Source organism: Myodes glareolus, chromosome 20, assembly GCF_982192425.1.
Source record: "Myodes glareolus chromosome 20, mMyoGla1.1, whole genome shotgun sequence".
Taxonomy (NCBI): domain Eukaryota; kingdom Metazoa; phylum Chordata; class Mammalia; order Rodentia; family Cricetidae; genus Myodes; species Myodes glareolus.
Window position 1 is genome coordinate 8,160,117 of NC_142045.1, and position 72,089 is coordinate 8,232,205.

A 72,089-nucleotide genomic window follows, 5' to 3' on the forward strand; every position below is an offset into this window, starting at 1 on the left:
AACCACTGGACAATTCATTAACACTCCCAAACTGAGAGAAGTTATATGTGCCAGAGCGGGAATCGAGCCGTGGACCGGAGACAGGCAGCACTGACCTTCAAACGCCGGTCCCTAACGGACCTACTTCTGTCTTCTCAGCCCTGTATCCCAAGGGTTCCACAGCATGCTATAGCAGCATGGTTAAGGAAGAAGCGCTCAAAACAAGAATCCGAGGGGGCACTCCAGGCGCAAAGTACAACAAACATTCTCTGAACAGTGAAATAAATCTTAGTATGTCTGGTAAACTGTGCTAAGCTGTGCCCTGATACGTCACTGAAGAGATTGGAAAAAACAAAACAAAACAAAACAAAACAAAACAAAACACCAAAACCATGCTGCCTACTTTCTCTCTGACTTTTAGCCTTAGTTTAGTGTGGCAAATATTTTCATTGCACACTTCTGGAGCAGGCTTTCTCTTCGAGCCTCCAATCAGCTCCCGATCAAGACAAGGAGACTGATCATTAGTTCCGAATGTCTGGCCTTATCCTATGCTTGCCCACTCACTCTTACAACTTAGTTAACCTGTTTCTCTCCACCTATGTGTTACCTCAGGCTTTGTACTTTTCTTTCATTTTATGTGTCCTACTCCATGTCTGTCTGTCTGTCAGTCTGTCTGTCAGCTGCCTGACTGGCCCTGGGTCTCTCCCTCTCTTTCCACCTCATTCTGTTGCTCCAACCTCATAAAAGTGTCAAGAAAATTAAAGCATTCAATGGCAGTTTGAAACCTGGCCTTGCTGGGTCCTTGGAAGGGTAGTGAGCATATTTATTCAGGATCCTGAAAGTTCAAGAATAGTGTATTGAGAACTTGAGAGCATGCCTTATAATCACAAAGAGCTGATGAATGATTGACCATTCAAGACCAGTTTTGGCAACACGCCATCACTGATGTTTGGCCATGCTTCCTGCCTCCTGCACTCTGTATTGGTAGAGTGGGAAAAGACAACACCAAACACAGGAAACCTTTTCCTCATATTCCATTTCCTTCTTGAGTGCAGCACTGTAGTGTAGACACTTGACCCATGTATTATCTGTACGAAAGAGTAAATAATCTTTAAGACCTGGGGAAATGGAAAAATGAAGTGTTATTAACTTTGTAACATAGTCAGTGATCAAAGCTGGGATTGACAAATTGATACACTCTATAGAGCCCTCCCCCTCTTTGGACACAACGTCTCCCATAGCCCAGACTGACCTGAAACTGGTGGTGTATAGCACAGGGTGACCTTGAACTCCCTACCCCACAGCTGCCTTGTGAGTTTCTACACTAAGACTCTGATCCACATTGAGGTTGCAGGCTTCTAGACAAGCTGTCTGCCAGCTCAGAGAGATCTCCATCCCTCTTCCAGACTTTTAACACAGGACTCATATCTACAGGGGTCCAGTGAAGAGACCATGGCTCCAATTCCAGACGCTTACTAAGGGAAAGAAGTGATGATCTTCTTTCCCTAAATAAACATTTTCATTGGTACACGAAAATCGTAGTTGCTATTGCTCACTCTGCTTCTTGCTCTATATTTTCAATTTACAAACTTGACTGAAATGTTTTAAAATTTAAATTTTATGTGTTAAAAGGGAACAATCATCTTTTAGTTTACTACAGAAGTAGATTGCTATAAAGGAGTTTCAGAGCTATCTGTTTTGTAATTTCTCAACTAGATAACTATACTCTGTGGCTTGGAAAAGCATCCCTAAGAAACCCTTGGTTGAAAGGCGTAGTGGTTGGCCATTACACTTTGAGATAGAGCACTAATAGCTCACAAACTCTTCTGTTTTCAGACCTCTGGCGTTCAAGGTGGCTCAAACTAAAACAGTATAACTATCTAGAGCCTTGAATGAGAAAATAAAATTTCTCAGAATGAGATAACATGTTCTTCTGTCACTACCGACCTGGCCTACTTTCCCACCTTTTAAATCCTTACTTGGATATCGTATCTGTTCCCTCTTTCTGCAGTAACTTCACATGAACATCATCCCTCTGGACTGAAGCTATGATTTATAGATTCATATCATATTATGCTTGTAACATTGCAGCTAAATTATTTTTCATGTTTGGGCAAAACAAAGTTTGAAGTTTTTGAGTAAGATTCACCACTCTATTCCTGCAATAGAAAAAAAAAAAATATGGCCGGTTCTCGTTAAAATACTCGTTTACAATCCCGGCACTTGGGAGGAAGAGGCAGGAGAATTGGTACAGGTTTGAAGCCAGTCTTGTCTACATAGCAAGCTCTAGAGCAGCCAGAGCTACAAGATAAAACTCTATCTCAAGACAACAGCAAAAAATGGCTTGTGCTATTAGATATCAGCCAATTTTGATAGGGAAAAGGTTGCTTGGTTAATATTATCTCCAATAATGATGTACATTTTGAAGTTGCAACTGTGCACATAGTAGTTTGCAAAGTATTCTATGACTGAAAGTTGTGGTGGCATTTATTGAGTTTCATCCAGCATTTCTGTGAGTCCGTTCTCTCTCACTTCTATTTATGGATACTTGTAACTCTGATCACAAGCTACGTTCCTCAAGTAAAGGTTGTTACAATAATAAAGTTAGTTGCTGGAGAGGAATTCACTATCTTTGCTTGGTGATCCAGCCTATTGATGGGAAAATATGAGTGTTTGAGAGTTTGAGTTTTTAAAGCCTTTCCAGAATTCTCAGAGACTGGTAGTTCTATTGGAGCCTCTAGAAGGAAAGCAGTAGCCAAGTCTATGCCTGCTTTTGAGTCTAATGAAAACAGTCATGAAATTTTCTAATAACTTACTTGTGACAATTCCAATCTTCAGAGAATTTTATCCATGGGAAGTGAGTGTATTAAAAAAAAATCAAAGATGTCTGAGTTGTTGGATGAACTTCCTTGTCATTTGCAGAGAACAAACGTCTCTCTCTCTTCTCTTCCCCCTCCTTCCCTCTCATTTTCATCTCTCCATTTATTGGCATATCAGCAAAATGCTCATCTATGTTTGTGTTTATTGGATATCGGTGTACATGTAACTGCAGGGACTTTCCTTACTGCAAATGATATCAGTCTCCCCAAAGGGGTTCTTTGCCTTTGGTATCCAAGGTGAATCTTGGAATCTGCATTCTACTTAAGGGCCTGAAATGGTTCTGGTAGGAGGACACCAGCACCACAATTTGTAAACACTGTCATTTATACAACTGGGCTCACATTTGCGTTTTCTTCACTGCTAGATTCTTAGTGGATATAGCTATGTTCTTAGTGGTACAGCATGTTATAGTATATTTTTATACTCGTTAATATTAATATATTATCATGACAGGCAAGTGTAGGAGAGAGTTTAGTACTCCATTAGTCCCACTTGGCTTTGGATTATGTACACCTCCCTCTTGTGATAACATTTTGGTAGCCTTGTTCCTTCTCATGCATGTACTATGCACACACAGACCCTCCAAACAATGCACCTAGCAACGTTGAAACCTTGTATCTTATCACACATACTACAATCCCTGAATGATAGAATAGGTTTCTCTGTCCTCGGCAGCAGCACAATTTAGACCGTATCTATTGGAGTATATTCCAGTGTATGTGGGTAAGAGGAATAGAGGGAGAAAACTGGCTTGAATCGGTTTGGGGTGCGTATGTAGCCCAACTTGCAAGGAGAATCCCCTAGTTACTCCTTTATGTCAATGCATATTTGGATGTGCATCTGCTTATAATCTGATTAGAGAGAGGGATGTGTGTACTATGGAAAATGAATGTATGACCTAATGTATCATGTGAAATAAATAAAATTATCCATGCCATACCCCTTAAAAATCAAACTTCTCAGGAATCCCAGTTTTAAAAAGTTTTAATCAGTTAATTGGGGGCAATTGAACATTCTTAGTATGTAGCCTGTTGTAAATCCCGATAGCATGCCCCTCTATAATCTGCAGCATGGTATCACTCTGAGTGAAGTCATCTTGCTTCTTTTGCAGGTGTTTGTGAGCCCTTATTTTCGTTGGTTAAGAGGTCAAGAACCTAGAAACACCTGGCTTCTGCATCCACCACTGGCAGGTACTGTGATACATGTGATAACATATAAGGCAACTTAGCAGAAGGACATGTTTACATCTCCTGTAGCCGTTTTCTCTTTTGGGCTAACTTAATTAAGGTAGTGGCATCTGCCAACTGAGTGATTTCTCTATCAGATTTGGATGTACTGGCAGACCAGGAGCAAGATGAATGAATCAGTCAAAAGGCTTAATATAGCTATTTTTTATGCTGCCAGATAATAGGGAAAAAAAAACAGCACAGAAAAAGATTCCCGATGACAGAAGATTGTGAGCTCTTGCTCTTAGTTATTAGTGTTGAGAAATGAATGACAAAAAATGACAAAAAAAGGAATGTGTGGAATAAATTAATGAAAGAGTTATTTATTTAAGTCTGATCTAGATGGTAAATGAGTAAATTGAAAGCCTTGGTAATTGTTTTTAAGAAGTTTAAAAAAAAGTTAATGCATTTCTCATGCACCATGAGATAGCTTTCAATTGGGAAGTTCTGTTAGTAAAACCTATGTAGAACCAATTACTGCAGTTTGGATGTGAAATGTCCCTGACGGGAGAGAGAGCTTAAGCTATGAGGCTCCAACTTAGGAACTGGATGTGCACGGATCTCTGGTATATGCTGACTTAAAGTCTTCCAGGTTTGTGACTGTGTTTCAAGTGCTGGGGAAGCCTTCACACTGCTTTGCACATTGGCTGCAGAAGTTTACATGGCCACCAGCAGAGAATACTGTCACAGTTCCATGCCTTGCTGATGGCCATTCATTGGGGTGAGATGGAATCTCAAAAAAACATCCCCATATGTTCTTTCGTGATGACTAAGGATGCTGAGGACTTTGAAAAGGAAAAATTTTACAATGTATCTTATTACTTATTTGTGTGTGTGCACGCACATGCGCTCGCGCACATGTCCATAGGGACCAGAGGGATAGGACCTTGGGGCTGGAGATCCAGGCAGTTGTGCGTCGCCTCATATGAGCACTGAGAACTCATCTCAGGCACTCTGCCGTGAGCTCGTAACTGCTGATCCACCCCGTCCCCGAAACTGATGAGCACTTTCTAAAACTATGTGATGGTTATGTGTATTTCTTCCTTGGAGAACTTCCTGCTTGGTTCATTAGACAGTTTATGGGTTGGATGATTAGACAATTTATAGGTTGCTGTTTTAGCATTCAATAGTTCATTATTAATCCCGGACACGAATGTCCTGTCTGCCTTGTAGCTGAAGATACTTCCCCCATTATGTTGATGGCATCTTCCATTCTTCTGATTAATTTCCCTTTGCCGTGTGGAAAGCTATAAATTTATGTAATAAATACCATTTCTTCATTCCTCGGGTTATTTCCTGGGCTACTGGAGTTCTTTTGAAGAGAATTCTTGCCTGTGCCTGCATCTTGACATGTTCTGGTTTTTCCATAGCAGTTTCAAACTTTTGGGTCTTACATGAGACTCTGTGGTTCACTTTGAACTGATTTGTGTTTATGCAGAATATGAGACATAAATCTAGTCCAGTTCTTCATATGTGCAAATCTCCCTTTGACCCCACCCTTTGTAGACAGCTTGCTTTTCTTCACTGTATGTCTATGATCCTTTGTCAAAAAGTAGGTGGTTGCTGCTACTTGTGTAAGTTTACTTCTGAGTCCCATGTTACATATCACTGCTCTATGTGCCTGTCTTTGCCTTTTTGCTCTTACCATTCTGTTTATATTACTGTGGTGTGTGGTATAGTTTTCAGATGAGGTATTGCATCTCCAGTATTGTTCATTCTGTGTAGATGACTTTGGCTATTTGGGCCAATTTTCGATGATTTCACATGAATTTTTCCAGTTCTGAGGAATATCATTGAGAGTTTTGAGGGGAAATTGAATTGAATCTATAGATTGCTTTGATAATGTAGTCATTTTACAGCACCAATTCTGCCAATCCACAAGCCTGAGAGGTCTTTACAACCTAAAATGTCCTCTTTGGTTTCATTCTTCAGTGCCTTAGGATTGTTTTTGTGGAAGCCTTTCACCTCTTTGGCTAGGTTTATTACAAGGTATTTTATTCTATTTTTGGTGGGTAACCTTGAATGAATGGGATATTTTTTTTCCCTAAACAATTTTGTTACTGACATGGAGAGGCTAATGGGTTTTATGTATTGATTTTATATTCTGCCACTTTGCTGAAACTGTTTACCAGACCTAAGGGTTTTCTGCTGGAGTCCTTCTGGTTTTTTATTGAAGACCATTTCGTGTAAACAGGCATAATTTGACTTCGTTTCTTGTTTAAATTCCTTTTATTCCTTCTACCTTATTGCTCCAGCTAAGACTTTCAGCGCTGTATTTAATAAGAGTGGAGAACATAGAAATCCATTGTCTTTCCATAGTTTAGAGGAAATGCTCACAGTTTTTCACCATCTAGCACAATGCTATGGTTTTTCTATTGGTTCTTCACATGTGGCCTTTGTTATGCTGTGGCATGTTCCCTGTTCTCCTAGTGTCCACGGGATGGCTACAGTGAAGGGAAGTTCAACCTTTTCTGCAGCTGCTGAGATGAATATGTGATTTCTGTCTGTAAATTTATTTATGAACTTCATTAAATTTATTGATTTATGTGTTTTGCACCATCCTTGCACCGCTGGAACGAACTCTTTTGGTCCCAGAGCTTGTTCATCTTAATATGTTAATGAATTCAACTTTCCAGGATTTTATTGAAAAGTTTTCAGTCTTTGTTCTTCATGTAAATTGACCTTTGGTTTTCTTTCTTTGTTGTTCTTAGTCACTTTGGGTATCGGAGTGATGCTGGCTTCAAAGAGGGAGTTCATTAGTGTCCTTCACTTTCTGTTTTATGCAGCATTTTGAGGAATATTAATCAGCTGTTCTTTAAAGGTTTGGTGGGATTTGGCAGTGAATCTGTCTTTTTGTGCTGAGAGACATTTTATTACTGCTTCAATCTCTATGAGTGATATAAATCTTTAAAATGTTTACATCTTCTTGATTTAATTTTGGTAGGTCAACTATATCTAGGAATTTCTCTATGTCCTCTAGATTTTCCTCTTTGGCAGAGGATATAATATTCCAAAGTAAGCATAGCTTATGATACTGAGCTAAGTGTGTGCCCCCAGACTGTAATTCCTCACACCCCGAAACACGCATGAAGATCCACTCTCACTTCCTCTTCACATTAACACTTTCACCACTACAAACCGAGTTCCTTAAGGGTATGACATAATCAGAAGGCACACAGTGTGAGTAAACATTGATTTCTTTTTCTGCATTGTGTCCCAGCAAATATATGCCAGGAATTGGTATCCTCCAGGTGTCCAGTGCATCTGTGCTTCCTCCTAAAACCTCAAATATCTCATAAGCAGTTGTGTAAGGTTTCTGTGAAGATCTAGGGTTTTTTTTTGTCACAGAAATGGCAAAGGATGATGGGTTTGGAATTTTCTGAAAATGCATTTGGTCCACATAATTAATAGCCTATGTTTAAAGTAAACCTCAAGTACTATGAACATGTACAGACAGTTGTTTTTGTCAACAGGATCAAACCAAATGTTATGCTTAATTTATGATCTAAATATATGCTATTTGAAATTTTAAATAATGCTCCCCTGCTCTAAAGCATTAACTACACTCCTCAGGAAAGCTGAGTGACTTCATTGGCTTCCAATGTCAGGCGCCCGATCTAATATTAATATGCACCTCTAATTACATAGTTGAGGAAATGAAGACTCAGATTAAATGACCTTTGTATATCACAGACCGTACATCCTCCAAGACTGAATGCTGTGCATTGCCCAGCAGGTCAGTGAACAGAGCACACAATCTCAACTCTTCCTGATGGATGCCACCCAGAGAAAGCAGTGGAGGAGGCACAGGTTAAACTTCGCCATTAAGAAGCCCCGTTCTATTTTTTAACTAGGGAAAATGCTTGTAGAAGTAGAATATCAGAACTGCAGGTGCTATGGTTTTGTCCCTCTTATTGTTCAGTGAATGTATTCCTTAAGTGATCTGTGTCTGAAATCCAGTGAAGAGAAAGACGTGCCCGACTCGCCTCAGATTGTTGCCAGTTCCTTCCCTCTCTGGACACGCATGTTCTCCCATTCAGAGGTGCAGACTGTATTTCCTTTTCTTTCTCATTGATGCTGACTTTAGAGACTGGTTTCATCAAACAGTGGGCAGAAGAAGTGAACTGGTATCTGGGAGGTTTAGGGACACCTAGAAGTTTCTGCTTGGGTACTCTCTCATAGGAGAACCGCTCCTTGGGAAACCCAAAGGCCATGGAAACCTGAGGACTATGGGACTCACACATTTGAAGAGACAGAAATGTGAGTATCCGGTCACTCTCCAGCTCCTGCAGTCAGCCCCAGCCAGGGCAGACCCCGAGGGAAGCCTTCATCTGAGAGAACCCCACAGGTCCCTTTCTCAATCGGCCATCATACAACGGAGATGAACCATCCCGCTCAGACATCCTTGAATTTCTGACCCATAAGAAGCAACACAAAATAATTTTCACTGAACTTGGAATTACCCATCAAGGATTCAAGCAGGGTAGAATGGTCGTGTGCTCTTTCTCATCAACATAATTGTGGGAGTCCCCATTAATTGACTAGTCATGGGAAGACAATTAGTTTAGCTTCTTATTTACTATTGATTAGAATTTAGGCTCTACAAAGTTTCACACAGATTTACAGAGGATTAAATTTGATTAGAGCCACATATGGATGCAAATGATTTCAGACTGATTAAAAACATAAGCTTACAACTTGTGACTTTATTCCATAGCAGGGTATTTTCTGGTTTTCCGTGTGATGTATCAGTCTTATCCAGAATTCGTTCCTTCACTGACTGTATTGCTGGCACCTTCTATGAACTTTTAAAAACTTTGAAGTATACTCCCTATATACTATATCTTATTTTAATTAGCATCTGCAGTGTTGCAAATTGTGTAATTAATTGTTCCCCATGGTGGGGATTACATTCCTTCTTTCACACAGCTCAGCCAAGTGCAGTGGATTGGAGGTGCATGTTTCCAGTTGGAAATGGAATTGCAGTGTTTTGGAGAACCGCAAAGAGATTCTATCTAGAAATACATTGAGTATGTTTATTTCTCCCTACCTCTGACAGCATTTCTCTGGTCTTTTCACACACAATACACATTAAAAACAAACAAACAAAACTCTCCATTTTTAAATGGTGCGCCCAAATCTGCTGTATCTTAGACTATGAGGAATGAAGAATCTCCTTTGGTTTGTGTCTGTCTTTACTCAAGTCTGACACTACAGTTTAGAATTTAAATGTCCCCCAATGTCCATAGGCTGAAGACACAGTTGTCCCTTGCAGTACTACTGGGAGGACAGTCTTTAAGGTGGGTGTGGGCCTAGTGGGAGAAAGTTAGGGCTTGGAGGACATGGTCTTGAAGGGGTATTGGACCCTGGCCCCTCTTTCCTCTTAGTATTATTTAGGCTTAGAGCCACCATGGTCGGACAGCTCTTCTTGATCATGTGTTCCTACTGTGATGTTTGACTTGACCATAGGTCCAGAGCATTTTGGTCAATGAGCATGGATTGAAACCTAAGAAACTAGGAGCTCAAATATCATTTCCCCTTTTAGATTATTTATCTGGTGAAGTTTTACAGCCATGGAAAGCTAACTGACACATATATTGCTCATGATTATTTTTGGTTGTCAGCTTGACTATGTCTAGAAGTAATTAAAACCCAAGTGGCTTAGTCCACGTGTGAGGGATTTATTATTATTATTATTATTATTATTATTATTATTATTTTGAGACAGGGTTTCTCTGTGTAACAGTCCTGGAGGGATTTTTTTCTTAATTAAATCATTAAAGTGGGATGACCTTCTTTTAATCTGGTTCTTCTGATAAGGGAAGATAAACCTTTGATCCAGGTCTTTTGAGGTGGGAATATCCACCTTTAATCTGGGCCAACTCTTATGCTGGCAACTCATAGAAAGGAGAAGGAAGAAGGAAGCCTGTTTCTTTTGCCTGCTGTTCTTGCTCTCACTGGTAAGATCATTCCTTCCCCGGCTTTAGCGCATACTTATTTGCAATTCTGGCATATGTGGAAGATCAGCTGAGACCTCCAGCCCAGTTGTGGACTGAACATCTCCTAGAGTCTTGGACTTTTTGTTGGTAGACAGCCACTGTTGGGCTATCTTGACCACAGGCTGTAAGTCACTCCCACACATCCCCTTTACATATTTAGGAAACTCATTCTTTAAGTCCTCCCTCTGGAAAACTCTGACTAATACACAGATATACCCTGAGCAGGACTTAGGACATTGGTAGTGTGAGAAGCATTCTGAGGACCTTGTCTAACATAGTTCCTTCAGTGAATACTGAGTGAAGATTTGTTTACAGGGAGCTGTGGTCAGTGAAATGCGGGTGTGAGTTTTATATGGTGGCTTCCATAAAAAAGTAGTGGGCCGTGAAATACATCTGGTTTGCATTGCTCATGCATTGCAAGTTTTACCTCGAGTAAACGATTTCTGCATTTCACTGTGACAGGGGAAAATCACGTTCCAACCCCCTCTTCTCATCCTTTGGGCAGAAGTTAGCATGAGAATGCTTCAGATTTACTCTCTCAAACAATTAAAATTTAAATTTGTTTTTACTATATGGTTGAAAATTTATATCAAATTTTATCTCCATATGCTTTTCCAAGATAAACACTTATTATGAATACTTGAAATTCCTAAAAGTGTGTGTTTCTTCTTCATCCACTGGTCTTCTCTGTCTCTCAGATAATCAGATGAAAATTTGCACTGATTAAATTTTGAATTCTACCAAAAGTGTCCCCTCATTTAAATCTGAACCACAGATCATTTACATTTAAACACAGATCCATTCGGATGATCAGTGAGAAAGAGAAATCTCAGCAGAACGCGCATGTGTTGCTTACAATCCTGCTTAATTACTTTGAATCTGCAATTCAAAATTCAAAACAGAAAAAGAATCCCAAATCCATAGAAGCCAAGAAAAAAATTCACAGCAAATTATACTTAACACCCAATTTAAGATTTAGTATCTGACTTTGAATGGCTAGCTGTTTTCCTCTTTCTTGAATGAGACACCTGTCTTCATAACTTACATTCATGCAAAAAAAATTAAAGTAACTAGGTAAAAATAATTTAGAAACTGTCTTTGCTGGCCTTAGTAGGATTCATCATTTGGTGGCCAACTCTGGTTCATTCACCTTTAACCATCTGCTCACTCAGACTAATTTAATTTCATGGTGGAAGAGGAAATAAACCTATTGCCTTTTCATCAAAACAAATGATTTAATTGACTATTTGTAATGAGTTTTTAAAAATCTTCTGTCTATGAGTGAGTGGTAATGTGCATGGTATGTGTAAACATCCATTTCACCCTCCTACACATGCACATATCCACACATACACAAATACACACACACACCACATATATGTTGTAAGGAGGGGCTGTTAGTTGGTTCCCAGCTACTCGGCAGCTCAGTCCCGAAACAACCACACAGAAACTATATAAATTAAATCACTGCTTGGCCCATTAGCGCTAGCTTCTTATCTTACATCTTAATTTAACCCATCTCCATTAATGTGTATCGCCCCAAGGCCATGGTTTACCAAATGAAGTTCTGCCATCTGTCTCCGGTGGGGCTACATAGCTTCTCTCTGACTCTGCCTCCTTTCTCCCAGCCTTTAGTTTAGTTTTCCCTGCCTAACTATCAACAGGCCAAGGCAATTTTCTTTATTAATTAACCAATCATATTCATAGCATACAGACGGGAATCCCACATCACATATACCCACCCCACCCCATCCACACATACAAACACACACACACACACACACACACACACACACACACACACACACACACACACCATCCACTCAGAAAAACATACACGCCACATGTATGTGGAGGTCAGAGCACAGCCTGTGGACCAGGCTATACCTTCTACCCTGTCTGAAGAAGAGTCTCTTGTTGTTTGTGGTTGTACATGCCTGGTTGTACACACCTAACTCTACATACCTTGTTGTACACACCTGGCTAGCTGGCCCATGGACTTTTGGGCATTCTTCTTCCTCTGTCTTCCTTCTCTCTGTAGAAGTGCCGGAAATGCAGCTGCTGGGCACTGTGTCTGGCTTGATGTGGGTTCTAGGGATCTGAACTTGGGTCCTTCTCCTTGAGCAGCCAGAGCTTCAGCCACTATGCCATATCCTAGGCTTTCAATGGGTTTTTAAAAAGAAAGATTACTTATAAATATGACATTCTCATAAACTGACCAGTTTTCTTTTAAATGTCTCTCTGACGCAGCCCAATCAGGTCTAACTGGGTATTTTCTGTAAGTTCTGTGCATTTCTCGTGTCTACGAAAGACTCAGACCCAGGTGGATGTACATCTATGATTCACTGAAGATCTGTATCTGAATCAAAGGCCATCAGGCTATCCAAGTACTGTAGTTCTTGTCACGGAGGAATGTCATTGAAACTTGCAGCAGGTTTTCTAGGAGAAACACTTGTGGGAAATTCTGCATCCCTAAACATTCAGAGTTGGTGCCAGATATATTCCTCACTATGACTTAAGTGCTGCTTCCGTCTAGGCACTGGGCCTTCCCACCCCCAGGGAAGGTAAGTGCTGTGTGCGCTCAGGAACTGCTTTGGCTGCATGGCTGAAGCTCCTGAGCGCTGTCCCAGGAGTTTGCTGCCCTCTGTCTTGTGCCACGCCCTTCTTGTCTTCCTTTCCTCTCCGGGGTGCACTGATTTATGTGGTTTACTTCTTTCCTATTTCTGGAAGCTGCTCCCACATTCCGTTTCCACTTTGTTCTGCTTGTGATTTAAGTCAGGCTGGCTTGGCTTGGAGGTTATTTAATGATCTCTCCGGGAACCTTGACATTAAAGTGAGAAGAAAACTACTTTTCCGTCAGTGAAGCCAAAGGCCTTTCTCCAAGGAATCCAAACAAACTCATTCTCCTGTATCTTTTATCCCTTTATTTAAGTTGCTCTTCAGCTTAAAACTTACCTCTTCAATCAGGCCCTCCTGAGACTGCTGAAATTTTGCACTGAACCCAACATGCAACATGATAGTCTGAATCCCACTAAGCTGGAGTATTTACTCAACCATGGAGAAAGCTGCGTGGGTTTAGTTTTGCTCATGTAAACTTCTTTTGGTCCAGCCGATGCAGCATGAGCTTGGTTAAAGCAAAAACTTAAAGGGTCTCTCTCACTATCTGTTCAAATTCATACTACAGAGATGGGTAAGAACAGGAAATAGGAACTTGTGAGGGAGGACAGGGACCCTGGAGCAGCAGTTCCCAGAATCTTCTTGCTGAAATCTGGGGACAAACCCCAGGAAGTCCTGTTTCCTGATCCTTGTAATTTCCTTCCCTTTCCTGGAAGCTCTTCAGGATCCTGTAACTGAAATCGAGAAGAGTCACCTGGACGACTGATGGCTATGCCAACAGAACGGACCTCTCTTTTCTTTCTCATGCTTGACTCGAGTTAATACCGTAGATCCTTAAAAATTAAACTTGCCAGACTACCCGTCAGTAGCAGTTTAATGATAATGTGTTTGTTCAACTCTCTCTAGCTATACAGGCGCTTCCCCCATTCATACACACACACACACACACACACACACACACACACACACAGACACACACACCTATATATTTGTCTGTCTGCCTATCTATCTATCTGCCAATCTATTCATCCATCCATCGTCTATGATATATATATATATATATATCACTTATATATCTTTCATTTATCTATCATCTAACTATATTTATTATCTATCTATCTAAAACATATCTATCATTTATCTATCACTATTTATCATCTATCCAACTATCATCACTCTATCTATCTATCATCTATCTATCTATCTATCTATCTATCTATCTATCTATCTATCTATCATCTTTCTCTCTAGTTTCCACCTATAATCTATAATCAATGTCTCTTTAAAGCTATCCTTTGTAGTCCATGAATTCCAGTTTTCTGAATTCATGAGACAATTCCCTGAAGTTCACTGGCTCAGTGAAACTTTGTTTGGTGGCTGTTGATATTTTAAGACCCTAGCATCCCAAGCCAAGGTCACCAAGAGCTAATTAATAATTAATTAATTAAATTAAGGAATCTATTGAACCCAAAGGCCTCCTGAATTTCCCTGTCTCAAAAGAACTAGACAATTGTACTATAAACATACATAAGATGACTGACCAGTCCGTCTTTAAAAGAGATAAATAATCAAAATGTATTTATCCAATTTAAGACTGGGCAAACATTCAAGTAATGTATGTTTACTTTCGAAAAAATGGAATATCTGTAACATATTGTTAGTGTTAGGAAGTTTACCTAAGATTAGGGATCAGCTCAATAATTAGAATTTATACCTATATTCCAAAGATGGGAATCCTGGGTGAGAAAATATTAGATCTATATTGTCCACACTATACTGTCCCTATGTAGCTATTTAGTTTAGTGTGTAAATTAAGATTAATTTAAAATTTAGTTTCACAGTGACCCATTTCTCTTTTATTGCTTTTTATATTTTTTTATTTACTTATTTATTTATTTATAAAAATTTCCACATCCTCCCCTCCTCCCCATACCCTCCCATTCCCCCCACTCCCTCTCCAGTCCTAAGAGCAATCAGGGTTTCCTGCTCTGTGGGAAGTTCAAGTTCCACCCCACTCCCTCCAGGTCTAGGAAGGTGAGCATCCAAACAGACTAGGATCCCAAAAAGCCAGTCCATGCAGACGAAACAAGACCCAGTGCCATTGTCAATGGCTTCTCAGTCAGCCCCCATATAAGCCACATTCAGAGAATCTGGTTTGATCACATGCTCGTTCAGTCCCAGTCCAGCTGGCCTTGGTGAGCTCTCATTAGATCAGTCCCCTTGTATCAGTGCATGAACGTATCCCTGGCAATCCTAACTTCCTTTTTCATGTTTTCCCTCCTTCTGTTCCTCATTTGGACCTTGGGGGCTCAGTCCAGTGCTCCAATGTGGGTCTCTGTCTCTATCTCCATCCATCGTCGGATGAAGGTTCCCTCTGGTCTTGCCTTCCTTTCTCACATTCTCCCTCCTTCTGCTTCTCATTTGGACCTAGGGAGTTAAGTCCAGTGTTCCAATGTGGGTCTCTGTCTCTATCTCCATCCATCACCAGATGAAGGTTCTATCGTGATATGCAAAATATTCATCAGTATGGTTATGGGCCAAAGCCAGTTCAGGCACCTTCTCCTCTGCTGCCCAGGGGACAATCTGGGGACCTCTCCTTGGACCTGGGAACCCCTCCAAAATCAAGTCTCTTGCAAACCTTAAAATGGCTCCCTTAGTTGAGATATATACTTCCCTGCTCCCTTAGCCATCCTTCCTCCCTCCCCCCCATCCCATTCCCCCAAGCTTTCCCCAATCCTCCCCCTCTCCCTTCTCTCTAATCATCTCCCCTTACTTCCACCCCCCACCCCCCGTGCACCCAAGTTTGCCTGGCAATCTTGTCTACTTCCAATATCCAGGAGGATAACTCTATGATTTTCTTCAGGTTCACCTTCTTATTTAGCTTCTCTAGGATCACGAATTATAGGCTCAAAGACCTTTAATTAAGGCTAGAATCCACTTATGAGTGAGTAATACCATATTCCTGTTTTTGGGTCTGGGTTACCTCACTCAGTAAAGCGTTTTCTATTTCAATCCATTTGCGTGCAAAATTCAAGATGTCATTGTTTTTTACTGCTGAGTAAAACTCTAATGTGTATATGTTCCACACCTTCTTTAAACATTCTTCTATTGAGGGGCACCTAGGTTGTTTCCAGTTTCTGGCTATTACAAATAGTGCAGCTATGAACATAGTTGAACAAATGCTTTTGTAGTATGATAGGCCCTCTCTTGGGTATATTCCCAAGAGTGGAATTGCTGGGTCCTGAGGGAGGTTGACTCCCAGTTTCCTGAGAAACCTCCACACTGATTTCCACAGTGGCTGCACAAGTTTGCATTCCCACCAACAATGGATGAGTATTCCCCACACTCCACATCCTCTCCAGCATAGGCTATCATTGGTGTTTTTGAGTTTAGCTATTCTGACAGGAGTAAGATGGTATCTCAAAGTTGTTTTGATTTGCATTTCCCTGATCGCTAAGGAGGTTGAGCATGACCTTAAGTGTCTTTTGGCCATTCGAAGTTCATCTGTTGTGAATTCTCTGTTCAGTTCAGTACCCCATTTTTTAATTGGGTTAGTTAGAGTTTTAGTGTCTAGTTTCTTGAGTTCTTTGTATATTTTGGAGATCAGACCTTTGTCTGATGAGGGGTTGGTGAAGATCTTCTCCCAGTCCAAAGGTAGGCTTTTTGTCTTACTGACGGTGTCCTTTGCTTTACAGAAGCTTCTCAGTTTCAGGAGGTCCCATTTATTCATTGATTCTCTTATTGTCTGTGCTACTGGGGTTCTACTTAGGAAGTGGTCTCCTGTGCCTATATCTTGTAGACTACTTCCCACTTTCTCTTCTGTCAGGTTCAATGTGGTCAGATTAATGTTGATGTCTTTAATCCATTTGGACTTGAATTTTGTGCATGGTGATAGATATGGATCTACTTTCATTCTTCTACAGGTTGACATCCAGTTATGCCAGCACCATTTGTTAAAGAAGCTTTCCTTCTTCCATTGTATACCTTTAGCTCACTTGTCGAAAATCAGGTGTTCATAAGTTTGTGGGTTAATATCTGGGTCTTCTATTCGATTCCATAGGTCAACTTCACTGTTCTTATGCCAATACCAAGCTGTTTTCAATATTGTTGCTCTGTAATAGAGTTTGAAGTCCAGGATGGTAATGCCTCCAGAAGTTCCTTTATTGTATAAGATTGTTTTGGCTATCCTGGTTTTTTGTTTTGCCATATAAACTTGATTATTGTTCTCTCAAGGTCTGTGAAGATGTTTGATGGGATTTTGATGGGGATTGCATTGAATCTATAGATTGCTTTTGGTAGAATTGCCATTTTTACTGTGTTGATTCTCCCAATCCAAGAGCAGGGGAGGTCTTTCCATTTTCTGGTATCCTCCTCAATTTCTTTCTTCAAAGACTTAAAGTTCTTGTCAAATAGGTCTTTCACTTCCTTGGTTAGAGTTACCGCAAGATATTTTATGCTATTTGTGGCTATCGTGAAAGGTGATGTTTTTCTGATTTCCCTCTCTGCTTCTTTATTCTTTGTGTATAGGAGGGCAACCGATTTTTTGGAGTTGATCTTGTATCTGGCCACATTACTAAAGGTGTTTATCAGCTGTAGGAGTTCTTTGGTAGAGTTTTTGGGGTCGCTTATGTACACTATCATATCGTCTGCAAATAACGAAAGTTTAACTTCATCCTTTCCAATTCAAATCCCCTTGATCCCCTTATGTTGTCTTATTGTTATTGCTAAAACTTCAAGCACTATATTGAAGAGGTATGGAGAGACTGGATAGCCTTGTCGTGTTCCTGATTTTAGTGGAATGGCTTTGAGTTTCTCGCCATTCAATTTGATGTTAGCTGTTGGCTTGCTGTATATTGCTTTTATTAAATTTAGGTATGATCCTTGTATCCTCAATCTCTCCAACACTTTTATCATAAAGGGGTGTTGAATTTTGTTAAATGCTTTTTCAGCATCCAATGAAATGATCATATGGTTTTTTTTCTTTCAGTTTATTTATATGATGGATTACATTGATAGATTTGCATATGTTGAACCAGCCCTGCATCTCTGTGATGAAGCCTACTTGATCATGATGGATAATTTTTCTAATGTGTTCTTGGATTCGGTTTGCCAGTATTTTATTGAGAATTTTTGCGTCGATGTTCATGAGTGAGATTGGCCTGTAATTCTCTTTCTTGGTTGTGTCTTTTTGTGGTTTTGGTATCAGGGTAACTGTAGCTTCATAAAAAGAGTTTGGCAATGACTCTTCTGCTTCTATATTGTGAAATACATTAAGGAGTGTAGGTATTAGCTCTTCCTGGAAGTTCTGGTAGAATTCTGCATTGAAACCATCTGGTCCTGGGCTTTTTTTTGTAGGGAGATTTTTGATAACAGCTTCTAATTCTTCACGACTGACAGGTCTATTTAGATTGTTAAGCTGGTCTTGGTTCAACTTTGGTATATGGTAGTTATCTAAAAAAATGTCCATTTCTTTTACATTTTCCAATTTTTTGGCATACAGGCTTTTGTAGTAAGATCTAATGATTCTCTGAATTTCCTCTGTGTCTGTGGTTATGTCCCCCTTTTCATTTCTGATCTTATTAATTTGCATGTTCTCTCTCTGGCGTTTGCTTAGTTTATATAGGGGTTTGTCAATCTTGTTGATTTTCTCCATGAACCAGCTTTTTGTTTCATTGATTCTTTGGATTGTTTTCTGTGTTTCTATTTTGTTGATTTCAGCCCTCAGTTTGATTATTTCCAGTCTTCTACTCCTCCTGGGTGAATCAGCTTCTTTTTTTTTTCTAGAGCTTTCAAGTGTGCTATTATGTCTCCAATGTGTCCTTTCTCCATTTTCTTTAATTGGGCACTTAGTGCTATGAACTTTCCTCTTAGCACTGCTTTCATAGTGTCCCATAGGCTTGAGTACGTTGTGTCTTTATTTTCATTAAATTCAAGGAAGACTTTAATTTCTTTCTTTATTTCTTCCTTGACCCAGGGGTGATTTAGTCGTTGACTGTTCAACTTCCATGAGTTTGTTGGCTTTCTGGGGGTAGCATTGTTGTTGAATTCTAACTTTAATCCATGGTGATCTGACAAGACACAGGTGGTTACTAATATTTTTGTATCTGTGGAAGTTTGCTTTGTTACCGAGTATGTGGTCAATTTTCGAGAAGGTTCCATGAGCTGCAGAGAAGAAGGTATATTCTTTCCTATTTGGGTGGAGTGTTCTATAGATGTCTGTTAAGTCCATTTGATTCAATACCTCCAATAATTCTCTTATTTCTCTGTTAGGTTTCTGTCTGATTGACCTGTCCATTGGTAAGAGAGGTGTGTTGAAGTCTCCTACTATTAGTGTGTGTGGTTTGATGACTGCCTTGAGTTCTAGAAGTGTTTCTTTTATATACATGGGTGCCTTTATATTAGGGGCATAGATATTCAGGATTGAGACTTGTAACATGAGGGCCAGCTTGTTGGGGTTTCTGTCCGGCCCAGTTCCCCACAACCGGCAAGCCCCAAGGAAAATCAAACACAGGACTCCATAAGATTATAAACTGATTGGCCCTTTAGGTCAGGCTTCTTGTTAGTCCTTATAACTTATGTTACCCCATTATCCTTACCTACATTAGCCACATAGCTCCATGCTGTTCTCAGCTGGGCAAGTTACATGCTGCCTCTTCAGTGGTCTGCGTAGGAGTGGCTAGAGAGCTTCTGCTTCCAGAATACTCCCAGTCTCTTTGCCCCACCCCTACTTCCTGTCTGGCTTTCCTGCCTATACTGCCTGCCTGGCCAATCAGCGTTTTATTAAAAATATGATTGACATAATACAGACAATTCTCCCACAGAGACTTCTTCCTGATGAATTGTTCCTGTTATGAGTATGAAATGTCCATCTCCATCTCTTCTGATTCATTTTAGTTTGAAGTCGATTTTGTTAGATATTAGAATGGCCACACCCATTTGTTTCTTAGCTCTATTTGCTTGGAAAACCTTTTTCCAACCCTTTACTCTGAGTAAGTGCCTGTCTTTGTGGTTGAGGTCTGTTTCTTGTAAACAGCAGAATTTTGGATCCTGTTTTCGTATCCAATCTCTAAGTCTGTGCCTTTTTATCGGTGAATTGAGTCCATTGATATTAAGTGATATTAATGACCAGTGGTTGTTGACTCCGGTTATTTTTTTTTTGTGTGTGTATGTAGTAGAGTTTGTGTGTAACCCTTCTTTGAGTTGTGCTTGTGAAGGGTCGCTAGATGTTTGAGTTATTGTAGACAGTGTTGGGAATGTTAGATTCCTTGGGTTGTGATTTTCCTTTTAATACTCTCTGTAAGACTGGATTTGTAGCTACATATTGTTTAAATTTGTTTTTATCCTGGAATATTTTGTTTTCTCTGTTGATAGTGAACGATAGCTTGGCTGGGTATAGTAGTCTGGGCTTGCATCCATGGTCTCTTAGTTTCTGCAGTACCTCTATCCAGGACCTTCTGGCTTTCATGGTTTCCATAGAGAAGTCTGGTGTAAGTCTGATAGGTTTACCTTTATAAGTTACTTGACCTTTTTCCTTTGCAGCTCTTAATATTCTTTCTTTAATCTGAATGCTTTGTGTTTTGATTATTATATGGCAAGGGGATATTTTTTTTGATCCAGTCTATTCGGTGTTCTGTATGCTTCTTGGACCTTCATAGGAATACTGTTCTTTAGGTTAGGAAAATTTTCTTCTATAATTTTGTTGAATATATTTTCTGGACCTTTGATCTGCAATTCTTCTCCTTCTTCTACCCCTATTATTCTTAGATTTGGTTTTTTTATTATGTCCCACAGTTCCTGAATGTTTTGTGATGAAAATTTGTTGCATTTGTTGTTTTCTTTGGTCAGAGCGTTTATTTTCTCTATGGTGTCTTCATAATCTGAGATTCGTTCTTCTATCTCTTGTATTCTATTGGTTATGCTTGTTTCTGAAGTCTCTTTTTGTTTACCTAGATTTTCCATATCCAGTCAGCCCTCGGTTTGTATTTTCTTCATTGCCTCCATTTTAGTTTTCAATTCTTGAACTGTTTCCTTTACCTGTTTGATTGTTTTTTCTTGTTGTTTACAAACTTACTCATTTCTTCAAACTTTTTGTTATACTTCTCTTCCATTTCTTTCCTCATTTCTTCTATCTTTTTGTTATATTTCTCTTCTATTTCTTTAAGTGAGTTATTCATACCCTGTTTAAGAAACTCTATTGCTTTCATAATGACACTGTTTTCCACTTCTTCCAGAATAGGGTGTTCAAGTCCTTCTGTAGTAAGATCTCTGGGATCTGATGTTTTCATGTTGTTTTTCACATTGTTGGAGGAATTCTTGCCTTGACACCTTCCCATCTCTTCCTTCAGATGCTCTCCAATGACTCTTCCCTCCGTTGGATCTTCTACTACAGGATCAGTGCCCCTTGCTGGCCAGGAATCTCCCTGACTGCAGTCCTACCTTGGTGCAGGCAGGCTATTAAAACAAAGGAACTCCCTCCTGCCCGATTGCACTCACCGCCCTGTCCTGGCGCCCACCCAGGCTGGGCTGGGGGATTTTAGGCACCAAAAAAGGGAGGGAGGAAGGGAAGGGGTTCCTGGCTGAAAGCCGGGATGGGATAGGAGAAGAGAGGGCTTAGCTGGGGGAAGCCGCCCCTTCCGAATACCCAGGGAGATAAGGGTGGCAGGGAAATTGAGTGTTCCCTTGTTGGGCTTCTGTGGCGGGTCAGGAGCACACTTACCCCTCCATTGTATCTTCTGGTACAGGATCAGTGCCCCTTGCTGGCCAGAAATCTCCCTGCCTGCAGTCCTACCTTGCTGCAGGCAGGCCCTCCATTGTATCTTCTGGTACCCACAGTGACCCATTTCAATGATCAATAGTCATGGGTGTGTGTAGTTACTGTATTGGAGAACACAGACAAACATCATTATGATTGCAAAAAATGTCTACTACACAAGTAATGTTTTCTGGTTTTGTCAGTGCTGACTTTTTATCATGGTTACAAATTGCTTTCCCCCCAAAAAAAATAAAAATGCAATTATTTCTATATTGGAGAGGGCTTTGCTCTCAGTCAGGATTTTAGACCGGAACAAATCATAACATGATTTACTCTGCAGTAAATTGTGCTTCTCTGATGAAGCTACTCAAACTCTTCTCCAATTTGTCCACCCCAGCTGTCTAAAACATCCACATATTTGCCATTAACCAACAGGTCCTTTGCCGTAGTTTGACTGCGGATACCAGTTCACCAGAAAGAAAAAGGAAATGGCTTATTTGGTGCTGGTGACTCATAAGGTCCTCCAAGTGGACCTTATGTTGAAGAGATGCACTATTGGAATGGCAAAGAACCTGAGATGCAGGCAAGTCTGTTAGTCTTCACGTCATGGATGGGTACTCGCCTCTCTCTGAAGGGACTGTGAGGACCCAGTTACTGCTGTTCATCCATCTTCCCCCCTCTCTTTTATTCTCTCTCTCCATCTGCCCCTCTTTCGTCTCTTTCTTGCTTCCTCTCTCCTGCTATAAGCACTGTTGATCAATAGTTTTGATCCTATACATGCTTCATGCCTACTTGCCCTACCCAAGGCAAAGGAATAAACTGTGAGCCCAAGCACCTCTGCCACCCCTGGCTGGTTTTCTCCAGTATGAGCCGCAGTCTCAGAAAACTAGTCCATTTGATAGTCCATCTGTGACACTCACCTTTTATATCTATTTGTGCTGAGGAATAGGCAGTGGGTCACAGGACGTTTCAGTGGAGCCAAGTTTTAAATATTTGGGGAGATTATCAGTTATCAAAAAAACCACCAGTGGCTGGAAGACCAGAGGCTTGGGGTCTAGAGGAGAAATAGTTCTCTCTAGATGAAGGTATATTGACAGCTTTACTTTCTACCATTTCAGTTTTCCACCACTACATTGAACGTTCCAGAAATGAACAGTTCATAACTTTAAGGTGCATGCCATTCTGAGCAATGTGATGAAATCTTGTTCTGTCTTTATCTAACCTCTCCAGGGCAGGAGTCATTTTTATGTCTAGTGTATACATAGTACATATGCCACCAGTCTGTGTTTCACTCGGTAGCCACCTCCGTGATGGGGATGACTGGTAGTGTTGAAGTCCCCGTAGGTAAGCACATTTTGTTTTACAGCAATGTTCCCAAAGTGTGGTAGTGATGTGATTCAGATGAGCCAAAGAGAGACGATACCTCACATCATCACAAGGGAAAGGATGAGCTAACTGCAGTCTGATACTCAGGAAAGTCATGTTTATAAAGACTTTATTACATTCCACTATTATAATTGTTTTATTTCTTTATTACTGTTATTAATATCTGTTTATCAAACTATTTAAATTAAGCTTTGGCATGATTTCCGACATCCCCAAGAGATCTCCAACCAGATACCCCTTGGGTCCAGGGGACTGCTCTCTCTATTTTCTGCCTTATTTCTTTCATCTACCTTTCTGTCTACTTATCATCTCATTGATTTTGATACACTTACCTGGAATTTTGACTTTTAAGAAATTCGTTTACACCACTTCAATTCAAAAGATGTTTTATTAAATTTAGACAAATGTGGTGTGTGTGTGTATGTGTGTGTGTGTGTGTGTGCATGTTTAGGTTTATTTCTGCATGTGTGGTGTGTGTGGGTATGTGTATGTAGGTGTATGTGTTAGGCATATGTGTGTGTGTGCATTGCGGAGTGATCTTTTTGTACACTGTGAAGAAATGTCACTTGGATTAGCATTGGTTTAATAAAAAACTAAACATTCACTAACTAGGCAGGAAATTGGTGGCAGAGAGAACACTGGGAAGAAGGGTAGATAGAGTTGACATCTGACACAGAGGAAACAGACATGTAAGAAAAGAGGTAAAAGTCACGAGTCACGTGACACATATATATGAATAAAAATGTGTTAATTAAAGTTATAAGAGCTGGCTAGAAACAAGCCTCAGCTCTTGGCCGAGCTTTAAGAATTAATAAGAAATGTCCATGTCATTTGTTTGAGTGCTGGCTGGCAGGACAGAGAAAGACGAGCAACAAATGGTTTTCCCATTTCCACATACGGCCTAAAAAAACCAAAGTCAGGACTGCGAGGGGTGAATCCGCCCACTGAAACAGTGTGCCTGATCTAACGGGAGCTCACCAAATCCAGGTGGACCAGGACTGAATGAGCATGTGATCAAACCGGACTCTCTGAGTGTGACTAACAATGGGGGCTGACTGAGAAGCCAATGATAATGGCGCTGGGATTTGTCTCTACTGCATGTACTGGCTTTTTGGGATCCTAGTCTATTTAGATGCACACCTTCCTAGGCCTGGATGTAAGGGGGAGGGCCTTGGACTTCCAACAGGCAGGGTACCCTGCCCTCTCTTAAGGAGGGAGGGGGAGGGTGGAGGGCATGTTGGGGAGCAGGAGGGGAATGGGAGGAAGTGGAAATTTTTGAATGGAAAAATAAAAATAAAAGGACCTGGCTTCACTGGGTGCATAGTTCTTCTCTCAGGGAATGAGGAGTGGGGCAGAGCCAGCTGCCAAAGCTGCAGCTGAGGTCCTAGCCACACCACCTAGCATTGTAAGGCTCATGCAGTCAGAAAAGGATAGAGATATGCAGTAAAGACAGATGCAGATAGGAAAAATCTCTGCATAGGTTCCAGTGTGTTTAACAAGTTACACAGGCTTTTTAAAAAAATGTATAGACCATCATAAAAATTAAAGTCTTTAAAGAGAGAAGTAAAGTAAAAAAACAAACCACATAGAGATGGGAAATGCACAGGGAGTCTGGATCCTGTGTTGCTCTATTGACATTACATGGTTTGAATGCTGAGAAGCAAATGACAGTTGCTGGAAGACATGGGATTGTGGAAGGAATTGCTGAATTAAACCAGTCTACATACTTTAGGAATGCCTTAACTTTAAAATGAAAGCCGATTTGGGGGAAGAGGTTATGCTTTTGTTTCCACTGGAAATAAAAAGTCTCCTGATTCCTTTCAGGTTAATAGAGATCAGGTGTGATTGGGGAAGACCCCCCTGAAAATCCTGGATGCAGACATAAAGAAATAAACCTAGTTAAAACTGAAAGGCAGGGGATATATATTTTACCTGCTCAAACAGAAAACAAAAGAACATTTTTGGCTGGCTTGTGTGCAGCATATAATCCATAGTTGTATTAATACAGATATGTATTTTACCCTTGGAAGTTTATGTGCTTTCAGAACAAAGGGTTGAGACACTGATGAAAAAGTGTGGCCCAGGTGATCCAGCTCCTCAGAGTACCTCTACTGTGAGACGTTTGCAACCAGAACAGCCTCAAGGTTGCTGTCTAAGCTGTTCCAGTCTCACGGACTATTCTAGCCAGGACTTGATCATTATCCTAATTTTCTCAGGGTTTCCCAAAGATGCTGGTTCTTTCAGACGACAGGAATCAGTCCAGAGAACACAATGTCCACATTCCCAAGAGATGTGGTGGGCGGTTTTTGGTTGTTCAATGAGTAATGAATGCTTGTCATAATTTAGGAGAGTTGGTTACAGATTGTTATTAGTAATAGTCAGGGCAAAAGCTGAACAAAGGAGATTAGGTTCAGGAAACTTGAAAGAAAAATGGAGGGCTATAGAAATGATAAGATAAATTGGTAGATTATTGAATCTACTTTTAAACTAAAAATGCAGCTACTAGTCTTAAATATTTTGCATTGTTGTAAATTTTTTTATATTGAAACAAATTTAAGCTTATTTTTGATACAGTATAACAAAAATAAGATTAAATTTGTATATATATAAATATGTATTTATATATGTTTTTACTTATACATGTTTCTTATATATACATGTTTCTACTCTTTTTGAAAGTATTTTTGTATATTGATACAAATTTAAGGTTATTTTTGTTAGAACATACTGTACATATGTTCTTTCTCTTGTTTATGTTATTTTAGCTATGCAGTTCATTTAACAATGGAATGTAAATTTCTAGTCCTTAAAAGTTACTATTGCAAACTGTTTAAGATAATTAAGAAATGTAGTTTAGTAGTTAGGCATATAACATTCAAACCTGTTATCATATTAGGTATGTTTTCAAAGTCAAACAGATATATTTTAGATAGACAGGTAGTCTTCAAACACTTTCCAAGATCTATAGATTACTACAGCATTGAAGATGTTTTAATAACATAAGACTTTTCATGGCAATGAGAAATGTCTGCTCCTGACAGCACCAATCTACTTCAAAGAAGATGATGGGCATCGAAGAACCTCCATACGGAGTTTGCTTTCTTTGTGGGAAAACTTAGTCACTGGCTAAGAAGCTGCTCTTGCCTTGACTGCTCATGGTATGCTGTACTAACTGAACAAGCAGGCCAGAAAAGAAAGAGATAGTCAAACTTTGCCAAGACAAATTAGGACAGTCCTTCATAATCCCTGCCTCATAAAAATGTCTGCAAAACATTCTACAGGACACACGATAAGTGACTGTTGAATTTTCCCAAAACAAGGCAGAATAGACCTTCAAAATTCCTGCTTCATAGAAAAGTCTGCCAAATTTTCGGCAGGATACAAAGGAAAGTGACTGCTAAACTTTGTCAAAACAAGGAAGGACAGTCCTTCAAAATTCCTGCTTCATAAAAATGTCTGTCAAATATTCTAGGCCTGTAGGCCAAAGATGGCTGCCCAAACATTGCAGAGGAATCGTGGATGACTTCCAGGCAGCCAGCTGTTTCTGTCATTTCTTTTAGTTTTGGGATTTGCTCAGCACTTTCTATTTACTCAGGCGATGCTATAGCCTTCTGGGGTCTTTGAGGGAAATGAAGACTAGGTAGTTATAGTTGTAGTTGTTTTTAGTTTTGATAGAAGGTAAACTAGGTACAGAACTTTGGATTCGTCAAGATAGAATAAATAATGAAGTAGTCTCTTCCAATTTGCCAAAACAAATGGACTGAACATTGTAAATTTAATTCTTATCTGATAATTGCTCTTATTGTATAGTTTTACTGTGTTAGATTTAAAAACCTTTCCTTATTATTTAAAGGTGAAAATGTTGTGGAATAATCTTTTTGTACAATGTGAAAAAATGTCACTTGGATCGATTTAATAAAAAGCTTAATGTCCAATAGCTAGGCAGGATTTTGGGGGCCAAAAGAATCCAGGAGAGACAGGCAGAGTCACCATCTGATACAGAGGGAACAGTATGTGAAAAAAGAGGTAAAAGCCATGAGTCAAGAAACAACACACAGATGAATAAAAATGGGTTCATTTTAGTTATAAGAGCTAGTTAGAAATAAACCTGAACTATTGGCTAAACTTTCATAATTAATGAGAAGTCTCCATGCCATTTATGTGGAAGCTGGCTGGTGAGAAAGAGAAAGACTAGCAATGTGTGTGTGCGTGTGTGTGTGTGTGTGTGTGTGTATGTGTGTGTGTGTGTAGGGTGTGTGTTGACTTTAGATGACATTGTGTTGGAGAAAGACAGTTTCTTTCCTTCCATTATGAGGGTCCAAGGAATCTAAGTCTGTCAGGCTTGGTGACATCCTTGGTGACACACTTGGTGACACTTGCATAACTCTTTGAATCATCTCAGTGGTCTAAGATTTTTAAGAATATGAATTTTGTTTCTTTTAAAATGTGAGCTCTGACCCTGTTGAATGTAGATTTTTTTTTCAGGGCAGCTCACTGGAACCTGAGAACAGACCTGTGCCTTCAGCTCTTGTGGGTGCTTTGTGTTTCTTGGGATGTGTGAGTCCTTACCCTTGTCTGTTTTCTCCCCCACCCTAACCCATGAGCGCACAGATGCTATTGAGTCTAGGTATGTAGGCATTTGGGTTTCTTGTCTCCCTGTTTGAAGAAGAATCAGTCCCTCTTCTGGAAAGGCATGAAATTACCCAACGAACTAAACTACTGGACAAAAGAGAAATTAGATCCGTTAATCTGGTCCTGTTTCCATCTGGCCTAATCCCTAGTTCACCACCCAACAGATGTGTGGCATTTTCTCAGCATGGTTCTTTGTTCCTGCGGCCCATAACACACATGCCTTCCAGGCCTTTACTTAGAGCCTGAGTGTGCAGTGTCACGAGCTGGCACAACCATGCTGATAGAGCGTTGCTCTGTGAAGTGACTTTCCCATCCTGGAGCAGCTTCTCGTCCATTTCTATACTTTAGAGAAAGACGGGAGTCATGGAGGTCCTTTGGTATCAGTGGAGTTGCTGATCAGCGTGTGTACAACCATGTAAGTCTTTTAAGATATCAACATGGGAGCTCAATGTTCATATACAGACTTGCTTCAAAACCCCTGAAAGCCAATAATTTGAGTGAGCAGAGTGCTTCATGCAATCACTGCCAGAGAAATAGGTTAAAAACAATTACCTTCAGCAACGCTGCTTGTCAGCTTCCTTGGGTATTTGCTTCTATGGTTATTGTCTAAACCTGTGTTGCCCTTCAAAGGTTTAACTTGTTAGACTCACAAAGTTCATTCTTCACCTTCCTAGTATTCAAAAGCTTGCACAGCTGGCCCTGATGGTGCCACATGCAATCCAACTCCTTACGAGGCTAAACAGGTTCAAGGCTGATTTGGGCTATAGAGAGAAGATTGGGACAGCCTGTGAAACTTAGCAAGGCACTGCCCTCAAACAAAACAAACAAGCAAACAAACCAAAACAAAAACAAAACAAAAAAAAAACCAACCCAGAAAGTGTGAAGCTGTTGTTTAGTGGCAGAACACGCACAGCATTTGTGAAGCATCAGGTTCAGACATGAATCTGTTCAGTTAAAACCCATGTGTGAGCAGGAGGTGTTTTCCTAAGCCAAAAAATACTTACAAAAAGTCTTTAGGCAGAGCTTGTAAATATCATGCCTACATGTAAATATCATGTATTGGTAATTGACAAGCCCCAAGAACAACGTCTTATCTATAGCTTCTCTATTGTGATGTCACAAGAACTGGACTGATTTCAGATTAATTACGTGGTTTACCAATGAAGTTGGATTAGGGTGTGTGACTTTCAGGGGTCAGAAACCCATTCCACATGAAAAGAGTAATTAATACGTGGGGGAGTATTTACTACCTTTTAAAAATAGCTAAGTAAAACCTTTTATTTGTAGAGAAACCAAATCATCTTTTTGCTTTTTTAAGAGAAATCCCGGGGCCTAATATGACCATCCTCATTTTAGAAATTTAAAAAAAAAAAATTAATGCACGGAGGTGACTCGTGCAAGGTTGGGAACAGGGGCTTAAGGCAATCCTGGCTTCCAGTGCATGCTTCGTCACTTACAGACTCTACTGCCCCCTTTAAAATTGATGAAGAAAAGAGACCTGCAGCAAGCCTCCGGAAGGAAGGACAACCTTTGAATGAAGAGTTTTGCGGGCTGAAGTTGAAGCAACCCCTTCCTAGCCCTCCCAGCGTTGGTGACTGGAAGTCCGGTATGTCTTGTTCTACTCCTACGCGGGAGTTTGGGCAGGCTCCAGATCAGAGGAACCTTCCCGGGGACTCGCACTCCGCGCTCCTAGTGAAAGATCCAAGGGCGAAGAATTTTGAAGTCAACTAACTGGACAAAGAAAGACTGTTTTATTGAAGACCCTCTGCCATCCTCTGCTTCCCTTCTGAGAAACAGCTTTTGGCAGTCGACCTCGGAGACAGAATCCGCACGATTCCATCAACACCTGTTAAGGGCTTGCTGCTCCGGGGGCCACCAGGCTCTGGACTTGGTTTACGGTCCCGCGACCCCCATTTACCGCAGCTCCTGAGCCCGCTCTGGCCGGGCGTGCTGGCTGTTTGTCCTTGGAATCCAGCTCCTGCAAGGGACCGGCTCCCCGCCTTCCCTCCTACACCGCGAAACTCGGAGCCCAGAGTTGGATTCCCCGGGGCGTTGAGGTAGGTGTGGAGCGTCTCTCCAGATCGCCTCCTGCAAGCTTATTTGTCTGTGCCTTGTTCAGGTGCGGGGACCGCAGCTCCCTCCTCGCAGCGGGAGCTCGCTCCTGCCGCGGACTTTCCTCAGCAGATTTGATGAACTCCTAAGTGGAGTGAGGGTAGCAGCGGCTGGGAGTGGTGGCCACGTGCGATGGGGAGCTGTGCTGCCTAGGATAGGGTGCAGATGAGCGCGGGCTACCGGGGGTTGGTGGACCTTCTCCCCGCGTCCCTGGCCACAGGAACTTATCTGGCTCACCCCCACCCCTTGCAAGGCCATCGCTGTACCTGTGTCCTTTCCTTACAGGGCAGGGTTCGCCTCCACCTCCATCTCCAACCCTCCTCTCTCCCCGCCCCCTCCTACCCTGGGCTCTGCACCTCGCAGTGCGGGGTCCCCGGCAGCTACAGCAGCGAAGTGGCTCACTCAGCCGGCCGCTCCCGTTCCTGCTTGCCTGCTCACGCTGTCCCACACAGAACCGGACCTGCTTTCGGAGCTTCCCAGGGCCATCAACCGGTTGACTGAACACTACGGGCTTCCTCCTTCCTCAATTCAGCTGAACCGCAAGGGCCGGCGCAGTAAGTTCAAACTCCAGTTCTTCCGAAATCACGAAGGGGTCCTGTCCAGGGAACCGGGCATAGTGCTTCTAAGGAGAGCCTCCCAGCCCTCCCCGAGTTTAGGCGGAACACGGATTCTAGAGGGGTTAGGACCATTCTTGTTTTCTTCTTTTGCTAGACTTTTTTCTTTTATACTGAAGGTTCTTGAATGTTCCTTGATCAAACACTACAGACTGAGTCAGTAAGATAGGATTTTGCTGCCTCTTTAAAAAAAAAAAATCAAGCACCGTCTAAAGGGCAAGGTCATGTTGGATTTTCCAAACCCGTTCAAAAGGAGACATTTAATTAGGCTTCCATTCATTTCCATTAGATGGGATCAGCCATTAGGAGAAATCTATGGTGGTGTGGAAGGGGTGACACAGAACATATCAATACCTTTCTTAGTCAGGACCAGTCATTACGATGTCAGGGGTGAGCAGGAGGCAGCTCTGCTGTCATGGAAAGGAGGAGCAGATACAGGAAAGAGAAGCCTTCAGACGTTCATACGATCAGTCATCCCGTGCATGTAGTGTGGTTGAAGTCCCATCTCCCCTCACAGAAGGGCTAGCAGGTGTGTAGCATAGTGTTTGGGGTTCTTCCCTGGGAAAACATCCCTGGAAGAGGTGCTTGGTAGAATGCCAAGCTCTGCGCACCTGGAGTGATTCTGTTGCAGAAATAACTTGCAAACCCACAGGTTTCAACATGTAGTCAAAGCATGAGTAGTTAGTTCTCCGACTCATTAAAGCACCTTGAGCCTCAGAAGAAGAAAAAAAAAACCATTTCCTCTTCTAACAAATTGACTTAGGATGTTCAAGAAGACAGCACCATTCATAGTTTAGAGTGTCTTGAATAACCTGAATGCTTCATTTTGCCTTATTTCAAGGAAAGGCTCTTCCGCTGTCTGCTTCTAGCTGGAGGCAGGAGCATCACACGTGGTGGTATCCTCTCCTGCTCTTTCTCTCGTCTACTCTTCCGGAAGCGCCGCCATTGTGAGTGATAGATTCTGTGTTCAGGTAGCGCGTCCCCCAGCCCAAGGCGAGTGCTGTGCCTAAGCACAGTTCGTAGTGTCCACATGCTAATAGCTTCTCGATCGATAACCATTCCTGCAGAGGAGCTATAAATAAAGGGACTTAGGAGTGGAGAAAATAGGACTGGAGAGAAGGAAATAGCCAATAAATCCAATACGCTCCTCTTGCCGGTGCCTTTAAACCTGGTGCTTATACTCAGTTCCACCTGTACGAGCCTCAGACCCCAACTTTCGGAGTACTGCTCACCTCCTGTTGATAAGTGGAGTCTGAGTCTCTGCCCTCTGCAAAGTCAGGCTCTTAAGTCCGAGGAAAACGGTACAGTCTGTCAAACAGGTCAGGATTTCAATGCCGTGTTTCCATTAATTAATCGCGGGCCTGGTATCCTGGGAATACTCTGTTTGGAATGTATGTTGACCTGTGTAAAAAGCACCAGTATAGCAAATACAAGTACACAGAAAGCTCTCAGGTCCATAGGAGGGGTTGGGGATATGTGTTTGTGTGTGTGTGTGTGTGTGTGTGTGTGTGTGTGTATGTATGCATGTGCATGCGTGTGTGTAGTGGGGAGAAGAGAAATAGATAGATATAAGCACTTGAGAAAAGTTGCTAAGTGGATTATACTGACAGGCCATTTAAAAGGCTGTAATCCAGAACTGAATTAAGAGGGTCTTAGGCCAGACTTCTTACAGAAGCAAGTACCTAATTAAAGAACAAGAAACCACATATGAGGCTCTGTGGCCCAGAATGAATCCTGTGTGCCATTATGTTCATTAAAGACAGGACTGAAACTGTATTTCGTATTTAACAGGTAGTACTAGTTATTAGTAAAATTGTATTCTTGTTTATACTTATATTGGTCTTGTCCAATTACTGAGAGTCTTTAATGTACTAGGTGGTGCACCTCAAAATTAAACAGCAGATCATGAAGTTTCAGGTTTTGTCTTCAAAGACATTGCTGTCCTCGGTTGGACCAACTGTCACAGTCACAGTGTGGCCTGGGTTGTGGGCAGGAGAATGAGCCTTTTGCCTAAGCAAAGGCTCTTTGGTTCACCTCAGGGAGGGCAGAGAAGCATGGGGAAGCCCGGGATGTTTTAGATTTGGTAGCCATTAAGTATGAAACAACATCAGATGTCTATTGGGATGTCCGGAGAGCTCAGGACAGCGCAGGGCCTCGGCAGTGACACCGTCAAGCCTTAAGTGTCACACTAAGAAGCTGAGCCTTATTTTAAGGGGAGAACCAAATCAAAGCATGCTTTGAGCCGATCATGAAACAAACAAAGAAAAACAAATTATCCAGGGATGTAGAAGAGAAGAATCTGCAGAGATTTGGTTATGTAAGTGTTGGGAGATGAACACCGAAAGTTAGGTCTGTCAGGATTGCAAGAACAGTGCCTTCTTCTGCCTTAAACCGAAGGGACACAGAGAAGAGGCAGTGTGACCAAGACCCAAGAAACAGGCCCCCACAGGAAACAATCTCACTGGGTCTACAGTGTGGAAACCAGGGCTGTAGCCGAGCTGCTGAGGTGCTACCCAGAACACAGAGGGAGGAAGAAGCAAGCATCGGAGTCTTTCTTCCCCCTGCTTTCTATTCATGCAGTTTTCTTTTAAAAACTACTTATGTGTGCATATGATGGATATGTGTAGGGTATGTGTATATGATGAGTGTAAGGTATATATCTACACATTACATGTGTGTATGTTTATGTGCATATGTATGTTCATATGTATAAGTGTGTGTGAGTGCAGATGTGGTGTGTGTGTAGGGTACGTATGTATGTGTGTGTGTAGGGTATGTGTGGATGATGTGTATGTATTATATGTATGTTTGTTTGTTTGTATGTGCATAGGTGAAGGTCCCCACTTTCCACCTTGACTCTTTTTGAGACAGGGTCTCTTGTTCACAACTGCATCCACCAGGATTCCTGACCCACCAGCTTCTGGGAATTATCCTGTCTCCATCTCCCATCTTGCAAAAGAGCTGGCATTATAGATGTGCATTAAGCAGCCAGCTCTAATGGGCTCTCTTCATAGCTCCACACTTGCGTGGCAAAGCTCTTGATTCACTGAGCCAGCTTTGCTCATGCCTCCTGCTTTCATTACCCGCGAGTTCCTCCCACTGATTCAACCCAACCAGAATCCTGATAACTTGCGGTTCAGTCTTACAGAACAAGACAGAGGCAGAGAAGGTGGGAAGTGGGGTGGAAACACACAGGGCCAACCAACATTGTTTGTGAGCTCAGTAAACAGGATTCATCATAGATGATGCTATTAAGATTAATAAAAAAAAGATTAGTAAAAGGTCTTCTGAGTTAATAGCAGAGGCCTTTTGTGATTGTGTGTATATTCACAAGTATTACCACTGAGGTATTGAATCTGAGTGCTTTTATACACTTAACAGTGAATTTATAGTAAAACCAAATGTGTTATTTTAAGAAATCTAGTGGAAGTATTGCCCTCTGTCTTAACACCCAGCAGGATTCTCCCATCAGGATACAGATTTGCAAGGGCTTGTTGAATACATGTCCCAGTAAATGTCAAAATCAGCATGGTGAGTTGGGCATGATTTTACCTGTTAAGTTCATGAATCAATGAATGAAAACAGACAGAAAAAAAAGAAGGAAAATTAGAAATAAGATGCATGGCTATAAGAATAATTACAGTTAGAAACTGGACTAAACAAAACAGTGCGGTAGACATGGTGATAGCAGATGTGTGGGGGAGAGAGGTAGAGACCAGACGGGGGCATCTTTAAAGCATGAGGGGAGCTGCAAGGAGACAAGGAAAACCTGGAATTCTTATCTCAGTTTTAAACCTTAAGGGCTTTAATTAATGCATTGAGTGCAGCAGATTGCACAGACAGGGGAATTCTGGGGTGTAGGGAGGAAAAGAAAAGCATCCCAAACTTCTCTATGTAGAAGTGTCAGGGGGTCAGACTTGGATGCATTTTAAGGACAGCACTTTTGTGGGATGTTGTCCTGTGTTGTGTGGGGAGTTACTTTCAGACCCTGAAACCAAACAACAGATCTGCACAGAGTTCCATTTTAAACACAAGGTGGCTCAGCAAGACCACCCAAAGCAACACTGTGCTTATCATGCTAGTACTGGGGAGGTGGAGGAAGTTGGACCTGCTGTTCTCATTGGTCGGAAGGACTAGCCAAGGTGAATTCCGGACCAGTGAGAAGCCCTTTCTCAAAAACAACATGAATAGCACCTAAGAAATGGTACCTGGATGAATTCTTACCCAAGGTACAGAGAAGAAGAGCATTTACAAGAATCTTCACTTTCCTCCATCCCCACATGCATATGAGGGGTGGGCACATATGCACACGTGAAGGAAAAGGTGGCTATGTAGGAGTCCACACGTTTCACCTCATTTTATTTTCCCAAAGTTCAGGCACTCAGCACAGGGAAACCATTTGTCCCTTTTCTATCCTGTGTACTGGTGTATACTTGTCAGTTTCTAACAGCTAAGATGGTGAGATTTCCCTTTGTGTTAATTTGTCGACTTCATATCAATTGTAAAACTGATATATTTTATTGCATCCATTTTGCACGAAAATGAAATCTGTTTGCTCTCATTCCTTGTGGAATTGGTTCCCTCCTATAGAAAAATACATTCTTACCATGACCGTACTTATTTAAGACCTAATACCACCAATCCACGGTTGTAAATCGACTCATTTAGAGGGCTTGCTTTATCAAACTGTTCCGTGGTCTGCAGTGTTAGGGTCAGACTAGAGTTTTCTAGAAGAGTTCAGCCTAAACTAGAATAATCCCTCTAGGATGGCTGTCTGTTTCACTAGTGATTTCCTATGTTGTTATTATTGTAGATTCTTGTGTTATTGGGAGGCCAAGAGAAACGGAAGTGGTGCTGAAGATGGGCCCCGTAGGTGCCGAGGCGGAGGAGAACCAGACCGTAGAAGCGAAGGTGGAGCCCTATGGGCCGGGGCACACCACTCCTAGAGGGGAGCTGCCGCCTGATCCGGAGCCGGAGCTCATAGACAGCACCAAGCTGGTTGAGGTACAGGTGGTCCTCATATTGGCCTATTGCTCCATCATCTTGCTGGGCGTAATTGGCAACTCCCTGGTCATCCACGTGGTGATCAAATTCAAGACCATGCGCACGGTAACTAACTTTTTCATCGCCAACCTGGCTGTGGCCGACCTTTTGGTGAATACCCTTTGCCTGCCGTTCACTCTGACCTACACCCTGATGGGAGAGTGGAAAATGGGTCCAGTCCTCTGCCACTTGGTGCCCTACGCTCAGGGTCTGGCAGTGCAAGTGTCCACGATAACTTTGACAGTCATTGCCCTCGACCGCCACCGCTGCATTGTGTATCATCTGGAGAGCAAGATCTCCAAGCGAATCAGCTTCCTGATTATTGGTCTGGCCTGGGGCATCAGTGCCCTGCTGGCGAGTCCCCTGGCCATCTTCCGGGAGTACTCCCTGATTGAGATCATTCCCGACTTTGAGATTGTGGCCTGTACCGAGAAGTGGCCTGGCGAGGAGAAGAGTGTCTACAGTACCGTCTACAGTCTTTCCACCCTACTGATCCTGTATGTCCTGCCTCTGGGCATCATATCTTTCTCCTACGCCCGAATCTGGAGTAAGCTGAAGAACCATGTCAGCCCGGGAGCAGCAAGCGACCATTACCATCAGCGAAGGCACAAAACAACCAAAATGCTGGTGTGTGTGGTTGTGGTGTTTGCCGTCAGCTGGCTGCCGCTTCACGCGTTCCAACTTGCTGTGGACATTGACAGCCACGTCCTGGACCTGAAGGAGTACAAACTCATCTTCACCGTCCTCCACATTATCGCCATGTGCTCCACCTTCGCCAACCCTATCCTCTATGGCTGGATGAACAGCAACTACAGGAAGGCTTTCCTCTCCGCCTTCCGGTGTGAGCAGAGGCTGGATGCCATCCACTCGGAGGTGTCTATGACCTTCAAGGCTAAAAAGAACCTGCAAGTCAAAAAGAACAACGGCCCCACTGACTCTTTTTCCGAGGCTACCAACGTCTAAGGAGACAGGCATGGAAGCGCATGGAAGCATTATGACCAGAGCTGCCGATCAGTGCATGCCGACCTCCCATTGTACTGCCTAAAAAGCATGGGCAGTCTCGTTCCTGGAAACCTCGCCGGAAGAACTGCGGGGAAAATGAGCAAATTGCTGAGGTACAATGGTTTGATGACCACCATTTAGGTGGTAGGGGTGAAATGGTGAGTAAAAGGGAAACACTTTCGGTTGTTTTTCCGGAGTAAAGGAAACCTAAACAAGGATTCGGTGCCAGTCTGTCTGAAAAGACGAGGTAGGTGTTAATCCCGAGAGCGCAGGAGGATCCGCGCTGGTCCCTCACCACTGGGTGATAAGCTGCTGAAGAACTCAGTTTTCCGTGGGGAGCCATAGGCTCTCTGCTATGGTGTTTCGGTTTTATTGTCCTTCCAAAGATGAAACCCAAATGAGAACTGGTATAGGCGAACAAGGCTCATAACTACCGGGATGACTTCAAGGTAACTTCCAGCAACTGAGCAAATTTGCTATACGATTAATATTTTAGCAATGATGGGGAAATCCTTATATACTCAGAGAGCAATTAATTGTCATTAAAATCAAATGTACAAATGTTGAAAGTTTTTTTTTTAATTCAGGATCAAGATCTGAAGTTATTAGACTTAAAAGAAATGTAAACCGTTGTTTGATCTCTTGTTTTGAGCCTCCCCTGGTTTATGTAGCTGCTGTTCGGATGGCAGGCCTGCAGCCCAGTCCTTTTGCTCACTGTCAGATGCTAAGTCCTCTGGACCTGCACAACCCCTGCTTACCGTTCCTGCAGGGGAGCAAAGGTTTCACTAAAAATTAAATGCACTGGGAAGTGATTTTGTAACAATTTGAGTTTAGTTGTAAGCAATTCCTCTCCCCACACACATAGCTCTAATATTTTTACAGACACTGCTGAATTATGTTCTTTGGAGTGCATCTTCAAGAGACCTGTCTATGCTGAGTGAAAATATAATTTCATTAAAATGGACCCGTTTGGTAAGAAGTCTCAAAAAACTGAGTTCCTTCCACTTTGCAAATGTTTGGCTTTAAACAAATTTTCACATAAGTTTTCTATTTTCAAAATGAATGTATTTTGGGGTAACATAAATATGTATACAAAATAAAAGCGTATCTATGAACAATGAAACATTAGGAATTTTCATTTAATGCTTTTATAAATTTAACTTTTATTTCAATAGTACCCAACCAAAGATGATTAAGACTCTATTTTGTTCACATAGGAAAAATCAGAAAGTGAGATGTTACCTAGCTGCGCTTCTCTGGATGCTAGTTTCAATGTAGGTGTATTTTTGTAAATATGACAGCATTTGCGAGAATATTCCTTACATTTTAGAAATAATCAACATAGTCTTATACTTAGTTATGATATCAATGTTATGCAGATATTTAAAATTCAGACTATGGCCGTTATCAGATCCCTTTCAGGGTGGAAATAGAAGCTCGGTTTAGAAATGAACTGTTCTTGTGGAATACTGATAGGGGACAAACAAAAGGAAAAATATGACAAAGAAGTCAGTGACACGCACTGTCATCTGAAGTGTATCACGTCACTATAAAACGGGGTTTGCCTGCAGACAAACTTTTCCTATCTGATGCAGAAATACGATGTGAAAAGGTTATTGTGGCGTTTCTATGCCCCTTGCAGAATTCGTACCCTGTACAAATCCTGTGTTACTTTGACTCCTCCTGTGACACCTGATGATTCAATTGACATATTTATGATTGAGTTCGTATGTTAAAAAACTCTTATAAAGTATCTTTTATGTAGTGATTTTCATGTTAAAATAAAAAGAATTCGGGAAATTGTGTAGAGTTTCTATGTAGCTCTTGCTCTACATTTTGGCTGAAATCAAGTCCCTGACTAACATGTGAGCATGCTGTGATTGTCCTGTGGGTGAGTATCCTGTGAGTGTCCTGTGAGTGTCCTGTGAGTGTCCTGTGAGTGTCCTGTGAGTGTCCTGTGGTGTCCTGTGAGTGTCCGGTGGGTGAGTGTCCTGTGAGTGTCCTGTGAGTGTCCTGTGGGTGTCGTGTGGGTGAGTGTCCTGTGGTGTCCTGAGAGTGAGTGTCCCGCGAGAGTGTCTGTGAGCGCTGCCCAATGAGACTTTCATTTTGCGTTTCCAGGCAGATCTTTCTCTTGAACTTCAAGCCTCCATTCCCACACTAACGAAAGGTGCTTGCACTGGTCCCATCGACAGACACCAGTGTGTCCCAAAAGGAACCTTCCAGGTAAGTGCAAACATCCAGATCCCACGATGAGCTTGTCACCAATCTACTGTACACTACTTCCCAAGACCTCACACTTTGGAGTCAGCCCAAACAACACTCTGGTCTAGCTCCGGGCTGTCAGTTCCTGCGTTTACTATAACTCCTGTTTCTTCACATTCTCAGTCTTCACTGCACCTGCAGTGGCTGTTTTCAAGACCCGCATTATCTCTTACTTTATCTCTTATCTAGGTTTATAAAGTGTACGCAGTGTTATTTCAGAAGTTCAGAGAGTAAAACAGCCACCCTGATCATCATCACAGATGAGGCAGTGGTGACACACACCTTTAATCCCAGCAACCACGCTTGTTTGCCATAGAAACTGGGTGGCAGTGATGCAGGCCTTTGACCCCAGAACTAGAGAGGTATTTAAGACAGGAGGAGACAGCTCTCAGACACAGTCATTCTGAGATTCCTGGAGAAATAGCCATTTCTAGAGGTAAGACCCAGTGGCTGGCTGTTTTGTTTTTCTGACTTTCAGGTTGAACCCCAATTTCTGTCTCTGGGTTTTTATTAATCGTGCTGCAACAGTATTTTCCTATTTGTGCTCTCTATGTCTTGTCATTTTATCATACAATCCAATATTGTGTATTTATCAACTAGCCAAGGCAGTTGCTCTTTTTTTTTATTCAGATTTTATTAAGTCATTCTTCTGATGAAAAGTCTTCAGCTGAATCCTCATAAATCTTACTTTAGGAGTTCTATATCTTATTGAGAATAATTTTACTGACTTGAAAGACTGTTTGACGCCTGAATTAAGTTCTCAATAGGAACAGAACCAATGAAATCCTTATATGATTGTAATAGGCGATTTGTTAGTTTTCCATGCTCAGCAGTGGTAAATGGACTCATTGAGAAAGAATGGATATTGTGTATACTGGCTAGCTTTCCCTTCTTCCATTTTTGTTTTAACTGAGCCTCTGGCCTCTTGGCTGGTGCTGCTCACATTCAACACAAGTCTCCCTTTAGCTAATCTTCTCTGAACACACCCTCACAGACCCACTTAGGAAGTGCTTTGCTGATCTCCCTGGCATCTCTCAATCTCATCAAGCAGACAATCAAGTTTAACGTTTGCAGAATCTGATGATGTCTGTTTGTTTACCCCATGCAAACTCACTTTTCATTCAGCTGCTCGGTCCAAGGACCCGAAGAAGGACAGGTGACGTCTTAATCATGTGGAATTGCAGTACTTGTAGTTGCTGTCATCAAATTGATATTCAATAAATACTAATCAGATTCATCAAGTAAACTGGAGTGCTTTGGTATTTGTTTGAGACAAGATCTCTTTCCCATAGCCAGGGTGGCCTTGAATTTAACAAGGAGCTAAAGATGACATTGAACTTCTGAGCCTCTTGCCTTAACCAATTACCTGCTGGGTTACAGGTGTGTCCCACTGAATCTCACTTGAAGTTAAATTTTTGGAGTACATATTGAAGCCATTATTCAAAAACTATATCCATGAAATAATAAAACATAACTTAGCTTGTTTGGTTACAGTCTGTCTAGGAAAGCAAGATTTAGACTTCCTATCCAAGAGTAAGAAAGCTGTTTCCGAATACAGGACAGCATCAGGCTTTGTTGTTTGTCTTATTTAATTGATAAATTAATGTTCAACTGTGCATTAAGCCAGGTGTATTTCTCATGATAGGCAAGTGCTATAATTTTTTCAAGTCATTATATATCAATATTGACATATTTAGAAAAAAACTGTCTTGCATAGATTTTGTTTATAGCTCAGACAAACCTATTTGAAACTTCATCATCATGGGATATTGGAAGATTCAATAAAATTTGGCAGTCATGATTCAGCAATCTAGAGACGTCATTGTAAATACTGTAACTACATAAAACAAAGGTCAGCAAAGCCATTGAAAATGCTGGAGAGGGAGCCCAGAAAGTCTCTGCTAGCATTAAGGTCATCAGGAAGGGACTGTAATGTAAACATGCTAAGGCCACTCTTGTACAGCCTGTCCTGTGGACATAAGACAAACAAAATGTGCAGTAGGAAAAAAGACATGCAGGTGCTATCTGCAATACTAGAGTCCGATTTGGCATTGAAATGAAAGCACTGAAGGATAAGATGGAGTTGTTGGTTTGTCATCTCTTACCGTCATATAAACCAGTTCATATGAGCTATTAGAGGCCCTTGACTGTCACTGAATGAGAGCCCCGTTAATATCAGTGGCCAACAGACAGCAGAGGAATGACGTGTATTCCTGAGGGACCCGAACACAGAAGAGGCAATAGTTGGTGACCAGCTCACTGTGTAGCATGAGGGCCGGCTTGTTGGGGTTTCTATACTGCCCGGTACCCCACAACCAGCAAATCCCAAAGAAAATCACACACAGGACTCCATAAGATTATAAAGCTGATTGGCCCATTAGGTCAGGCTTCTTGTTAACCCTTGTAACTTATATTAACCCATTATTATTATCTACGTTAGCCACACGACTCAGTAACTTTCTCAGCTGGGCAGCTTACATCTTTCCTCTCCGGTGGTCTGGGCAGAACTGGCAGAGGGAGCTTCCTAGAATACTCCCAGTCTCTTTGCTCCACCTCTACTTCCTGTCTGACTTTCCTGCCTATACTGCCTGCCTGGCCAATCAGCATTTTATTAAAATATGATTGACAGAATACAGACAATTCTCCCACACCATTTCCCTCTTTTCTTTTTTAAACAAAGGAAAATACCCATAGTCCATTTGTGGGGAATGTGGGCATAGTATTTCAGGCTACTTCCTGCTGGTTGGGGGTGCTGATGATCTTATGGGGACCTAAAGAAAATTTAGAGTTATAATCAAGTCCTGACTGACGTATCCTGGGAGTCTTGACCATCTCAGGAAGCAGTCTTCAATCTGTTCTGGATGTAGAACTCAAGCATCCGGGCCGTCTGTTCCTACCAGAGATTTCTCAGGTGATCTTCCTTGTTCAAACTAGATTTTTTTTTAACTCAGAATGAATCCACAGCCTCTCATTTTCTGTGGAAACAAAAGTAAAATTTCTTCTCCAAAGTATCATACCTTTTGACTTCAATTTTGAAGTCAAGGTATTTTCAAAATGCCTATCTTGTGTTAGTTCAGCAGTATTTATAAACAAAAGTCTTTTAGCAGCGGTTGCTCCTTCTTCAGCATTCAAACAATTCAAAGAGAGCATAATAGCATACAGTATCAAGATTCTCTGTGTATTTTCCATCTTTATTTTAACCTCTATTTCTTCTATTTTTTCTTTTAACTTTTGGCTTTTTGAGTCTGGTTCTCTGTATATATCTTTGTCCTGGAATAACTCTGTAGACCAGATTGTCCTTGAACTCACAGAGATCCCTCTGTCTCTGCCTCCCCAGTGCTGGGCTCAAAGGTGTATGCTACCACACCTTGAACTCATAGAGATCTGTCTGTCTCTGCCTCCCAGGCATTGGGATTAAAGGCGTGTACCACCACACCCTGAAGTCACAGAGGTCAATGTACCTCTGCCTCCCAAGTGTTGGCATTGAAGGTGCGTACCACCACACCCAACTACTCTCTTTTTACTTTAAGAACTTTAACTTTTATCCTGCATATATTTTTAACACACTGTAAACCGTTCAGAGGTTTTCTTCCTCTTTGAATCTCTCTTTACTGTCTATCTCTCTTTTCCTGACTACATGAGTCTAAAACCGTGGTTTTGACGGCTGGATCCAGCCCATTCCTTAGCTTTTCAGCCTCATGGTAGAGGTACTGTTGGAGCCATTTTTATTGTCACAACTCTACAGTGTTTCAAGGTCCCTGCCAGCAAGCAAGCTGCAGCATTCTGCTCACAGACCACATTCAGTCAGACTGCCTGCCTAAAAGGGTCAGAGTTTGCCCTGGCACGACGGCCCAGAAAGCTGGCATTTTAAAACAGCACAGCTTTTTTTCCTGCTACAGCTGAAAACCAAAAAGCATGAGTTCAGCTTTTCATCAACACCGTTTAAGTGTTTTGTGGCAGGACCTTTTAATGAGCTGTAGGGTTTTGCAGCTAAAGTTGAGTCAGGAAGCCTCTCTTAGATGAGAGTGCTTGCTTGCCTCTAGCAAGCAGAGCAGACCCGAGAAATTGCTGCTACCAAGAAAATATGCTTTACTCTATTCTTTCCCAAGCTTTCTCAGGCTTTCTGTGGATTCAGTTATCCACGTCTGGGCGCCATATGTAACATGAGGGGCCGGCTTGTTGGGGTTTCTGTCCCACCCGGTACCCCACTGCCGGCATACCCCAAGGAAAATCACACACAGGACTCCATAAGATTATAAAGCTGATTGGCCCATTAGGTCAGGCTTCTTATTAGTTCTTGTAACTTATATTAACCCATTATCATTATCTATGTTAGCCACATGGCTCAGTACCTTTTCCAGCGGGGCAGCTTACATCTTTCCTCTCCGGTGGTCTGGGCAGAACTGGCAGAGGGAGCTTCCTAGAATACTCCCAGTCTCTTTGCTCCACCTCTACTTCCTGTCTGACTTTCCTGCCTATACTGCCTGCCTGGCCAATCAGCATTTTATTAAAATATGATTGACAGAATACAGACAATTCTCCCACACCATCACTGGACTGTGCACACAGGAGAATGAAGAAAGAAATTAATTCAGGCCCATCAATTAATGGACCTCTAGTCTGATGTGGGACGTTAGTGGCTCTTCTGAGTCCCATAATGGGATGTTCATGAGCTGATGGGGGATGAGAAGAAGAAGACAAAGCAGAAAAGAGATCTGTCCAAGTCTCTCGAAGGAAAATGTGACACAATTTGTGCCAATCTGAACTTACTAAGTGGGTGGGGCATGGGGAGGACAGGAAGCTAAGTGTTGCACTACTGAAATTGCAAAAGGCTTTAAGCCAAAACAGCTCATAGAAGACACAAATGATTAAGAATGTAAATGAGCTGGGTGCTGGTGGTGCACGCCTTTAATCCCAGCACTTGGGAGGCAGAAGCAGGCATATCTCTGTGAGTTCGAGACCACAGTGGTCTATAAGAACTAGTTCCAGGACAGACACCAAAGCTACAGAGAAACCCCGTCTCAAAAAAGCCAAACCCTAACCAAAACAAAAATACAAATGACATCGATAAACTTTCCTCTAGAGCTAGGTAGTTATTCTCCTAAAGTATTCAGTACATACCTTTATCCTGTCAGAAGGTGAACTGTAGATGAAGATTGTTTGCAATATGGCCATGTTTGGCTGATGCAATCACAAGGACCACAGTGCTGGCCTAGAGTGAGCCAGATCTATCTGGCTCCAGAGGTGGACACAGTAGGCTATGGGATAGTGCTTGGACCTGAAACAGGACAAGCATTACCAGCAAACTCTGATGGGACAATCAACTACGACGCGACCCCGTGGCTCTGTGACAGCAGCTGTAGCCCAGCATAGGCCAAATGACTCACACACCCACAAAAATGTTGGGACTGGCTAGGGTAGCTTTTCTCAATAGTGCAGTTGAAACCCAACATTGCTCCTCTTTTGTGTGTGAGAGAGGAGGGTGGCACATGCTTGTATGTGTGTGTTCAGCTATGTGGTGTGTGTGCATGCCATGTGTGTGCACACAGGTGGAAGACAGTCAACTGTAGGTATCTTTCTTCAGGAGCCATCTACCTTTCCTTTGGAGACAAAGTCTCTCATTGGGATCTGCAGCTTATCAAATGGGCTAGGCTGGAAAACCAGCACACCTTAGGGATCTTCTGATATCCGCCTCCTCAGCTCTGCTGTTAAAAGCACAAGCTTCCACATCCAGCGTCTTATTTTTTATATGGATGTAAGGGATGTGGGTCATCATGTTAGTCCTTTGCTGACTGAGTCATCACTACATCTATAAATACTGCTTTTCTTTTCTTAATAGATTATTATTTTATGTGCATGAGTGTTTGCAAGCATGAATGTTCGTTTATCACATGCATGTACGATGCTCATGAAGGCCAAAAGAAGGTCTGGGTTCCCTGGAACTGGAGTTACAGATGGCTGTCAATAACCATGTGGATGTTAAAGACAAAGCCTGGGTCCTCTACAGGAGCAGCAAGTGTTTTACCCACTGAGCCACATCTCCAGCCTCACATTATTGCTTTTCTTTGGAAATGATTGAAAAGAGATCTTTTCATACAATATTAAACCTTGCAAACATTTCTTTATTAGAATCCCCCTAGCCACCCAAATTCAATGGTCCTTATTTGGGATGGGGGATGGATGTCATCAGAGATGCTGCTCTCTGTGCTAAAATGTTTCATTACATAATGCTAACCTTCAAGTGTCTCTCAGATTTGCTAAAATGTCTGGGAGAACCCTACACACGACAGTTAAGAGTTTGAATGACCAAAAAAGGAAATAAAAGAGCATGGATAAACGATTCTATCCGAGTATTTGAGTGAGAAAAGGAACTCATAGAAACTGTAAGGCTGTTGAATAAAAATCCTATGACCAAAGGTGAGAAGCCTCCCTTCAAGTGATCAGCTGGGAGGCTCCTGAGATTTCTTCACAAATCATAAAGGTTCTTCACCCAAACGGCGAGTTTTATTACTTCAATATAGTGCGGAGAGAAACTGCGCTAGGGCTGAACTTGAGGATTTCTACCTGATTGAGTGTCTTCATGGTACTAAAAGACACTGTTCCTGCTGATGGGGGATAATTGTCATCGAAAAACCTGACAAGTTACATATGCTGTGTAATAGATAAAGAGTATGTCAGGCAAGTGGTGTCTACTAGTGAAAGAGTGGCCCTGCTGTTATGGGGCAGCTCACTGCTTCCTGATGGGACTTAAGGCTCACCCTACAGCTGGTAACTCACATCTGGTACTCCTCTCCAAACAAAAGGTCAATGACTAGGCATGGTCATAAGCTCTAGTGGAAAAAAATACAATTACTGAAGGAAGCGCTGAGTGTTGTATAGATTTTCCTATGAAGCTCTCCTGCCTGGAGGGAGGCTTATCAGACTCAGGAAGTAATTAAAACATGTGAGGCCCAGTAAGCATATAAAACTTACAGGACTCTGGAAGCTCCTAAAAATTAGAAGACTCACAACCTCCTTCCTTATGTTTTTGTAAGTATCTTAGTTTGGTTTCTTTTACTATGATAAAGACCATGACCAAAAGGAACTTGGGACTTCCTTTCATCTTATACCTCATTCCCATCATGAAGGGAAGGTTGGCCAAGAACTCAAGCATGAAACTGGAGGCAGATGCTCTAGAATAATGCTGTCCACAGGCTTATTCTACATGTCTTGCTTAGCCTGCTTTTTTATACCACACAGGATGATTGGCCCCAGTGAACCAGGGCTGAGCCCTTTCAAATCAATCACTGACCAAGAAAATGCCTACAGACTTACCCATAGACAATCTGATGATAGAGGCATTTTCTTATTTGAGATTTCTCTTCCCAGATAGCTCTAGCTTGGGTTAAGTTGACAAACAAGTGATCAATACACTAAAAAATAACAGCTGCTGAAGAGAGACGGTCATTCCGCTGGCTGAGCTGCCGAGAGGTCTGGGATGCAGTTGTCAGAGCACTCACCCACGCTGGTGCAGGGATTTAGTGATACAGGTGCCTTTATCTCATCTACGCTACAGTCAGTATTTCCCTTCATCCATACTCCTGTTAGCAGACCCAGGAACATAGCTGGCTCCCTAGTTAGAGTTAGGTAAAGTCGTTGTTAGTGCCCTGTCTGAGTTGTATAGGTGATTTTCTACATTTCTTCAAGAAAAGTCATACAATATATACAAAGGTGGGAACTTTGTTAAGCAAAGCATGGGCAAAGATTGACTTAGGGGAATTACAAGTGCAAATTGTTGGACTATCCAGAATCCATAAGTTCTTGGGAAGTCAGAGAAGTTCATCTTATTGGAGCCAGAAGATTAAGACAATTGGTACGGTTATCTGTAATTCCAACATTTTTTCTTGTCAGTATTAGACTATGCAGTTGAAAAGAACTGGAAAGGGCCCACTCCAGAGTCTACTCCTTTGTAATTAAAACATTTGCAAATTTCTACAGTTCATTTGCTTAGCAGTGCATAGCTTCTCGTGATAAGTGTACTATGTCATTAAAATAAAGAAGTACTCTGTCATCTTCATAAAATTACATAAATACAATGTACTAGTAACATTACTTTTGACTTGTTGTAGAAAGTAATATAAAGATAAGAAATTAGATATGTACATATGTGTGCATATTCCATAGCATGTTCTGTTACCCAATGCCACAAAGTATCTGCACATGGAGCACTGAGCATCTAAAGATAGGAATAAGCCCTTTCCAAATGGCATGCCCACCTCCACCATTGTCCCTGCAGAGTAACTGTCCCTAGGCTGTGCGTGGGGTGGAATGTGGAGAGAATAGACTGTACTTTGGAATATAAACAAAATAATTTAAATATGTAGAGTTTAAAAATACTTCTGGTGAGTATAGTCTATTTCAACCAGCCAGTTGGTAATTATAGGTGACAGCTAGTTATAAAGCTTCTAGATAGACACGATTCATATTTATTAGGTCAGAATAAACTATGACTTCACTCTGAGGTCATGTCTGATCTGGGGGGAGCATCTACTATTCAATCATTTCTGATCTTCAGTCTAAGGAAGCCATTCTGTTTCTAATGCAGTCAGAGGTGGAAACAAAAGACATATTTATGGTTACGACTGTTTAATGCATGATGCATACTAAAATGGAATCAGATCATCAATCAAAACAATCTGCAGTGGAATTTGGATGCTAAGGGACAAGGCCACATACAGAGACGTAGCAGCACGCTGTAGATGAACAGACACATAATTTGAAACTCATCAGAATAGAAAGAGAGCTTTGCCACTCAACGGTTGTTTCTGCCATTTGTTCCAGAAAACATAATTTATTAGCAATAAAAACTTTGTCCCTGCAGACAACCCTGTTTAGACAATCACCTCGATCTTTTTTGTCAAAGGCACAGAGAGTGTCACAAATGTACAGATGATGAGGTACATATTTGCTTCCAGCCTCAGAAGCTCCACAGGCACAAGCAAATTGGGTTGCCACTAAGATAAAGATTTTGTTTTTTTACATTTACTTTCTAGTGTTTTGCTTTGCAGTCCAAAATTAGATGCAGGAATACCTATGAAGACCCTAATGAATTATAAATTATAATTATAAAATTATAATTTATATTATAATTATATAAATTATATATATTATAAATTATAATTGATACAATATTGCACGTCTAGGTAAATAACTAAAACCCCAAGTGTATTTGTCTCACTCACATTTTTTTTTTAAAGATGTATCTCTGAGGGTTGTTTTTTCAGAGTGCATCTTTAGGAAACAAGACTGCTGTGTGAGTTAGCTTTCTATTTCTGTGATAGATCCCAGGCCTGAAGGAAACCCCAGGAGGAAAGAGTTTATTTCACTCTACAACTTGTACTTCATTATCCTAAGAAGTCAGGGCTGGAACTCAAGGCAGGGACTGAGACAGAGACCCTGGCAGATGGCTGCTTACATATTTGGCTTGCTACTCATGACCTGTTTTCTCAACTCACTTTCCTATGCAACTGGGAACTACCTGCCCAGGTGTGGCATGGTCCCCTGTGAGATGAACCCTCCCACAACAATCTTTAATCAAGACAATAGCCCCTCAGGCTCGCTTACAGACCAATCTTATGGTGGCATTTTTCTCACCTAAGAATTCCTTTCTTTCCAGATATGTGTAGGTTTGAGTTGACAAAAAACAATTCATATAATGAGTGTGAAGGAAAATATTTCTACATAAAACTTCAGCCTGTTCTTTAAGCAGTTTTACTAACTGGAGTATTGTTTGTAGCTGTGTGTTACCATTTGCTTTCATTGAATGTCTTCCCACCAAGCTTCAGGTGTTGAAATTTAATCGACTATATGACAATATAAAAAGGTGACTAGGCCATGAGGATTTCAATTATGAAAGAAGCTTCATGCCATAGTTAGCATTTGGTTCTACCGCCCTTTTACATCCACCATATGAGAATCTAATGATCCTCACAGAGTTGTCCCCCCTGTGAAAAAGTAGCAACAACTTCCTGTTTTATATTCACAGGTCAACCCTCTCGAGAATAAGGCCTGTTGGTATTTTGATTTCGGCTGTTTCATTCTGTACAGTTGTGACAAATACATTTTTTTTTTTCTGTACAAATGCCAAAAGCTTAAGGAGGAGTTGTGGTGCGAGCCTGTAATTTCAGCATTCAGGAGGCAGATACTGTTTCAAGTTTGAGGTCAGCTTGGCCTATGTGGTGGTAGGAGTCAGTGTCAAAAAATCAGAACAACAGCACAAACTAGTCTGGTCTTCTCGTAGATTGGCACCAGTGAATTAGCATCCTCTCCAAATATACTTTGTCTATAAGTGATTTTCTTTTTGTTTTTCTTTGTTTTTGCTGTGGTCTGTATTTTGGAAAGGATCTCATTCAGTCAAGGCGAACTTGAAATTTTCTGTCTAGCCAAGGATTACTTTAACTCCAAGCCCTCTTGCTTCAACCTCCCAAGTGCTACCATACCGGGTTTTCCATGGGTGTATCCCTGAGGCTGATTATTACTAAAACAGAGCTGTGCTGGACTCATTGAAAACTCATGGCTTTAAACAAATAAACATTCCCCCTGGGGGAGACCTAGAATGTGACTATGCACCTGGGGAAACCTCAAGCGTAAGTGGGAAGCTCAGACAGCTAAGGCCAAGGTAGCAGCCTCAAAGAGGTCATTGAAGATAAGGGTTTGAATGTAGGTCTGAATTGGTTCGTACCAGAAAGAGGGGAAGGGAAAGGGCAGGATTTGGGTAATGACCACTTGAGTATGGATGTCTAAGGCCAGGCGCAGCTTTCTTGACTCATGCGGAGATCTCTCCATGCAGGGTCAGTGACAATGGTGCTCACACTTTGTAATTAACACCACCCCAAAGCTCTCGGAACTCTCGACACGAGAGCATTTCAATGTCATTATTGATATTTATAACTAGAACATCATTATTTTAATGATTACATAATGAGTCTATTGATCTCCTACGACTAATTTCCCTGATAATTGGCTTCTGCTCTTCTTTCAAAAGTGGAAGGACTATGTATGAGAAAGGCCTTTTAAGAGAGTGCTTGTATTCTGTATGAAGGGAGACATGGAAAGGAAGGAACCCAGGAAAGATGAATGACAGCCCCACAAGATCGGAGAGATCCAATGAAGACAGTCACTGGAAGGTTCTCCCAGATTCTGCAGCATGGCTGAAACTGCAGTCAGTCCAGACTCAGAATCAAATCCCTTCCCCTTATCTTTCTGTTAAAGTGAAACCTACAGAGAAATGCATACAGGGTCATATGGAATGATAGACTTGTTTTTTTCACTGGCATTCTTTACATTTGGAGATTCATCCAAGTTCTTGATTCTATTATAAATGGGTTTTTTTATTATTTTAATTGCTGGGTCCTATTCAACTATATGAGAATAGCATATTTATCACATTTTGCTCTTGGTAGATATAAGGGTACTACAAGTTTGGGGTTATTATTGTTACCATCTAGGATTTAGGTTAACTTTTCTCTTTATGAAAAACTTAAGGCCAGAGAGGAATTCAGGCCAAAGCAAAAGTAAGATTAGTAAAACACCTTGGAGGAGAAGGGACTGCAAATTGGGGTCCACTGTTTTCCAGACTACCAAGAGCCTTTATCTCTGGCAAGCCTCTCACTTCTGCCTTCCTCTGACAGAAGGTGAACCAGTTCCCATGACCTTCCCTATTCGTCAAGATTGGTTTCTCTATCCTTCTCCAGGTGTTGAACGTCTTCTCCTGGTGTTTGAATGTCTCATGTCTGGGGGCATGAATCTGGAAGTCTCTCGGGGACAGTTTTCCTTCTCTATGCTTGAGCAGGCTTGAAAACAGCTGATCCAAAAGTTGCAAGTTGATAAAAGAAGCAAGAAGAAGGAAGAACAAGAGCAGGCATTTGGCCGTCTTTCTTCCAGGAGCACTAAGATGAAATCGGTTATAAACATTTCCCACGTCTTTTCTGGACATATATTTTCATGACCTTTGGGGAATGCCTAGCAGTTGAATTGCTAAGTTACAGAGTGAGCACGAGGCACATTTTGTAAGAAGTGTAGAATGTCTAAAACCTTTCCCAAATCATGACTTTCCCACTCGACACATGTGAGATCCAGCTCGCGCCTGCTTTTGCGCATGAGATACTGTCAGCGGGTTTGGATTCTAATATTGTTATGGAATTCTCCTCTCGCTTCTGATCTGCATTTCCCCAGTGACAAACAATCACTTCTGAAGTGCTCATCCATAATTCATGTGTTTCCCACCAATGGCTATCTGCTTGCTTTGCCTAGGTTTAAATTGGTTTTGTATTGCCAGTTATAGTACTGAAGAGCTGCTGTAGGCCTTTTTAAAATCTGGATATAAATGTATGTAAACATGTGTACGTATGTGAGTAGATGAGAAATATATTCAGGAGGTAACACGAGTATTTTTTATTTGGTTTTGTTGAAGTCTCCTTTATCATTTTTTATTTTGACATTAAATCAGTATTATGTTATTTCTAAGAAATTATTGCCTACTCCAAGGAAGGAAACAGCTGCTTTTCTCAGAAGTTCATAGTTCAATCTTTTATATATGTATCTCTGATTCATCTCAATTGATACCTGTACTTATTTACTTTCCGTATTTGAATGCGATTCTCTTGTCATTGATAACAAGTTTCCTGGCATCTTTGTTAGAAATCAACTGACTATATTGATTGAAAAATTTTCTAGATTGTTTCACTGATCTGCTATGCCAATATCATTCTCTCTTGATTACTGTACATCTGATAATTTAGTAGTCATTACCCAAACTAGTTCTATCTTAAATATTTCAAAGATTTTCAAACGTTTCAAAGATATTCTTAGGTCTTTGCATCTTCACATAAATTTTAATACTGGATTGTACATTTTCATGGGAATGCACATTGGTGTAATGACTGAGGTTACATTTACATACAATTTAATTTATAGATCATGGATGCCCTAACAATACTCATTTTTTCTTTGATATCTACCTTCTTATAAAAAGGGATTATTATATATTAGTAGTAAAAATGATGGGTTTTATTACAACATTATCATGAACTCGTAACATTTACTTTAATATATTTATTCAATATTAGTCTCCCTCATTCCCTTTTCTGTGAGTCTTTCAAAAGTTTCCCTATGTTTTCTTGTCTTAAAAAAATCTAGATCTTCAGATGAAAGAGGAGTTATGTCTCTTGTCCTTGTGCATGGCTCACTGTGCTTCACACGACTCTCTACAACTTCGTTCATTCTCCTGCAAATGATGCGATTCTATTTCATCACTGTCTGTATTCATCTTCTACTAGAAATTAAACTAGAAAGGTAACATTCCCAAAGGTGGAAACAGGCAATACGTGGAGAAGGTGGTCAAGACCATGTCTCACATAACAATCTAAGCGTCTTTTTCAAATGATGTCTATCTGAGATCTTCAGCAACCCGAAGTTAACAAACAGGGAACGTGTATTCATGTTCATATGAAAATAAAAAGTCTAGATACCCTATGTATCTTAATTGGCTCATTCAGGGACATGTTGATAAGCCTAAAACTTGATTTTCTTATTGGCTATCCCTTATTATGCCCTTTCTATCACGTGATTGTTTCAAGCTAAGGAAAAGGAAATCTGAGATAAATAAAGCTTCTCTTATTTGCCTAAATAAGTGCAAAGTAATCTCTCATTGTGATTTATGTAAACCTTTCTGAGATACCAAATTATCTATTGATTTTTAAACTCACCTTTTTCAATTAAGTAGTTTAGTAGAGTATTACAATACAGATATATTTTTTTTAAAGAAGTTCTTTGGTTCTCACGATGAAGTAAAATGTTGAATTCATTCTAGCGCTTTCTGCCACTACAAGTTAGCCCCTAGATAGTTGCTTAGTTTTTATATTATCGCAAAATTAATGTTGAAAGCAACTTTCCCATTTAAAAGCTGCTTTACAGGGTCAGATACACATGAGTGACCCTGCCCTGTTACCAAGTAGTTTTATTTCTAGAGACATGACCAAGGAATGCCATGCTTATAATTGTGAAAGCATACAAGGGGGTATTCATTTCTGCACAATCATAGCAGCTGAAACTCAGGATCAAACTTCGGTAGACAACTGTAGTCTACTTGATAGATTGGCATGTGTTTACAGAAAGGAGCTGCCCAGAGAAACTGACAAGTGTAACCATTGCTTACATGAAACAGCAGAAATGAATCTCACAAAGATCTTGATGAGCATAAGAAATCAAACAAAAATTTACATTCTCTGTAAGGGTGTTTGTGTTTTAAGTCAGGAATTTGTAGTTGCCACAGCTGATCTCTATCTCCCGGCTGCAAAGATCCTCCTCTCTCAGCCTCTTGAGCACAAGAAGGTAGGACGATTGGTGCCCATCACTGCACCCAACTTTGAAAGAAAGTTAACATTTGTGAAGAGGAACCCGTATTGTTGGAAGGCAGGATATGTTATCCACCTTTATAGGCAGGTAGCGTACTGCCTATGACAGGTAGATTTCTATAAGACTTTGAATGGCTTTCTTTCTGGTTTGGGTGTATTCATACAGTTAATGTTCATTATGCATTTACCATCATGAATCTGTTGTATGAAAAAAATATCTAACAGCAGAAAAATGTGCATAAAGGAAATGTTCAATGTTGTAAAAGACTGCAAACAACATCAATATCATTATTAGAAAAAGATTAGAATACTTGTAGTATAGTCAGGCAATGGATTATTATGTAGCTGTTGATTTCTATGAACTAACATGCTTTCCATAATGTGTTACACAAAAATATGTGTTAACTTGTAGAAGTATCCATATCCCTGTCAATCAATATTTGTTTCAGAATGCAATGACTTGACACCGAAGATTTTGTTCATCAGTTATAAAGGCAAAATCATGAACATACTTATTTGTTCTGATACGAATTACAGATTTAAAAATTGTCTGGACTGATATGGTGTGGATATATCTATAGTTTTTGAGACGGAGTCTCACTTTGTAGCCATCGCTGTTCTGGATAGACCAGGTTTGCCTTGAACTCATAGAGATTCACCTGCCTCTGCCTCCCAAGTGCCAAGATTAGAGCATGTGTTTTTATGTATATACTTTGAACATAAAATGTCTATACAGGAGAGAGTTTCCAGTCACAAAAGAGTATTATTCCATAAATCCTGCTCCTGCCCCGTTATGATTTTAGGTGAGTGTAAATAGTTGAATAATTTACTTTAAGGAACTAAACATAGATCTCTGTAGTTATGGGATCAGTAGTTTAGCTCCTTAGCAAGGGGCATTTTTATATTTAATATTGTAACTGCTAAAAGTTAAAAATGCCTATGTGGAAAATTAAAGGGAGCTAAGTAAAATTAATAAGAATTTAACTCAATGTACAAGAAACTTAAACCTATGTTAGTACAATATTTTTTCTAGAATCATTAAAAACTGGAGTACCCACATTCTCATTTACAGGAAGACATAAGAATCAATGTCCAGTTTTCTGTACACGACATCTTCAATCTTTTGATTTCTTAAAAATATCTCACATTCTGGGAAAGTAGATTTTTAACATTGTTTTACATTTTATTTATTTGAGAATTTCATACAATGGTTATGGTCCTATTCACCCTTCCCCCGACTTCTCCCAAATCCATCTCCCTTTCCTTATCTATGCAACTTTGTGATTTTTTTTTAGACAACAAACATCCAGCAAGTTCAGAGGGGTGGAGGACGGGAGGCGAGGTAGAGGAGTATGGACAGGGACAGCTAACTTTAAAGATCTTTCAAAACAGTTACGTGGAAGCCTATCACTGTGGAAGATCCTAGCAATTGCTGAGAGCTTTCCTTCTCATTCACAATTAGAAGGCAGAGAGAGAGCGAACAGGGAATGGTAAGGGACATGGAAAACTCAAAGCCCATCCCCAGTGACCCACCTCCTCCAACAACACCACACCTGCTAAACTTTCCCATTCTCATTCAAACCACTGCAGACTGTAGATGTTAATTTGAAAGGACTATTAGATATCTGCATATATATATATACATATATATATATATATGCACACATATATATATAAAAATAAGTAAAACAACACTAGGAATGCTACTTTATCTTTTGTTTTATATATACGTGCATATATACATATATATGAGAGAGAGAGAGAGAGAGAGAGAGATACCTATGAGGATGAATAAAATGGTGTTTGATTAAATCCTTCTGGGAAATCACTCTAAATTTTGGAGAGGGAATCTAAGATTAATTGTACAACTCTTTTTAGTATTTATGTGCATTTATTATACGTAAATTATCATACATTAAAAACACATTAACTGATGAAAGATGGAAGAAGAGCAAGAGCAGATGGAAGGTCATAGAGAAGAAGCCAGCAAAGGATAATGAAGGAGAACTTCATGGTTTTTAAACCAGATCAAGAATGGAGATGTCTAAGGATTTGTGCTGTTTTAATGGCTGAAGTCACGCTCTTCTTCCCACAAGGCTCTCCCAGGCCTTCAGGGAAGTGTGGGGCAAGCATGTACATGTCAGGTTATAGAAGCATCTGAGAAGTTGAACTGAACACGACAGAAGGCTTTATTGAAACCAAAGTTGGAATCTATGTCTCGGGGCATTTGTAATCATTTCAGAAATGGCTTCGCAAGTATCTGGAAGGTGCGCAATTGACCATGGGCGCAATTCTAGCAGCTCTCGAGAAGCAGGAAACTCCAGCGTGCGCTTAGGCTTATATTAAAAGCACTTCATTAATTTAATTGGTGTAACTGCAGTATCAAGGAATTTAGAATAGAGGCGAGATTGTCTTAAGAGATAGCTATAAAAAACATACTGAGCTATTTAAAAATGCACACACAAGACTTTGTATTTTATATATACTGAGACTTCTGAGTGAACAAGTTGTTTCATGGCTTAGTTTTATTGGGTATTTCTTGTTGTTGCTGGGTTTGTGTGCCCGGGTCTCATGTAACCCCGGTTAAGAGGACATGAAATGTTTAATTCTTCCAAGAACTGTGATATAGGCAGGCATCACTATGTCTGGTTTATAAGGTACCAGCTAGTAAACACAGGGCTTCTTGCATGTATTTTTATTATACTGTGTATAATGCCAGTGAAGGATGTCATATAGATTCCCAAAATATTGTGTGTTTTGCTAGAAGAGGACCAAAGGTCAGAGTCAATTTGCTCTTGGAATGCTGGTATCCACTTTGGCCTTTGTCAGTCTGGAAGCTTGTCGGTCTGTAGTTGTGCAATGTGGCAGGAATGTTCTGTGCCTCTGGAATAGTCCTCATATACGGTGACCTGTCTGCTTTAGTGTAGGACAGAAATGACTGGTGGCAACCCGCATGACTCTCTTCTGAGCCGGTCTCTTGAGAAAATATGCAGCAAGTGCAATTGAGATGGAAGCCTCTGTGCTTCATTATTCCATCTGGTGCCAGTAGTACAAACAGCAAACGAGAAACAGAAATAGGAAACCTGAATTTCTCTAGGTGTCTGCTCTGCTACGGGGTTTGCTACAGATATTTTATTCGAAGATACAATAATATAAGATGTCAAAAATATATAAGTAAGCTTTACAGCTCTTCGGTAATGTTAAGGACGGCCTTCGGCAAGAGTCGATGACATGCCTTTGCTGTGGCAGCAGGATTCTCTCAGGAAGTCTAGCGATGTGTGGGTAGCATTTATCAACAGCATTGTTTTGTATGGTCTTCCAGTTTGGGATGAGTTGATTCTATGAAGAACATAGCAAGCCAAAGTAAACGAATAAATAGCAAGAGAGAGATGACAGAGAGATGTATAGATAGATAACAAAACGTCGTCACATTGGGTGCTGAAACATCCATCAGAAACTGACTAAGGAAATGGAAGCGATCGTCTGTAGTTCCGAAATGAGCGTTCTCTCCGTGGAAGAGCTTCCCAAGGCTGAGCTTCCAGCTTTTCGTTTCCTTTCTGGGCACCTTGAGTCTGTGGGCTGAACATTCGTCAGCTCTGTTGGAGGCGGGCCCGCTGTCCATGAGGACACTGTTATACTCTTGGGCTGGGCTGTTCTTCTGCTCTCTTCTCTCCGTCACACAGTGAGAGGGTTCAATGTACCCCCAGAAAAGAGGCCTTCAAGGACCCTTTGAGGCAAATAAAGTTGGATCTGACGTTTGTGAGGGAAGCCTCACAAACTTCTAGAGCCATTTTCTCAGTGCGCTCAAACAATGCAAGACAATTTACTAATATAAATTAAAAGTATAGTATTGTAAATTAATATATATATATATTAAAATTCATGATGTATCATTTGCTATCTATAAACCAGAAAATATTATAAAGATACCCCATTCATAGTTTAGATTTTATCACAAATATTAAATTATAAGATTCCAAGAATTTTTTTTAGAGGTTTTTGGCATAAATTTTATAAGATAGTGGCTTACCAATGGATTTCATGAATATCGACTTGTTGAACCACTTTTAGTTCCTAAATTTCCTTGAGCCAATGAATGTAAAAAATGATATTATTAGAAAGGAAAGAGGAATTCTCAGAGCCAACAGTGGTGCTGCGCGATGTACTAAATCTTTTCCTAGATTCAGACAAAATAATTGTTATATTTAAGTACTGTAGACCCTTATAATACTTTAGATATTTTTGCATTATGTAACTCTCCTACTAACCGCTTTAGAAATAATTTTTTAGCAAGATTAGGGTAGGCTTTATTGTATCAGTATTTTTTGATTTTGAGATTTTCAAATATCATTTGGCAATTTCAAGATTCAAAAAGAATTTTTAAAAGTTTATTTTTTGGGTCCCTTTTTGCTTCTAGTACCAAAGAGGTTTTTATATGGAGTTTTGGTGATTAGTTTTTCTTGGACCGAAGCTTTGCTCCCCTCTGGCTTGGCGTGATTGTCTGCTTGTTTCCCTGCCTCTCACCCTTCCTTCACAGTGGCTGTTTACTTTCCCATTGCTGCTTGGTGAACTAACTGTCATCCTTTTGTGTGAAATATTCCCTTCCCCTCAAAATAAGAAAGCGATTAACAAAGCAATTACAATGTTAGGTACTAAAGCCAAATGTTTATAACCATTTTCATTTCCAAGATGTTATTCTCATTTCTCAGACTTTATTAAAATAGATGGCTTGATGTTCTCCAAAATGTTTTTGTATACAAAAAAATTGTCATGTGAGGACTACTTTTTCCTTCTAATTTTCATTAAATTAGTATACCATCTTGTAAATTATTTGATTTCTTGTTGTTTATATATTATCATATAAGCAATATACTCAACATAAGAAAACTTGTAGTACCTTTATTTTTTCTTAGTATAATAACCAAAGATTTAAAAGCACAAAACTAAAATATAAAAATAATATCTTTAAAGCAGATATAGGTATGCTGTAATCTCAACACTTGGAAGGTGAAGGCCGGAGATTCGGGATTTTGATGGAGGAGGGTTAACTGTCTATGTGTTACTTTCATTGGTTAATAAAGAAACTGCCTTGGCCTTTTTGATAGGCAAGTCCTTAGGTGGGTGGAGTAGACAGAACAGAATTGTGGGAGAAAGAAAGCAGAGGCAGTCAGTCGCCATGACTCTCCTCTCTGAGACAGCCGCAGGTTAGAATCCTCCCAGTAAGCCACCACCTCATGGTGCTATACAGATCATTAGAAATGGGTTAATCAAGATGTGAGAGTTAGCCAATAAGAGGCTGAAACTAATGGGCCAAGCAGTTTTTAAAAGAATACAGTTTCCGTGTAATTATTTTGGATAAAGCTAGCCAGGAGCCAGGTGGTGTGACACAGCCCGCCGCTCCTATTACAGGATTTTTTTTTTCTTTTTGATTTTGAGACAGGGTTTTTCTACATAGCCTGTCCTGAAGCTAGCTCTTGTAGACCAGGCTGGCCTCAAACTCACAGAGATCTGCCTACTTTTGCCTCTTTTTACTTTTTACTTTTTTGAGTGCTGGGACTAAAGGTGTGTGTCACCACAGCCCAGGAGATTCAGAATTTCAAACCCAGCCTGGGTTACATAATGCCTTGTCTCAAACAAACCCCAGAGAAATCCCAGGAACAATATATTACAGCTTCAGCTGAAGCACTTATTTTCTAGTATTATCTTAATGTGTCAAAAAAAAATCCACTAAGAAAGGTTCTTATAATTATGCTGTATTACTTTTTCTCAGTCATGGGTGTAGGCTTTGGTGTTCATTTAAACTATAAAACTAGAATTCATATTTCTAATAAGATACTAAAATTCACTTGGGGAAGACAGTTGGATGTTTGTAGATAGAGAATGAAATTTCTCTCTTATACACCAAGTTACCCAGAATGTAGTGGAGTCCGCTAGGGCAGTGCCTCTTGGGACAGGGCAGCGTAGGCGTTCAACAACTTAACAATTTGAGTGCTAAACTTCATATTCAACACGCCATGCAGTTTGACCTGTTTTAAGTAGATAATGCATGTTAAAAAGGTAATGGTCCCTTAAAATGTTTTTGATTCAGGAGACAGCTTGCTGTAGATAGTAAGGAAACGGGACCCAGGGTAAACACGGCAAGTTGCTCACAGATGGTGTAAAGAGAACTGATGCTGGGATTAAAATGAGTATTAAGGGTTGAACACCAAAGTCTGGAACATCTAGGATGATGGAGAAGAGGATGAATAGGTATGGGGAAATCGAGCTAAATAGGTAAGAAAAGGGACTGCCAATCACAGCAAGCAGTCCAGCTGCCTACTGTACCGTTCCCTCATGAAGCCCTTGGGGAATGGATGTAAGGCACTATTTTATGGCTCCCTGTTCCCATCCATCTATCTTTCCTTCTAATGAAGGACTAAATGTCAAGGAAGGAAGGCTTCTAAGAAGAAGTTTCTATCTAGGACACCCTCACTCCTGCCTTTTGATGAGCTAAGTAAGAGGTAACCAAGAAATAATGCACATGTTGGTAGCTGAAAGAGAGTCAACTTCTTGCTGCTGGAAGTCTACAGGATGAGCATGCAACTGTCAGAAAAAGTAAGCACAGTCTAAATAGATTCCAAGAAGACATCAGTCAAGGTCAATGATGGCACCACTAGTCAGGGCTAGCAGCCAAGATCAGCAATGAAGTATAAGCCAGAGATGGAGAGAGAGGAGCTTCTACCATATCTACCTGTGTGGTCAGTACATAAACCGTACATGTCATCTCTATGGCTGAGTCAAGGGTTAGCTATAGAGCATGGAGTCCCTCAGATGGCTCCGCTCATGATAGCTCACAAAGCGAAGGAATCTCTTTCTTACCTCAGCCTTTGTCTAATCTTTACCATGGGCCTGTAAAAACCAAGACTGGGTAGTGCAGTGGTTTTCCCTCTCTTGGAAGCCCCTCCCTCTCTTGGGAGTGACTCTTATTTTCCCTTAATTTCTCAATTCTTTCTGTAATTCTATTTAATAAGTAGACTTCTGTTTTGAACTGTGCCAGGGGTGGATGTGTCTTTATCCTTCATTGGCATGAGACAACAAGATCCAGAGTCACCACCCAAGGTCAATCTCTGATGACTGTGAATGAAGATTTTTGTCACTTGATAGCTTAGGGTTTAGTGAGTTGATCTTTAAATGATAAAAGCTTGAACACGACTGACTTAGGTCGTTATAGAACAGATAGTATTTTGTTGACAGGAGCAAGGAATTCTGAAGTTTTGTTTTTGTTTTATTTAAGGCAGGATGTCAAGGTGTAACCCTGTCTAACCTTGAATTTATCCTTCTCTCTCTTGGCTTCCTCAGTGTTAGTACTACAGGTGTATGCCATTGTACTAATTAGGATTCTTTAGAGGTTCAGAACCCGTGTGTGTGTGTGTGTGTGTGTGTGTGTGTGTGTGTGTGTGTGCGCGCGCGCGCGCGCGCTTAAATCAGTTTACTTTGAATAGTAACAATAACAGCATGGAATCACATCTGGGAGCCTGAGAACACAGTAGTTGTCTGGTCCTTGAGGCTGGGTGCCTCAGCAGTTGGGGTAGTTCCATTGCCAGTGATGAACGCTGGCAAAGACCAACAACCTGGTGGTTGCTCAGTAGATGGGCTTAGGTGTCTCAAGTCCCCAAGGAATCAGCAGCAGCAGCAGCAGTAGCAGCAGCAGCAGCAGCAGGAGCAGCAGCAGCAGCAGCAGCAGGATAAATTAACTGGGTGGTGAGAGAGAAGGCTAATGAGCAGAAGCAGATAATCTTCCTTCTGCCCTGCTGCTCCTTATCTGGGCTGCTCCCAGAAAGATGGGTCTACCCACAGGCACTAAGGACATTTAGACAATTCCATGATTGAGGCTTCCTACTCAGCCAATTATAATTAATGACAAATTCGATCAAGACCGACCACCACAGCCACCACAGGAGACTGTAATCCCCAGAATGAACATGCGATCTGTCTTGTTTTTATTTGTTCTACCATGCCAATTAGAGTGATGGTCCAGATGTGCTGATTTCTGTGGAATATTATATTTTTTTCACGGCTCACATTACTTTTTGAACTTACTGCTACTTGGGCGCACAAAGGACTGAGTATAGTTAATGACAATGTCATATAAGTTTCGAAAGCATGGAAGAATTTCCTTTCCGGTTCCTTTTTCACATCTTGGCTATGAGCTGCTTTCTGATAACTAAAATGTTTTTCTTGTGTCCTGTTTTCTGGGGTTCACCCTTTCTTTACAGTTAACCCTACAATGCCAGCATTTCTACTTATTCTATTGGAGTGTAGGTTTATGCCATAACTCTAACCTCTTCTTCAGAAATAATACACATCTTAAAATGTTGTGAACCCAAACAGCCCTATTGATTCTTTTCTCTTTGTCCCAAACACTTACATATTTGTAATCCTTTCTGTGGTAATACATTTGCACAGCTTCTTCCCTTGTATCTCCCAAATTACAATTCTTTCCTCAGCTTTATGAAAACATTGTGAAAACCATCTTTTACATCTTTTAAGTTGCAACTACTCTTTCTACACTTATACTTGTTAGGTGATAAAAATAATTTAGTTAGAAGAGAAGGATTAACTGGGTGGGGGCAAGATAGAGAAGGACATACAGGAAGAGGCAATGAACACTAAGGGCCTTTGGAAGCGCTGTATGGAAACCTACTTCTGCAGAATCTTCCTAAAGCACAAACATGTATAAAAGGGAGTTTAGAAGGCATCACCATACTACATGTAATTCTACAATTATACATACACTAGCAAATAAAGATCTCAGTACCAGGAATGAATTATATCTTTTTACTTGTTGTCCAATAGGGGTCCCGTTGACCTCTCAAACATTGAAAGTTGCTGCCGATGTTAATTGTTAAGTTCCACCACTTGCTCGACAGGTGCTTTTGCTGAAGAAGCCATACTTACGGCATAGAACATGGAGAGATCCAGCTGCTCCTTGCTGAAGGCTTCTTTCCTACTAGCTAGGTGTTATTAGTAGTAGAAGAATATATACACCACTCATCAATCTCACCCAGCTATAAACCCGTGAGCTCCAACAACCATCTCCCTGCAACTGGTGCATGAAAGAATGTTCCAGAAGTAACCAACCTCTCTCTCTCTCTATGTATCTATTGATGTATCTATGCATCTATCTATGTATCTATATATCTATCTATGCATCTGTCTATGTATCTATCTATGCATCGTCTATCTATGTGTATATCTATGTATGTATCTATGTATGTATCTATGTATGTATGTATGTATGTATGTATGTATGTATGTATCTATCTATCTATCTATCTATCTATCTATCTATCTATCTATCTATCTAAGACCTACCCTATATGTCCATGGTGATCCATCTGCTAGGCAGTTTTTAGTTAATTTTTAGCTTCCCAAGCTTTGCTTGTATCTCCGTGGATTGTCTCTCATGTCTTTATGTAAAAAACAAGTAATTTTACTCAATAATTCTCACTCAACTTTTTAAAAGGTGATTTATAAAAAATTTTAAAATATTAGTATTTAAATTTCATTCATTGTGCCCTGGTCAGTAAGGAACCTATGGACATTATTGAAAGCATAAATTAAAAGCAATTCACTCAGTTTTGAAAGCACATAGAGCATTGCAAATACAGTTTTGTTGGCACTAATTCAGCTGTGACAATGAGATACCCTTGCCTGCATAAGCTCATAACTTTATAGTTTGCCCATATGTTTCACTTTCACACATTAAACAAGAAAAGGGGCAACTGGAGGGTTGCTTTTCAAACAACTTAAGATTTTGAGAAGGATTTCATTGAGAATTCAATTACAAAACAGTTAATTTCAGTGTTAGAAGAGGGTGTGGAATGTGTATTTGACAATTAGAAGCCATTTTTGTTCTTGTCCTATTGTATTATAGCCCTTTACCTCTGTAGCACAATATAAAAGCACACTGTAGGGAGCTTGCATTAATTATTAAACTAGAAAATGTATATTTTAAATAGTAAATAAATATCAGTGTCAAGTTATAGAATTAGGCTTTGCCGATGAGAATGTGAGACTGTCCTATAGAAGAGCTCTTTAATGCTGTAAAAAAATAAATGTCCTGTGGAAATTTATACATACAATACTGAAGTCAGATTTTTTTTTGCAACACAGAGCATTGAAAATCAGTTTATTAGTCCAATGGCCATAGCAATAATAAAATAACTGAGTCTTGGTAATATATAGAAAAGAGGCTTATTTAGGTCATAGTTTGAGAGGCTAGAAGTTCTTATCAATAGACCCCACATTTCAGTATAAGAATTTTTGAGTACAAATCACATTTAAATCACAGCAGCAACAATCCCACGGATGGATAACTTCTAAAATACAGAGACAATTACTGCAATTACTGCAAGAGAGATGTAACCACGAGTAGAAGGAGCTCTGGGTCACCAGGAGAAGAAGCCTTGCTTATGGAGACCCACAAGACTATTCTCACAGTGTAAGAGCAGTAGATCACACATGAACAGACCATCCTCCCATACTATCCAGTAAACTTCCTAAGTTGACAGGGTTTGGACATTTACACAGCATTTCAGTCTTTAGACAGGAGATAGTTCTGTGGCTTTCTAAGGCCTGCAGGCTCCTCTTTGTATGACGTGATAGTTGAGCCATCAAAGAAGTGTCATCCGGAGGACTTTGGGCATCCTGGGTCTGTGGGGTTTTTCACGTAGTCTATGGCTCCATATTGTGTAGGCTGAATGATGAACTGGGTATGCATATGCAGTGTTCTTCAAATGCGTGTGCTTCTGGTGTGATTGATGCAAACTTAGGGTGCCACTGTGTTGTGAGGCGTTTTATCAGTTATCACACCAACAGCATGATTGATTTTACTTCAATGAGACCTATAAATTTGCAGGACCACATAAAGGATCAATCCACCATGAATAGTGAGAAACCGTGCCTTCAAAATTAAGCATTTTCTATCAGGCTGTAATTAATGACAGTTCAGTTTCAAATAAGCAGTGTGTCCGACAATATACTAGGACCATTAATCACCACAGCTGTGCATAATGATCTCTGATAGGCACCAATGACGAATGGGTGTGCTGTTCAGACCTGGTCCCAGAAAATGTTCACCCCCAACTATGCCTTTTCTGCCTCGCCTTCAAGAGATCCCCAAACCCATCTTTCATTACAGCCGCTTTGGTTGTCTTTCCTGCCATGACATATTGTCTTTAGCCTATAGACTGAAGGAGTTATCATGAGCACCATCCAAAAAGCCACCCACCTCGGTCCTCCTCAGAGTTCCTCCAGTCCTCACTCGATCAGAGGCCCTATCACTCCTTCGGAACTGCACCTTGCTTTCCAATCTCAACCTCTCTGCAGCCACACTAGTCTGCCGTAATAACTTCATAATCCCTCCATCTACTGTTGAAATCCACCAACTGCTTTCTCTTATCATTGGAGAGAGAACCTGGCTGGTGTCAAGACTTTAAATAGTACTGTCTATCAGCATCTTCCCAATCCTACAGCCTTTCAACAAGGGGGCCATTTTTACCTTGGCTCATATTTCAGGCATCAATGGTTCCTTCACCTCTCTGGCCCCCCTCACATTGTATCACCAGTGTCATTTTTATCTTGATATTGATCTTCTGGGGACTTAAATGTAGGCAAAGTGACTCCTGCCCCAAGGAGTAAATAGTGATCGATTTACTGGATATTAAGCATCTTGAGGAGAATGAAGAGGGGGAAGCATCTGTCTGTACCACATAGGACTGAGCAGTTGGCTCATCTGACTTCTCATCGCTTGCCATGTGGTAAAATAAGTCACTGATGGTTTAAGCCCCGTTAGTCATTTTTGTTTTCTGTTCCTCACAGCTCAAAGCCTTTTGAATCATCAAACTCCTCAATTCCCGGAATCTAAAATTGCTTTCCCTTTGAAATTTTAATAAGCTCCATGCCTTCCTTAACATCTCCCTTTACACACCAGATAGGTCCTTTTCTAGAAGTTTCTGCTCATATCTGTCTCTCCCTTGTCTAACTTTTGGCAGGATGGATTCACTGAACTATTGATATTCACATAGTACTTTATGTCGTATTTCTTTTGATCTCACATTTACGGTTTTTCCTACTTTTGTATACATACCTTCTCAACATCTCAATTCAACCAGAATGGAAATACCTCCTATATTAGTCTGGGTACTCTAGAGCAATGGTTCTCATCCTGTGGGTGCCAACACTTTGGGCAAACCTCTATCTCCAAAATATTTACATTATGATTAATAACAGTAAGAAAGTAACAGTTACAAATAATTTTATGATTGGGGGGTCACTATCATGAAATAGAATGGAAAGGGCTGTAGCATCAGAAAGGTTGAGATTGACCGCTCCAGAATAATAGGATTTATTAAATGAATCTCTCTCTCTCTCTCTCTCTCTCTCTCTCTCTCTCTCTCTCTCTCTCTCTCTCTCTCTGACATAAAAATGACTTACAGTCCAGCAAATCCAGCCATACCTAGCTGTGAACAACAAGTCCAGTAATCCAGTGGTTCCTCAGTCCACAAGGCTGGCCTTCAGTATAAGCTGGAATCCCAAAGAAGTAGACTTCAGTGATAGTGAAAGAATGGATGTGCTAGTAAGGCAAACACGGTCAGGTAAAGAGCAAAAGCTTCCTTCTTCCACGCCCTTATACAGGCTTCCTGCAGAAGGTGTGGCCCAGATTAAAGTTGTGGTTTCTTGCCTCAAACTCCGAATTAAAGATGTGAGTCTTCCTACCTCAAAGGCCCACACTGGAAGTAGATTCACCTAAGTGAAATCCCCCACAGGTGTGCCCTCCACTCCTGGATTGCAGTTCATTCTAGATGTTGTCAGGTTGACAATGGAGAATCACCATCTTACCTCCAGTATAGGAACGACAGCTTGTTGGTGCGGGAGAATTGTCTGTATTCTGTCAATCATGTTTTAAATAAACGCTGATTGGCCAGGCAGGAAGGATAGGTGGGTCAACCAGACAGGAAGTAGAGGCAGGGCGATGACAACAGAAGTATTCTGGGAAGAAGGAAGCTCCCTCCCAGTCCTGCCCAGATCACCCAAGAAGCAGAATGTGACCTGCCCTACTGAAAAAGGTACTGAGCCACTTGGCTAACATAGATAAGAATAATGGGTTGATGTAAGTTATAAGAGTTAGCAAGAAGTCTGAGCTAATGGACCAATCAGTTTATATCTAATGTAGACCTCTGTGTGATTCTTTGGGGCTAAATGGCTGTGGGAACTGGGCAGGACAGAAACCCCAACAAGCAGCCCTCATGTTACAGCTTGTGACTTCATTTCTCCGAGCCAGCATAGCATCCAGTGCACACCATAGCCTTGAAAACTAAGTGCATAGAATACTAAACAAATGTTCATACATAGTATTTACCCTCCTATAGAATGCTGTATAGCAGAAAGATAGAGAAGCAATTCTGTGTCAGTCACTTGTCACACTGGAAATGAAAAGTGATGTGCCTTGGAATGTTTGCAGTTGTCAGAGCCTAGATCTCTGGCTACTAACTGTATTAGATTCAAATCCTGTTACTCTGACCATTTATGGATTATTCAGAAGTTACTCTCTTTTTTTGGGGTACTCTCTTTACCCAAAACTTCCTCATCTGGAAAGGAGTCTGCTCTAACTTCCTTACTTTTGTTTCATAAAATGATGACACTCACAGGTATATAAGTCTATATCATCATTGTTATCCAGTGTTGTATAATGAGACAGACATCTGTCTATCATCCACCTGTTACATGTCTTTCTCAGATTTTCCTCTTATAAAGCCCATATCAAAACTTATTCTAATGCCTATGCAAGGTGATCACATGTTTTCCTAGTTACAAACCCAAGGCCAGTTGTGCTGCACATGGGCCATGTCCTGCATATCAGTAAGGAGCCACACTCCCCTCCCCACCTGACCTCAGGGAAGCTGCAGTTAGAGTGCAAAGGTCATCCTGGGGTGGGGCAGGTAGCGCGGCAGCTGCTGCAGGAGATGTACAGCTCGCAGGATCATCAGGAAGCTCTCACCATTCCCCTGCCCTGAACTGCTAAACTCCTGTGCCAAATTGCACGTGAGATCCGGCGCCACACATTCCTTGAATAATACTCGTAATGAAGATTTGATGCTTCTCATCAACCTCTCTCTCTCTCTCTCTCTCTCAAAGAAAACCCTTCATGTACTAAATGACATTTATGCTGACATATCACTTTCCATTGCCTAGTGATTGAAAAGCATGAAGCAATTAGAACAATATAAAATTTTAGAATGTGATTTTCTTAATAATACATATTAATATTCAGCCTTTGAGTAGTGTTTGACTAGAAAGTTCCACAAGGACAAATGGTTTCTCTACAGAGCACATTCTTCTGAACAGCGGAATTCATTTTCCTGATCAGAAGCTCCCAGTGTCTTCGAAGTACCTCGAAAATTTGGTTTGAGATGCAAATGCTGTCAGAAACTGGCTAGGATCTCATTCACACCGCCTCACAGGTGAACATGGCCTATCTCCACCCGGAAAACTGCACACTTGAGCTTGGTCTATGCTATGGAGCCTCTGAAGGGTAGCTGGGTGATTAAGGAGTCAGAGCTTTCGCTAGGAAGTTCCTATTCCTCAGGGGCTGTTCTGGTTCTTGGGAAAGCAGACTGTGGGCTGGCTACTGGGAGAACCAAGTTGTTAGGAGTGGTTTTGGTTTCCAGGGCTCAATTTCTGGCTCCTTTTCCTGTTATATTTTCTCTTCCACACCTACCACCTTCCCTCTACTGTCTTGCTGTGAAGGCTTTACAGAAGCTCAGCTAATCCTGGTGCCATACTTGGCCTTGCACAGCTGTGAGCCAAAGCAAACTTGGCTCCTCTTCTGATTACCCGGTCACAGTATTGCCGTTCTCATTCCAACCACCACATCTACTTCCTCCACTATGTGGAGGGAAACTGACTAAGGCAAGAATATTTCCCTTTTGCAAATCAAAACCACTTTGAGATACCATCTTACACCTGTCAGAATAGCTAAAGTCAAAAACACCAACGATAGCCTATGCTGGAGAGGATGTGGGGTGAGGGGAACACTCATCCATTGTTGGTGGGAATGCAAACTCGTGCAGCCACTGTGGAAATCAGTGTGGCGGTTTCTCAGGAAACTGGGAGTCAACCTCCCTCAGGACCCAGCAATACCACTCTTGGGAATATACCCTAAAGATTCCCTAACATACTACAAAAGCATTTGTTCAACTATGTTCATAGCTGCACTATTTGTAATAGCCAGATCATGGAAACAACCTAGGTGCCCCTCAATAGAAGAATGGTTAAAAAAGGTGTGGAACATATATACATTAGAGTTTTACTCGGCGGTAAAAAACAATGACATCTTGAATTTTGCATGCAAATGGATGGAAATAGAAAACGCTTTACTGAGTGAGGTAAGCCAGACCCAAAAAGAGGAACACGGTATGTATTCACTCATAAGTGGATTCTAACCATAATTAAAGGTCTTTGAGCCTATTATTTGTGATCCTAGAGAAGCTAAATAAGAAGATGAACCTGATGAAGATTATTTAGCTATCCGCCAGGAGGTAGGAAATAGACAAGAGTCCCAGGTAACCTCGGGTGCATGGGGGGGTGGGAGGGTCGATGGAGGGGGAGAGGGCTAGAGAGAAGGGAGTAGGGGAGGAACGGGGAAAGCTTGGTGGCCGGGGATGGGGGGGGGAGGGAGGTAGGATGAATATGGGATCAGGGGACAATATATTTCAACTAAGGGAGCCATTTTAGGGTTTACAGGAGACTTGATTATATATGGGATCCCAGGTCCAAGGAGAAATCCCCCAGATTGCTCTCTGGACAGAGGAGAGGGTGCCTGAATCGGCCGTGGCCCATGACCATACTGATGTATATTTTGCTTATCACCATAGATCCTTCGTCTGGCGAAGGACGGCTATGCAGTCGGAGGCCCACATTGGAGCAACGGATTGAGCCCCCCGAGGTCCGGAGGGGGAGCGGAAGGAGGAGGAACATGAAAGACGAAATCAGTACTGCGAGGGATGCTATCACCCACTGATACAAGGGAACGGATCTGATGAGAATTTACCAGGGCCAGTCGGACTGGGACTGAACGAGGACGTGATCTAGCCAGATTCTCGGAATTTGGCCGGATTCTCTGACTGTGGCTGGCCCGGGGTCTTTCTGAAAAGTCATTGACTATGACACTGGGACCTGTTTCCTCTGCATATGCTGGATTTTGGGGATCCAGTCTGTTTGGACGCTCGCCTTCCTGGACCTGGAGGGAGGGGGAGGGAGCTGGAGCTCCCCACAGGACAGGAAACCCTGACTGCCCTGGGGGACGGAGGGGAAGGAGGGGGGGAGTGGGGGGAGTGGGAGGGTGTTGGGAGGGGGGGCGGAAATGGAAACTTTTATAATTTAATAAAATTTACTTAAAAAAAAATAAAAATAAAAAAAAATAAAAAAAAATAAAAAAAAAAAGAATATTTCCCTTTGTTCTTTTCATACCCCTGGGCACGACTACCTATTGTCTATTTCAGTGAAATGTCACTCGAACCTCATAGGTTTGTATCACCTCTCATTTTCCTTAAAATTGACTCATCTTACTAGTGTGTCTTGCTAGATAACTAACCAAAGCGGACCCATGAATGTTCTCAAACGGTGGCGTCTCTGAAAGCAGGCTAGCCTTACTAGCTTCAGTTCCTTTGATCCTTTAGCTCAAATCCTTATAACATTGCTGTGAAATTGTATTGTCCCAGGTGCACATAGGGAGACACCATCTTCGCACAAGAAGGAAATGTGTCTGGCGGCGAGAAAATAGAACAGAGTCGGCGTGTCTGACCCTGAAGCTTCTCTTCACCATGCTAATTCTGAGGTAGAATGCTTGAATCACTCCTTATCCTCAGATAAATCAAGCCTGTCTCATTATCTTTTCACACTTATTCTTCATCAGAGCAGCCAGTGACATTGTCAGTGTGGCTCACATCCCATCTATTTACTTATACAATGCAGGAGCTAGTTAGCAGAAGATAGGGATGAAGCAACCAGATTCTTCCAGTGACTTCTAAAGTGTGCCTAAGGAGGTCATGTGATCCTACACCCTTATCTGAAGTAGATTTTTAAGTACTTTAAATTTTGACAGTTTTTCTTTTTGCTTTTTAAAACTTAATAACAGTCAAATACATGAGACATGTGTTACTATGTAATGAGTTATGTTCCAACAATGGATTTATTCATTTATTTGTTTTGTTTGCTTTTTGATCTAGAAATCAAAACTAGGGTCTCACATGCTAAGCAGGGGCTCTACCGTGAAACAACGTATACTCTTAATTCCTGAATAATTATTTTAGACAACAGTTTCTTATTAGTCCATCCTGCAATCCTTTCATCAGAAATTCAAAGAGGGAACAAGCAGAGTGAGTCACTTCTCCCACCCCCGGAGCCTGGCATCTCCTTCCCTTCTCTGAGATGGACACCCCAAGCTGCTAGCTCTCTCCTGATGGTCTCCACCTATTTGTTCCCAAGCCTCTCTCTTTGTCTCTGTCCCTGGCATTCTCTCCCCTCCCCGTGTGTGTGTGTGTGTGTGTGTGTGTGTGTGTGTGTGTGTGTGTGTGTGTGTTTCGATGGGGTGTAGGAAAGCAAATTAGACAGATTACCTGAAGCTAGATTACAAACTGTTTCGAGCTGCCGGACACGGGTGATAGAAACTGACCTCGGGTCCTCTTCAAGCATGCCCCTAACCTCTGAGCCCACCTCGCCAGCTCCTTGTTCCTATTTTCTGTGGGTTTATTTTGGATTGAGAATTGTTTATGACTCCATTTTATTTCCTTTACTGTTTCGGCGCTTATGTTCTGAAGTTCAGGGTAGATTTCCCTGAACCACCAGGAATCCTTTAATATACCACATAGCATAAGCCGCATAAGGCAAGTCTTCCTGTTCATTCGTGGTGTGGGTGCCACTCACCTAACATGTTTGCAAATTCAAACCGTGTTTCTCTAACTTTTCCATATGTTGCATGTTGTTTTTATGATTTATTTAATCTAATAAATATTTTTTTAAATTTCATTCTATAGTACACCTGTATATTTCTTTGCATGAATTCAGGTTTCCATCTCATAAGTATGGGCAGAGAAGTATACTACAAATGTCTTGTATGCCTAGGAATTTAGGTCTCTGGTAGACTCTGGTAGACTGGTGACTCTTCAGCATCGCAGAAATGCATGTGCATATAGGTAGACAGCTGGACAGACAGAAAGACAGCTAGTGTGTCTTGCATGTTTGCTGGCAATGAATTCTCTCCCTTTTTTTTAATATGTTTTGTTTTTGAAGGTTTTTAACTTTTAAATCATATTTAAGCCTTTAATTCACATGAATTGGTTTTCTGTGCAAAAGTGGTCCAATTTAACTTTTTTGTTTTGTTTTGTTTTCCTTTATTTTTTAGAGACAGGCTTTTTCTGTGTTAACAGCTCTGGCTGTCCTGGAACTCTCTCTATAAACCAGGCTCACCTCATACTCACAAAGATTCACCTGCCTCTGTCTCCCAACTGCTGGGATAAAAGGCATTTGCCACCACCACCCAACCTTGAAGGTATTTTTTATGATATCTGTGTTTCCTATGATAGTTTTGTTTTGTTCTTCAGAACATTAAAGATATCCTTTCAGCATAAACTCTGTTTTTAAAACTCTTTTTAAATTATTTATAGAATATATGATGAATTACAAACTGTAGTCAAATTAATTTCCTTATCCATGTTTTGTTGTTTGACTTTTAAAAATTCATTTTTATATATTTTAATTGATTTTTAAAGGTTGTATTCAAAGTAATGAGGTTCATAATGACATTTTTTTACAAAAAAAAAGTGTATTGTTTTGTTTTGGCACAGGATTTCAGCCAAGTTGGACTGGCCTTAGATTCACTTTGTAGCAAAGGATGACCTTGAACTTCTGATCCTCTTGACTCTACCTCTCCAGGTCTAAGGTTACAGGCCTGTGTCTTCACACTGGGTCTGTATAGCGCTGGAGCACAGCCTGGGGATTCAGGGCCACTACCAACTGATCTGTATCTGAGCCCTCTAGTTATGGTTCTCATGCATATGTGTCAATATATTCATTCTCATTTGTCCCCTCACCTACTTTTCCAAAACCATAACCCTCCACCTCCTTCTGCCTGGCACCCAAATATCATTTTC

The 72,089-nt window shown here is 41.0% G+C and overlaps 1 protein-coding gene across 1 annotated transcript; it reads left to right on the plus strand.

The window, feature by feature from the left end:
- The first annotated feature begins 29,233 nt into the window (after positions 1–29,233).
- On the plus strand, positions 29,234–38,041 carry Npy2r (neuropeptide Y receptor Y2). The gene is made up of 3 exons (XM_048424782.3): positions 29,234–29,527; positions 29,868–30,136; positions 35,010–38,041. The coding sequence occupies exon 3, from the start codon at positions 35,057–35,059 to the stop codon at positions 36,200–36,202; it is 1,146 nt and encodes a 381-aa protein (XP_048280739.2). The 5' UTR covers positions 29,234–29,527; positions 29,868–30,136; positions 35,010–35,056; the 3' UTR covers positions 36,203–38,041.
- Positions 38,042–72,089: the final 34,048 nt, after the last annotated feature.

Bases quoted from the DNA above. Each gene is read 5' to 3' on its own strand.
- Npy2r (XM_048424782.3), top strand. From the start codon at position 35,057: ATGGGCCCCGTAGGTGCCGAGGCGGAGGAGAACCAGACCGTAGAAGCG.